The following is a 70,000-nucleotide window of genomic DNA, read 5'->3' as shown; positions in this document are numbered from 1 at the left end:
ACCCGCTTCCTGACACGATTGCCTCTTTATCTTTATATAGATAGATTCTATGGGGTTATTACTTAGTAAGTCTATTTTGTACAAGAGCCCCTCCTATCTGATAGAAAAGGGTCCCATGATCCCGAGCCGATCTTACCTTGGCTCGCAAACCCCAAGTTTGTCTATGAAGAGCTAATCTAATTGTATTTTTTTCTAGAATGGATTTCTTATGTGGAATACTAATGGATAGGGCTTCGTTGCTAAGTGCTACAAGATCTAGTGCACTGGAACTCGTGGTTATGGACCCGAATCCTTTAGTATGGAACATTGTCTTTTCCAAGTAAAAACCCCTAGTATATGAAAGAATGAAAAGGTGCTTTCGTTCTTGTGGAATAAGAAGCCCTCGTACCTTAATGAAAGGAAAATCGTAATTTTTCGTTAGGTATTTGACCAAATAGGATCGTCCAGTTCCTACAGAACCTATCACTAAAATACCCGATAGGGCTAAGCGGAACGAAAAGGGTTTTCCATGAGATGGTAAATGAAAACGATTAGTCCCACACGAGGTTTGGGAATAAGTGATTGTCTGATAATGAGCAAGGAATATACGTCTTTCTGCTAAAGAGGATCTATTAAACTCATAATTCATTAGATCCTTGTTATCAATGCCAACTAGGTATCATAAGTAAATGGATCCCGGTTGTTCAATCCTTTGATAACCAAGGTCATTCTTTGCTAAAGAGAAATGATCACTATGAGTCAGACTCAATAGAATTGGATCCATTCCAAATAGCGAGAATTAGGATTCTTGATCCCTCTCAATCTCTCTTTCAATTCGAGGATCCAGAGAGGTGTTTTCATAGTCATCTCCGAATATTTGCCATCTCGGAATATTTTCGATTTCATTTTTCTATGATATGTCTTTCTATATGAAAATTGGTTATTTACGATGTACGATGATCCCTGTTAAGCATCCATGGCTGAATGGTTAAAGCGCCCAACTCATAATTGGTAAATTTGCGGGTTCAATTCCTGCTGGATGCACACGAACGGGAACATTCCATAAGTCTATTGGAACTGGCTCTCTATCCATGGAATCTCATCCATCATCCATACATAACGAATTGGTATGGTATATTCATACCAAAACATAAGAACAATAAGAACTCGAATTCTTATCGATACTGGAACTCAGAGCATAGGAGGGAAAGTCGATTTATGGATGGAATCAAATACGCAGTATTTACAGAAAAAAGTCTTCGTTTATTGGGAAAGAATCAATATACTTTTAATGTCGAATCGGGATTCACTAAGACAGAAATAAAGCATTGGGTCGAACTCTTCTTTGGTGTTAAGGTGGTAGCTGTGAATAGCCATCGACTACCTGGAAAAGGTAGAAGAATAGGACCTATTCTGGGCCATACAATGCATTACAGACGTATGATCATTACCCTTCAACCGGGTTATTCTATTCCACTTCTAGATAGAGAAAAAAACTAAAGGAGAATACTTAATAATACGGCGAAACATTTATACAAAACACCTATCCCGAGCACACGCAAGGGAACCGTAGACAGGCAAGTGAAATCCAATCCACGAAATAATTTGATCCATGGACGGCACCGTTGTGGTAAAGGTCGTAATTCCAGAGGAATCATTACCGCAAGGCATAGAGGGGGAGGTCATAAGCGCCTATACCGTAAAATAGATTTTCGACGGAATCAAAAAGACATATCTGGTAGAATCGTAACCATAGAATACGACCCTAATCGAAATGCATACATTTGTCTCATACACTATGGGGATGGTGAGAAGAGATATATTTTACATCCCAGAGGGGCTATAATTGGAGATACTATTGTTTCTGGTACAAAAGTTCCTATATCAATGGGAAATGCCCTACCTTTGAGTGCGGTTTGAACTATTGATTTACGTAATTGGAAGTAACCAATTAGGTTTACGACGAAACCTAGAAATCGATCACTGATCCAATTTGACTACCTCTACGGGATAGACCTCAACAGAAAACTGTTGAGTAACGGCAGCAAGTGATTGAGTTCAGTAGTTCCTCATAGAAAATTATTGGCTCTAGAGATATGGTAATATGGAGAAGACAAAATTGTTTGAAGCACGCACAGAACCGGAAGCGCCCCTTGTTTCAAAGAGAGGAGGACGGGTTATTCACATTTAATTTGATGGTCAGAGGCAAATTGAAAGCTAAGCAGTGGTAATTAAGACCCCCGGGGGAAAATAGGGATGTCTCCTACGTTACCCATAATATGTGGAAGTATCGACGTAATTTCATAGAGTCATTCGATCTGAATGCTACATGAAGAACATAAGCCAGATGACGGAACGCAGAGACCTAGGATGTAGAAGATCATAACATGAGCGATTCGGCAGATTTGGATTCCTTTCCTATATATCCACTCATGTGGTACTTCATCATATGATTCATATAAGATCCATCTGTCTAGAGATCGTCATATACATCTAGAAAGCCGTATGCTTTGGAAGAAGCTTGTACAGTTTGGGAAGGGGTTTTTTGAGAGAAAAGAAGAATCTACTTCAACCGATATGCCCTTAGGCACGGCCATGCATAACATAGAAATCACACGTGGAAGGGGTGGGCAATTAGCTAGAGCAGCAGGTGCTGTAGCGAAACTCATTGCAAAAGAGGGTAAATCGGCCACTTTAAGATTACCATCTGGGGAGGTCCGTTTAGTATCCCAAAACTGCTTAGCAACAGTCGGACAAGTGGGTAATGTTGGGGTGAACCAAAAAAGTTTGGGTAGAGCCGGATCTAAGTGTTGGCTAGGTAAACGCCCCGTAGTAAGAGGGGTAGTTATGAACCCTGTGGACCACCCCCATGGGGGCGGTGAAGGGAAAGCTCCCATTGGTAGAAAAAAACCCACAACCCCTTGGGGTTATCCTGCGCTTGGAAGAAGAACTAGGAAAAGGAAAAAATATAGCGATAGTTTTATTCTTCGTCGCCGTAAGTAAATACGTAACTAGGAATATGGAAAATTGCATTTTTGGAATTTGCAATAATGCGATGGGCGAACGACGGGAATTGAACCCGCGCATGGTGGATTCACAATCCACTGCCTTGATCCACTTGGCTACATCCGCCCCTTATCCAGCTAAAGGATTTTTTTCTTTTTTCCATTGATCATTATTCTATTTATTCTGACCTCCGTACTTCGATCGAGATATTGGACATAGAATGCCACTCTTTAAAAAGGAAAAAAGGAGTAATCAGCTGTGACACGAAAAAAAAACGAATCCTTTTGTAGCTCATCATTTATTGGCAAAGATAGAAAAGGTCAATATGAAGGAGGAGAAAGAAACAATAGTAACGTGGTCCCGGGCATCTAGCATTCTACCCACAATGGTTGGCCATAACAATCGCGATTCATAATGGAAAGGAACATATACCTATTTACATAACAAATCCTATGGTAGGTCGCAAATTGGGGGAATTCGTGCCTACTCGGCATTTCACGAGTTATGAAAATGCAAGAAAGGATACTAAATCTCGTCGTTAACTGAATTCTGAATAGAAAGATTAAGAAGAAAAAAAGATTCAAAATAAAGACAGAAATACCCAATATCTTGCTAGAACAAGATATTGGGTATTTCTGTCTTCAAAAATTCTTATATGTTAGCAGAAAAACCTTATCCATTAATAGATGGAACTTCAACAGCAGCTAAGTCTAGAGGGAAGTTGTGAGCATTACGTTCGTGCATTACTTCCATACCAAGGTTAGCACGGTTGATGATATCAGCCCAAGTATTAATAACGCGACCTTGACTATCAACTACAGATTGGTTGAAATTGAAACCATTTAGGTTGAAAGCCATAGTACTAATACCTAAAGCAGTGAACCAGATTCCTACTACAGGCCAAGCAGCCAAGAAGAAGTGTAAAGAACGAGAGTTGTTGAAACTAGCATATTGGAAGATTAATCGGCCAAAATAACCATGAGCAGCCACAATATTATAAGTTTCTTCCTCTTGACCAAATTTGTAACCCTCATTAGCGGATTCATTTTCAGTAGTTTCCCTGATCAAACTAGAGGTTACCAAGGAACCATGCATAGCACTGAATAGGGAACCGCCGAATACACCAGCTACACCTAACATGTGGAATGGATGCATAAGGATGTTGTGCTCTGCCTGGAATACAATCATAAAGTTGAAAGTACCAGAGATTCCTAAAGGCATACCATCAGAAAAGCTTCCTTGACCAATAGGGTAAATCAAGAAAACAGCAGTAGCAGCTGCAACAGGAGCTGAATATGCAACAGCAATCCAAGGACGCATACCCAGACGGAAACTAAGTTCCCACTCACGACCCATATAACAAGCTACACCAAGTAAGAAGTGTAGAACAATTAGCTCATAAGGACCACCATTGTATAACCACTCATCAACAGATGCAGCTTCCCAAATTGGGTAAAAGTGCAATCCGATCGCCGCAGAAGTAGGGATAATAGCACCAGAGATAATATTGTTTCCATAAAGTAAAGAACCAGAAACAGGCTCACGAATACCATCAATATCTACTGGAGGGGCAGCGATGAAGGCGATAATAAATACAGAAGTTGCGGTCAATAAGGTAGGGATCATCAAAACACCGAACCATCCGATGTAAAGACGATTTTCAGTGCTAGTTATCCAGTTGCAGAAGCGACCCCACAGGCTTGTACTTTCGCGTCTCTCTAAAATTGCAGTCATGGTAAGATCTTGGTTTATTCAAATTGCAAGGACTCCCAAGCACACGTATTAACTAGAATATAGATAATAGAAGGCTTGTTATTTAACAGTATAACATAGACTATATACCAATGTCAACCAAGTCAGCCCAAAGATTAGCTATCCATATAACTAAATTAACCAAACCAATAATTTTGTATTTGTAAATGAAGTGAGTCAAAGTGAAAAACTTTGATGGGTCTTTTCTATATGGGTTGCCCGGGACTCGAACCCGGAACTAGTCGGATGGAGTAGATAATTCTTCCTTGTTACAATAGAGAAAAATCCCTCCCCAAATCGTGCTTGCATTTTTCATTGCACACGACTTTCCCTATGTAGAAATAGCCAATTTCTATTCCAAAGAGGAAGTTCTACTAATTTTTTTAATTAGTAAGTTGATTCACCTACTCTTTATTATAATAAAAAGAACATTTCAGAATGAAAAATAGAAAAGTTTTTTCTTGATCATTTATCAACCCTTTCCTGTTTCTTAATTTCGTCTAATGATTAATTAAGAGGGTTGACCAGGTCATTGATACGTATAATATCCAAATACCAAATACGCTCAGTGTGTGATCCACAGAAAGAAAAAAGAGTTGTTTTGGTGAACATCAAAGAAAAAACTTGCTCTTCTTCCATAAAAAATTCTTCTAAAAATGCCGAACCCAATCGTTGCATAAAAGTTCGTACCGTGCTTTTATGTTTACGAGCTAAAGTTCTAGCACATGAAAGTCGAAGTATATACTTTAGTCGATACAAAGTCCGTTTTTTCGAAGATCCACTATGATAATGAAAAAGATTTCTACATATCCGACCAAATCGATCAAGAATATCCCAATCTGATAAATCTGTCCAAATGGGTTTACTAATAGGATGCCCCGATCCAGTACAAAATTGAGCTTTTGATAAGTATCCTATGAGGAGAGTAGCGGGGACTATGGTATCGAATTTTTTCATTCGAGTATCTATTAGAAATGAATTCTCCAGCATTTGATTCCTTACTAACAAAGAACTTTTTTGTACACTTGAAAGGTACCCCATAAAATCGAAGCAAGAGTTTGCTAATTGGTTTATATGGATTCTTCGCGGCTGAGTCCAAAAACAGAAATAATATTGCCAGAAATTGATAAGGTAGCATTTCCATTTCTTCTTCAAAAAAAAAGTGCCTTTTGATGCAAGAATTGCCTTTCCTTGATATCGAACATAATGCATAAGAGGATCCATAAAGAACCATAGGGTTTTCCGAGAAAAACCAGGGTACATTATCCCAAAATGTTCCATCTTCCTAGAAAAGTGGATTCGTTCCAGAAAAGTTCCAGAAGATGCTAATGGTAAGCAAGAAGATTGTTTACGAAGAAACAACAAAAAAAATTCATATTCTGATACATAAGAGTTATATAGGAATTGAAATAGTCTTTTATTTTCTTTTTGAAAAAAAAAAATGGATTTCATTGAAGTAATAAAACTATTCCAATTCGAATAATAGTTGAGAAAGAATCGCAATAAATGCAAAGATGGAACATCTTGGATACGGTATTGAAGGAGTTGAACCAGGATTTCCAAATGGATAGGATAGGGTATTTCTATATGTGATAGATAATCCAAATGCAAAAATTTGTCTTCTAAAAAGGGAAATATTGAATGAATAGAGCGTAAATTCTGAAACTTTGGTATTTCTTTTTCTTTCAGACAAAAAAATTCCCGTAGCGAGAATGGGATTTCCACAACGATCGCAAACCCTTCAGATAGAATCTGAGAATAAAACTCAGAATAAAAATAATTTTTGTAATCCAATAATCGATCTTGGTTAGGATGATTAACCGAGTTATCCAAAAAATTCTGCTGATACATTCGAATAATTAAACGTTTCACAAGTAGTGAACTAAATTTCTTGTTATTACAACTAACAACTATTTCCACAGGTTCAGAACCATTTAATCCATAATGGTGGGCAAATGCATAAATATATTCCTGAAAGAGAAGTGGGTAGACAAAGTATTGTTGACGAGATTTATGTTTTTCTGAATACCCTTCGAATTTTTCCATTTGTATTTCTACTTGAATCAGAGAGAAGAAGCATTTCTCGGTTTATCGAATGATGATACATAGTGCAATATGGTCAGAACAGGGTGTTGCATTTTTAATACAAACCCTGGAAAGAAAGGGAGTCTAATCCACAGATCTTTTTCTGCTCCTTTTCTACCCAATTAGTTTATGTTTGTTCTAATTAAAAAAAAAGAACAGAACAAGTTTTTTATTTTTGCAGGCCAATCGCTCTTTTGACTTTGGAATACAGCCTCTTTATCAATATACTGCTTCTTTTACACATTCAATCCATAACATCCCTTATTCAATCCATAATCAAGAATAATTAGGATTTCTAAAAAAAAAAAGAAAAAATAAAGGGTCCACTCATAGGAAAACCCAACCTTTCCCCGCATCCGGCACTAATCTATTTTTAACGTCTAATTAGAGCGGGGAATCATTCCAATTAGGAAGTTCAGCTCGTTGCTTTTTATTTTACCAGAATTGGAGCCAGGCTCTATCCATTTATTCATTAGACCCAGAAAATCGTAATTTTGGATTCCATTCAAAAAAGATTGATTTTATTACGACATGCTATTTTTTCCATTCATTACCTTTGAGGATCAGTCGTGGTCTTCTAGACTCTACCAAGAGTCTGGACGAATTTGTTGTTTCATCCAAATGTGTAAAAGATCATAGTCGCACTTAAAAGCCGAGTACTCTACCATTGAGTTAGCAACCCAGATAAAAAAAAGGATCTTAGATACGATCGAAATCCAAAAATCAATGGAATTACACCGCGCGCTTCTGTCAAAACATTGAACTAGCAAGACATCAAAAGATTTTTTTTATCGACCATGAAAAACACTCAAATGCCAAAACGAACAGGTCCGGTGAAATTCCACTAAAGTAAAGTTAAAAAAAGAGCGACCCTAATCACGATGGCCAAATTCTCCTTATTTTTAGCGATTTTTATTAACAAAAAATATATATTATAAAAAATATATATTATATTGTATGAGAATACATGCAAGAGGAACACCCTTATCATTTGAGCGAAGTGTAGGCGGAAAAATTGAATATGGAGTGAGGATAAAGAGACCCATCTATCTACAAATTCTATTTGTTCAATAGACCTTTGTCAATGGAAATACAATGGTAAGAAAACAAATTAGATAGAAAAAGTAAATAAAATAGGGGCTTATGTTGGATTGGCACGATATAATATAAATCCAAATAGGATTAAAAAAGAGGTAAATTGTGTCTAAATAATTAGACAACTAGGAATACTAATAATCTTCTCCTATCCTATTTTTTGATTCATTTAGTTCTTCAATTAACTCAAAGTTCTTTCTTTTTCTTTAAAGAATTCTGCCTTCCTTAAAATATCATAAACAGTTCTTGTTGGTTGAGCACCCTTTTCAAGGAAATAGAGAATAGCTGGAACATTTAAACAAGTTTGATTCTTTATCGGATCATAAAAACCTACTTTTTGAAGATCTCTTCCTTCTCTTCGAGATCGAACATCAATTGCAACGATTCGATAGACAGCTTATTGGGATAGATGTAGATAAACAACGCCCCCCCCTAGAAACGTATATGAGGTTTTCTCCTCATACGGCTCGAGAAAATGATTCGAATTTCTGTCGATAATAATAGAAATTAGACTATGACGTGCATTAATTTCCTTACAGAAAAAACAAATTTCATTTATACTCATGACTCAAGTGGGCTAATTTTGCCTGACAAACTTCGAAGGCAAAATCCTTCCAAAATTTTTGAGTCGTCTTTAAACTCTTTTCTTTGTCTCATTTCGAACGAATTGACTTTTATTCCTTATTCTAATCCAACTCTGTTGTTGAGACAATTGAAAATTGTGTTTACTTGTTCTGGAATCCTTTATCTTTGATTTGTGAAATCCTTGGGTTTAGACATTACTTCGGGAATTCCTATTTTTTTCTTTCAAAAGAGTAGCAACATACCCTTTTTTCTTATTTCCTTCGATAAAGCATTTATCTCTTCTATAGAAATCTAATAAGAGGGATTGATTCTGATATACTTTTATTGGACTTTCTTCTTATTTTAACCTTTCGATTTATTTCTATATTAAGGATAGACTGACAAAGTTGGCCTAATTTATTAGTTTTCACTAACCCTAGATTCTTTCCCTTGATAAAAAAAATTCTGTCCTCTCGAGCTCCATCGTGTACTATGTTACTTAAACCCAGCGCAAATTTGGTTCGGAACGAATAGAACAGGCTATGTCGAGCCAAGAGCATTTTCATTACTATGGAAAATGATGGATAGCAAAATCCACAATCGATCATGTCCTTCAAGTCGCACGTTGCTTTCTACCACATCGTTTTAAACGAAGTTTTACCATAACAAACATTCCTCTTTTCATTGCAAAGTGGTATAGAGAATTGATCCAATATGGATGGAATCATGAATAGTCATTGTTTATACTAATTAAAACTTGCTATCTATGGAGCAATATGGATAAAAGAAAGTAAGTATTTATCCGGGAAGCCTCCGCCAAGATCCAATTTATTTAAACCCATATTATAATTCTATCATATGAATGAAACATAGTTTGAAAAGACGACTAAACAAGTTTGCTTAAAACTTATTTATTCTTAAATTTCCACCCTCAACGGATGGCTCGAGATGATCAATCTGAAGTGAGAAAAGAAGGATTGACTCTTCCTCAATAAATAAACTATCAACCTCCAAAAAAGTTTAATTAATTTAATTACTAGAATTAGAATTCTAGTAGTAATATATTTTTTTCAGTACCAAAAACAATTAACTATAATAACTAAATAAACTATTCCAATGAAAAGATTGAAAGTTTTTGGTAGTTATAGAATTCTCGTACTTCTTCAACTCGAATACCAAAAGGAAGAAAAAAATATGACTAAGTGATTTTATAGTAGAGGCATATCCTGAATGTGCTTGATAGATCCCATTTTTTCATGAAAATAAAGATAGTCAATTTGACTGGACTTAAGACTTTATTATGTTTTCTGAGAAAGAATAAGATATCATTATTCTCTTTAATAAACTTTTGTCTCGTACGGAATACTATATGATTCACCGTTTGTTTCATCAGAAACAATCTGGGACGGAGGATTCGAACCTCCGAGTAACGGGACCAAAACCCGCTGCCTTACCACTTGGCCACGCCCATTTCGGGTTTTATGCGACACTAATAAACACTAGTATGTTTATTTGTTATTCGTCAATACCATTTCAATTACATAAAAAAGGAGGGATATTCTCTTGCTAGTATTCTACACATGCGGATAATATAGAATCAAAAAAATGCATTGATCATTACATGGAATTCTATTAAGATATTATATGAAAGTCGAATTTATTCCACTCTCATTTGAGAGTGCGAATACAAGGAGGTATTTTGTGTTTGGAAAAGTCCGAAGAAAAAAGATTTTGAATCTGCCTTTTCCTTCTTTCCCTTAAAAAAATAACTCAAGAAAAATCCAATTATTTACTCTACAAGAATGAAATGCTTGTTATGCCTAATATACTTAGTTTAACCTGTATCTGTTTTAATTCTGTTCTTTATCCTACTAGTTTTTTCTTTGCCAAATTACCCGAAGCTTATGCTATTTTCAATCCAATCGTGGATATTATGCCTGTTATACCTCTATTCTTTTTTCTATTAGCCCTTTGTTTGGCAAGCTGCTGTAAGTTTTCGATGAAATCTTTAGTACTCTGTATGCCAAATTGAATGATGTGTTCATCCAAAAAAATTTTAAAATGGGTAAAAGCCGAGAAGTTTTATATTTTTATATTATGAACCTTCGATTCTAAAATTTAAATTCTTCTACATTGAATGGGTAGCTACAGCAATAAATTTGGATCAGCCTTTCTACTCCCCTGCAACCTAGGTTGAGCAGGTACCTAAAGGTACCTACACAATACCTAACCACCTAACCCTATTTTTGCTATTGATAAGAGTGCTTATTATAAAAGAATTCTTGCAATTTTTTCAAGAATTCTTTTTTTGCATTTTTAGGTATAAAAAAAAACCATCCTAGTGGATCCGTGTGGTAAGGAAAAACTGGTAATCTATTCCTTAAAAAAAAATCTTGGAGATTATGTAATGCTTACTCTCAAACTTTTTGTTTATACAGTAGTGATATTCTTTGTTTCACTCTTTATCTTTGGATTCTTATCTAATGACCCAGGACGGAATCCTGGACGCGAGGAGTAAAAAATTCAGTTTTTTTTTTTCTTATTGGATTTGTTTCGTACATTTATCTATGAGAAAATCCGGGGGGTCAGAATTCTTTCCAATTCGAAAGTCCCAAATGATCCAAGGGAGCGGAAAGAGAGGGAATCGAACCCTCGGTACAAAAAAATTGTACAACGGATTAGCAATCCGCCGCTTAGTCCACTCAGCATCTCTCCACGTTCCAAAGCGAAAGGTTTCCGTGATATGATATAGGCAAGAATAAGAAATAACGGTTGCAAAAAACCCTTTTTTTTCTTTCAAAAGTCTATAAAAATTATATTGCCAATTCCATTTTAATTATATTCTTTTTTCTTAATGTTAATAAAAAAAGAAGAAAATTCTTGTTTTTTCTTTCTAAAATCGATATTGGCCGAGAGACAATCAAATAGATTTTCTCTTTAGCGGCATTTCCATATAGGACTTGTTATAATTATAATAAACAAGCAGGTTATATAAAAAAAACGCTTTTTTTGTCGATTATTTATCAAGAAAGCAAAAAGGGTTCTTATCAAATCCACCATAAAATTGGAAAGAAGCATAAAGTAAGTAGACCTGACTCCTTTAATGATGCCTCTATCCGCTATTCTGATATATAAATTCGATGTAGATGAAATTGTATAAGCGAATTTTTTTTATTTCCTTAGACTTAGACCGCGCAAGACAAGAATTTTTCGCTATTTACGATTTCATATTCTTGTTACTAGATGTTCTATAGGAATAAGAAGAATCGCAACTCCTTTGCGCTACACATAAAATTGATTTCGAAGGTCCATTTTTTTTTTTCAGAATCCTCTATTATTTTAGTTCTTCCACCCATGCAATAGAGAGGGAATGGGAAAAGAAGGGTTACTTTTATTTGCATTTTTCCCTTAAAAGATAGACTTTGAAATAGGAGTCTTGGAATAATGCTGAATTCAAAGGTTTATTTCTTTCTATAGTATAAGAAAAACAATTTATTTCTATTTCTATAGTATAAGAAAAACAAATAAATAGTATAAGAAAAACAAATCGAATCAAATTCATGGATTTACCACGACCTCGGTTGTGACTGTGACTCCATAGATAAAAATGGGAAATTTCTCTCTTCGAGACCATTGAAAAAGGGCATTGAACGAGAAAGAAATCGTCCACAGATAATAAACTATCATATGCCTTGGAAAGTGATATGAGGTGCTCGGAAATGGTTGAAGTAATTGAATAGGAGGATCACTATGACTATAGCCCTTGGTAGAATTCCTAAAGAAGAAAATGATCTATTTGATACTATGGATGACTGGTTACGAAGGGACCGTTTCGTTTTTGTAGGATGGTCTGGCCTATTGCTCTTTCCTTGTGCTTATTTCGCTTTAGGGGGTTGGTTTACAGGGACAACTTTTGTAACTTCTTGGTATACCCATGGATTGGCTAGTTCCTATTTGGAAGGTTGTAATTTCTTAACCGCAGCAGTTTCTACCCCTGCCAATAGTTTAGCACACTCTTTGTTGCTACTATGGGGGCCCGAAGCACAAGGAGATTTTACTCGTTGGTGTCAATTAGGCGGTCTATGGACTTTTGTAGCTCTCCACGGGGCTTTTGCACTAATAGGTTTCATGTTACGCCAATTTGAACTTGCTCGGTCTGTTCAATTGCGGCCTTATAATGCAATCTCATTCTCTGGTCCAATTGCTGTTTTTGTTTCTGTATTCCTTATTTATCCACTGGGGCAATCTGGTTGGTTCTTTGCGCCGAGTTTTGGCGTAGCAGCGATATTTCGATTCATCCTTTTCTTCCAAGGATTTCATAATTGGACGTTGAACCCATTTCATATGATGGGAGTTGCCGGAGTATTAGGTGCGGCTCTGCTATGCGCTATTCATGGAGCGACCGTAGAAAACACTCTATTTGAGGACGGTGATGGTGCCAAATACCTTCGTGCTTTTAACCCAACTCAAGCTGAAGAAACTTATTCAATGGTCACTGCTAACCGCTTTTGTCCCAAATCTTTGGTGTTGCTTTTTCCAATAAACGTTGGTTACATTTCTTTTGCTATTTGTACCCGTCACCGGTTTATGGATGAGTGCTATTGGCGTAGTTGGCTTGGCTCCTGAACTTACGTGCCTATGACTTTGTTTCCCAGGAAATCCGTGCAGCGGAAGATCCTGAATTGAGACTTTCTACACCAAAAATATTCTTTTTAAACGAGGGTATTCGTGCGTGGATGGCAGCTCAGGATCAGCCTCATGAAAATCTTATATTCCCTGAGGAGGTTCTACCACGTGGAAACGCTCTTTAATGGAACTTTCGTTTTAGCTGGTCGTGACCAAGAAACCACCGGCTTTGCTTGGTGGGCTGGGAATGCCAGACTTATCAATTTGTCCGGTAAACTGCTTGGAGCTCATGTAGCTCATGCCGGATTAATCGTATCTGGGCCGAGCAATGACCTATTTGAAGTGGCCCATTTCGTACCAGAAAAGCCCATGTATGAACAAGGGTTGATTTTACTTCCACACTTAGCTACTCTAGGTTGGGGAGTAGGGCCAGGGGGGGAAGTTCTAGATACTTTTCCGTACTTTGTATCTGGCGTACTTCACCTAATTTCCTCCGCAGTCTTAGGCTTCGGTGGCATTTATCACGCGCTTCTGGGACCCGAGACTCTTGAGGAATCTTTTCCATTCTTTGGTTATGTCTGGAAAGATAGAAATAAAATGACTACAATTTTGGGTATTCACTTAATTTTGTTAGGTCTAGGTGCTTTTCTTCTAGTACTCAAGGCTCTTTATTTTGGCGGTGTATATGATACCTGGGCCCCTGGGGGGGAGATGTAAGAAAAATTACCAATTTGACCCTTAGTCCCAGTGTTATATTTGGTTATTTACTAAAATCTCCTTTTGGTGGAGAAGGGTGGATTGTTAGTGTAGATGATTTAGAAGATATAATTGGTGGGCATGTATGGTTGGTTTTATTTGTGTATTTGGCGGAATTTGGCATATTTTAACCAAACCCTTCGCATGGGCTCGCCGTGCATTTGTATGGTCTGGAGAAGCTTACTTGTCTTATAGTTTAGCTGCTTTATCTGTCTTTGGTTTTATCGCTTGTTGTTTTGTATGGTTCAATAATACAGCTTATCCGAGTGAGTTTTATGGACCCACCGGGCCAGAAGCTTCTCAAGCTCAAGCATTTACTTTTCTAGTTAGAGACCAGCGTCTTGGAGCTAATGTGGGATCCGCTCAAGGACCCACAGGTTTAGGTAAATATCTAATGCGTTCCCAACTGGGGAGGTTATCTTTGGAGGGGAAACTAATGCGTTTTTGGGACCTTCGTGCTCCATGGTTAGAACCTCTAAGGGGCCCCAACGGTTTGGACTTGAGTAGGTTGAAAAAAGACATACAACTTGGCAAGAACGACGCTCAGCAGATTATATGACCCACGCTCCTTTAGGCTCTTTAAATTCCGTGGGTGGCGTAGCTACCGAGATCAATGCAGTTAATTATGTCTCTCCTAGAAGTTGGTTATCAACTTCTCATTTTGTTCTAGGATTCTTCTTTTTTGTGGGCCATTTATGGCATGCAGGAAGAGCCCGAGCTGCTGCAGCAGGTTTTGAAAAGGAATCGATCGTGATTTGGAACCTGTTCTTTACATGAACCCTCTTAACTAAGATTTTCTTATTTATACCTGTTCTACTTTTTTTCTGTTCTGGCTCGGTTATTCCATCTAGCCGAGCCATTCATTCCTTTTTATGAAAGAAAGATAAGGGACAGAAAAAAAAAAATAAATAAAAATGAAAGAAACAAACGTATTCAATAAGCAAAAGGAGAGAGAGGGATTCGAACCCTCGATAGTTCCTAGAACTATACCGGTTTTCAAGACCGGAGCTATCAACCACTCAGCCATCTCTCCACAGCCTAATCCTTATTTTACTCCTACAAATAGAACATAGCCATATAAAAAATAAAAGATTTATTAGCCTCTAGAAAGATATCAGATACAAGTTCCTTTTCGATATATCTCTGTATACTGTATACACGGATACAGGATCCGCTATACCCGCTTGTGAAATAAAGAGTAAATAATCTCTTCTCACCCCCATATCCAAATAAAAAAGCGGTTTAAGTAATAAATTTGAATTAAAGAGAAGAATCAATGGATCATGATTAAACCCCTCCTACTTCTTGTATTTTTTTACAATTTTGGTTTAAGTGAGGGATCAAATATGTAGTCAACTTTATTTGATGGTAGCTTGGAGGATTAGAAATATGACTATTGCTTTCCAATTAGCTGTTTTTGCATTAATTGCGACTTCCTCAGTCTTAGTAAATAGTGTACCCCTTGTATTTGCTTCTCCTGATGGTTGGTCAAATAATAAAAATGTGTATTTTCCGGTACATCATTATGGATTGGACTAGTCTTTCTCGTAGCTATTCTGAATTCTCTCATTTCTTAAATGAAATTTGGTTAATATTTATTAACCCCATAAAAAAGAAATAATAAGGCCATTTCTTCTAAAAAATTAGAATAGTGAGACGTATTAAAACGCAATTTGCGTTCCGAATTGCTAGCTCTTCTCTTTCAGTATTATGAAATTCCATTCCCATAGAATATTCATTGACAGATAATAAAAAAAGGAAAACTCTAATATAATAGAAAATGAAATGAAACGGTCGACCCAGGACATAGAAGGTCGACCCAGGCGGATAACGCTATAAAATATATACCGTAGCGAGCGTAGTTCAATGGTAAAATATCTCCTTGCCAAGGAGAAGATACGGGTTCGATTCCGCCGCTCGCCCGCTTAATTTATCAAAGTACTATGATAAAAAGTTTAGTCTAGTTAACTGTTTAACTACTTATATTAAATTAAGTATTAATTAGGTGTTAGTCTAGTGCCGTATCCCTTACTATCTTACCCTTCTTTGCATCCCACTCAAAAAAAGAGGGGCCGTCCAGAGGCAGAAATAGAACTCGCCAACAGAGCTCCAAAAATTGGGTATTAACTGAGACAAACAACGGGCAAAACTTTTTTTAAAGGGAAGGGAGAGGTAGACTGTCCCTTTCGTTTCATTTTTATTTTCTGCAGGGTAGGGAGAGGCCTTGCGCTTCTTTTTTTTGAAGGCAAGTGACTTCGCAAACTGCTCAATTTTGCCTCTAGGGCCGGGAACTAATGAATAAAAAAGGGTTGGATACGCCCCTCTACCATACATATCTTAGAGAAAATAGAATAGTCCTTTTATACAGACTGCTAAGTGCGGAGACGGGAATCGAACCGTGACCTCAAGGTTATGAGCCTCGTGAGCTACCTAAACTGCTCTACTCCGCTCTGGAGTACCAGAAACTGGTGGACAAAAAAGGCTTGAATACAAGCCTCTAACATGTCTAGACAAATAGAATACTCCTTTTATACAGAATGGAGCGGGTAGCGGGAATCGAACCCGCATCGTTAGCTTGGAAGGCTAGGGGTTATAGTCGACGTTGGTTGATTATTTTTAACGTCTCTAATTCAAAACCGAACATGAAATTTTGATTTCATTCGGCTCCTTTATGGATATTCTCACCACTTAACATCTATGTCAGCTTTTCTATTTGAATGGAACCAAAGCTCTCCGCTTTCTAGATGATCCTTATAGAGTAGAGATAGAAATTCTATCTAAATTCATCTAATCTACTTACTTCGTTCCTAATTTCATTCAAGAGATCCTGAGGAAAAGAATTGGGTTTCCACCGAGCTGAAACAATATGCGGATGGTTCTAGTAAACCAAAACTATCGTTTTTTAGCTATTTGGCTTCCTTATTCCTTATTTTAAGAAGATTTAGTTACGATTGGAAATCAACTTTTTTGTATCTTCATCCATAGATCCTTTACTCATATTTTCAAAATTGGAATACTTAATCCAATGCAAAATTATGCTTCGCGACTCTGTACTCATAATCCTATTTTTAATTTTGATGCAATTTAAATTAGTCTTTGGATACAAATCGCCAGAATGTATATTCTTCCTCAATATGCCTATTGAGAGGAAAGGATTTAAATCCTTTATAAGAACTAAAGTTTTCATCGGAATATAAAAATAAAAACTTAAGGATGCCTTAAGTATATCATTTCAAATTCAGTTATTATAGAACGAATCACACTTTTACCACTAAAACTATACCCGCTACATTGTAGATTATGGTATAAATGGTACCCTTTGTCAAGGATAGCCATTTGACAAGAAGGCTAATTCCCCCTTATTGAATCAGATGGAGAAGGTTCATGACACTGAGCCGTTGGTACTTCTACTTCGATCGCTCGCCTTTACTTTAGGATTAGATAGCCCCTCTGGTCTGTAAAAAAAATCTTTTCTTACATGCTAATAGCGCCTGAACCAAATGTATTTATTTTGATTAGGATCCTATTCTACGGTTACGACTACAATAATAATTATTTACTTGCAAGGACGTAAGTGTGTCAGACTGCTAAATTGTTTTATTAATCCTACAATATAAACTAGGGATATAGGGGGTAACACTGTCCCTATAAATTTCTTTTTTCCTTTTCTTTTTGTCCAGAATTGAACAAAAAAGAAATTATGGAAGATGTTTTCTTCCCCCATTAAGTCCGAGCCATAGAGTAAGAGTGAGATGAGTTTTCCAAATTCTTCATAGACTTTCCCTATGGCTTGATAGAAGTAAGCAGCAAAGAGTCGTAACTTAAAGAAAAAAACGGACAGGGCCGACAGATTTACCTGATGTAAAGAAGATCCTAAAAGTCTCTGATTAGTCGACTCTCTCCATTTAACACTTTCCTCTCTCTCCTTTTTTCCACTGACTCAATTCTAGTTTATTAGATTCTTGTTTAAAAGAATGCAAAAAGTTCAATAGAACTAAGAACACATAAAAAATAGCATAGAGGATCAAGGCCATTACCAAAGTTCCTCCCAAGGATCCTATATCCTATTGGTATCTGTTCCCCGCCTTTTCCCGCTAGGATCGGAAATCTTATATTTTCCATATCCATATACCGTTGAATCCTTGGGGTTCCAGAATCCGCCTATTTTACTAGTCTTCGGAAACGAAAACCCTGAACCAAGAAGAGTTGGATATGTTATGTAGGGTATGTTTTTTTTTATTAATTTTATTTTGAGCTCTCAAGATATCGATATATACATATACAATCTCTACATAATGTCCTCTCTCTCTATCTCTATATATTATATATATAATATGTACATTATGCAGTAGACCCATAATGGGAAATCCAAGTGGCTAATTTTTGAATTAAATAAAAAGCCCTTTTAACTCAGTGGTAGAGTAATGCCATGGTAAGGCATAAGTCATCGGTTCAAATCCGATAAAGGGCTTTTTAAATTAGTGGTAGAGTAATCTCGTGCTAAGACGTAAGTCGTTGGTTCGAATCTGATAGAGTACTTTTCTACTAAATTGATTCACTTTTTTTCTTTGTTTTTGAAACTTTCTCTATATTTTTAGAGAATTTTATGACTTAGTGCGGGATGATGCATTTTTGGTATGAACACTAAATGAAGCACGGAGAATTAATCTATAACGATCAACTAAAAAAAATCCTAGATGAAAACATAACAGAAAAGTTGGAAAAACTCTTTGCTTTGGATCTATTTATACTTTTCGAGTATATTGACAATTCCAAAAAACTGCTCATACTATGATTATAGTATAATCACGAGCGGTTGTATATGGCCCTATCGTCTAGTGATGCCCCTATCGTCTAGTGGTTCAGGACATCTCTCTTTCAAGGAGGCAGCGGGGATTCGACTTCCCCTGGGGGTAGGGAGTATTATGAAGGAGGTTAATCATAGATTAGCAAAAAACCCTAGAATAAATTCTTCCTGGGTCGATGCCCGAGTGGTTAATGGGGACGGACTGTAAATTCGTTGACAATGTCTACGCTGGTTCAAATCCAGCTCGGCCCAAACCAAAAATCTAGGGCTTCGTGTGTATGAACTAAATCCTTTTGTTTTTTTCTTCCATAAAATAAAATGTCTGATCTATAGAAATAAAAGATAAAGAAAAAAGGGGAAATTTTTTTTTCTAATCCATATCTCTCTCATTCCTTTCTTACAAACAAAAGAGTTTTTCTTATTGAAGGCTGGATTATTATCCATTTTTAGTGATAAAAAATCACGACATACTAGTTATGTCACTCTCACTATACCCACGTATAATATAATATGTGGGTATGTAGTATATGATTCGTCTATTTCTTAGAGTACGAAAGACGAATCGAATCTTCTTATGGTTCTATTTAAGAATGGGTATGCCATACACCCCGCGGGGATTGTAGTTCAATTGGTCAGAGCACCGCCCTGCAAGGCGGAAGCTGCGGGTTCGAGCCCCGTCAGTCCCGAACTAGGGTTCAATGAATGGAGAAATTGATATTTCCTTTTTCCATGAAAAAAAGGGGCAGGGAGCAAGATCAAATACCCACAGGGCACCCTTACTTCACTTTTTTATTTTGCATCTCTCATTAAAGAGGGAGGGAGGGCATATAGGAATTTTTTTTTCACTACTCCCAATCGATAAAGAAAGACACACATACGATATGTGGATTAGTAGAATTTAGGATATTATATTACTCTATCTTTCTTTATGATGATACCATCCTCATCTTAATTTCCTATTCCACTCTTATGGAATAGAGTACCGGTATTTACCGGAATCCATACATAAATCGTATTCCCTTTTTATTTCAGACCTCTTTTCCCCATCTCACTTCTACTGCTTATTTGGATGTCTATGTGACCCATAGAAAGTGAAAGTTGGTCATATAATACATACATAATTGTATGTATAACTATAAGAAAAAGGAAGGGAAATTGTATAAGATTAAGAAAGTATAAGATTAAGAAAGCTCGTGGGTTAGAGATATAGAAAAGAAAAAGTAGAAAAGGATTAAAAAAGAGGAATTCCTAATCCAATCAAAAAACCCATTTTGGTCTTAGTGTGGATAGAGGATCTTCCTATGTTATACTATATAACTCTCATCCGTGAAATATAACTCTCATCCATGAATTGATTTGATAGATCCGATATTCATAATATTGAATTGATTCAGTATTATCAGAATGCAAGCCCTACCCTTGAATTTACAAGATAACCCTTTTTTCCTCTCCATGGATTACATCCCGAGTTATTGTGAAAATAAAAAATAAAGAGGTTATGGAAGTCAAATATTCTCGCATTTATTGCTACTGCACTGTTCATTCTAGTTCCTACTTCTTTTTTACTTATTATTTATGTAAAAAACAGTCAGCCAAAATAATTAATTGAATTCCAATTAATCATTGAAGAAATTAAAAAGGGATTAAATAAAAAAAATCCAAGTCTTAAATGAAAGGATCTGGTTGGAATCTTAAAGTGTGGTAGAAAGAACTACATATAGTTTTTTTCTACGACACTTTAGATTCTTTCTATTATATTATCTTTGAATCTACATAGAATAGATTAGTAGATTGAAATAGTTAAGTAGTCTAATTCAATTTCTTTTTTCATTGCATCCACTTAATTTCAATCAGGTCAAAATAAAAAAATCTAAGACAATTCTTGACCAAAGAATCCATGGAAGGAAAGAAAAATAATATGAAGAATAGACTATAGTAAAAAGTAAAAGGAAATGGAAAATGTGTGATATGCCGTGAATAGTTCCGTGAAGAAAGTCTAATTTTCTATGTATAGAACTTTTTTTAACCATTCGTCATTTCTAGTAGAAATTCTGAATTGGTATAATGGCTCTTTCTTACATTACAACTTACAATACAAGAGTTTCTTACAGGAGTGAAACAAAACTAAAGAAAAAGATTAAAGAATAACGTTTGACAAAATGATTAATGCAAAATGATCCATTAAAGACAAGAATTGATACAACAATTTGATTACTTAATCAATTAGTAGTATCCCTAGAGTCCACTCCTTCCCCATACTACTAGTGAAAGAGAAAATGTAAAGACTACCATTAAAGCAGCCCAAGCGAGACTTACTATATCCATCTAAATTATGTCTCCTATTTCTATGAAGGGATTATTCTACTATTGATCAATAATCATAGTGGAATCAAGGGTACAGAGTCAAAAAGGGATTCCGCCCTAAGGCCATGGATCAATCAGTTCAAGGAATTTACTCCTAACAAATTCTTATAGGAATTCTGGTAGAATTAGAGAGCATTAAAAATACGAGATACTATAGCCCTTTTTTCCTTAAAAAAAGAAAGAGTACGGGAATGATGTCCTGAATAGAAGAAGCGGGAATAGGAAGATTTTTTATTCCTTTTGTTACTCTTTTTTTTTTTTTTTAAGCAAGGACGCCCGAATATACCATAAAATTATCGATAGATAAATATTTATTGGATACCTACCTTACCTAATGTTTATTTTTGACCTAAACCCTGCAGCCTTGCTTTGTATCATTCTATGAAAGAATGAAGAGATTTTATCCATAATACAACTCCTAAATTGATTTTTGATCGACCTATTTAATCTGATTCTCGTTAGAATTAAGTAGTCCTTACTTTAGTGTATGTAGGTAACATAAGATGTACGATAAAAAAATGTATAATAATTAGTAAGTCTTGATATTCTTTCGTGGAGTCCCTTCTTGAATCTTAGATGAAAAAAAAAAAGAATGCCCCTTAGGGACCTTTCTTTGGATACAAGATTTCTGACATCTTATCCTCGTATTTTAAAATAATCAATCGAATCTCAATTAAGAACCAATTCAAATTCATATAATAAAAGAATAAGGAAACACTAACCTCACCCCTATTGATAACCATTTTGGCCACTACCGTCAAAACAAACCCTAACCCTAGTTTGAGGATAGAACTATGGTATGGTTTCTCTAAACCCAGTATCGGCAGGCCCAGTTACTCTCTTGCCCGAACTTATGCGAAGTAAAAATTTATCGAATTCGATCAGCACTATAAAAAAAACCTAAGTATTTTATTGATCAGGCGGCACCCAGATTTGAACTGGGGATAAAGGATTTGCAGTCCCTGCCTTACCGCTTGGCCATGCCGCCAAAAAATCGATCCAAAAATCTAGAAAACAGCAAGTATTCATCCACGGTTTTCTTACGAAAAGCCCCTTTTATTTTGAATATAATTCTACTTACTTTTTTCCAATCTTTTTCAAAAAATCTATTCCTGCTTTTTTTGATCCAGTTTCTATTATTCTCCTCGATAGATTCTATCTTAAAACATACATTGTTAACACAATAAAACTTCCCATTTCTTTCTATTGAGATGAAAAAGAAGAAAAAGTGGATTTCTATTCACAGGCTGCAAAATTCAGAATAAATTGGAACCGTTAACTAGAATTCTCTTTTTTTTATTGCAGTAGTGAACTACTCTTAAATCGGTATTATCTCCCCCCCCTTCAATGGCATAATAAAATATTATGGCTTTATGCTTAATCCGTGTATAGGTAAACTTTAGGTCCGAACAGCATTATTATCCAAAGATCCCCTTTATGTACATATCTCTATGGGGAATCATGCTTTAATTTTTCAAAGTATTAAATTAAATATCTTGAATAAAAAAAGGAAATTTGCTCTGATATAGAGTTAACCTGACTATCTTGGCGTACCCAAGTGAAATTACGATAAAAGAAAAGCATGGATATGGGGAGAGGTGGATAACTAGATTGGCATGTACTTAAAAAGGGACTTACTTTATTTTAGAATTCCACAATGAAATACTGAATTTTCTAGCAATTATACTACTCCGATCCGAAATAAAAAAGAACCCTCAAATTATTTTGAGAAATTAAAGTAAGCACGCTATTCTAAATCGAAGTAAAGTCAAACTTTCTAGTATATTATATACGGCTTTTATTACATTCATAGAAAGGAGATAAAATGAGAAATCTTTGCCATCCAATCTGATTAGAATATCATAACATAAAGTATAAGTGGCAGAATTTTTTTGTAGAATGTTTTATCAATTCATTTTCATTTCATTTGTACCCCTGGCAAACTCGAACTTTCGTCCAAATGGTCTCTATTCATATGTATGAAATACATATATGAAATACGTATGTGGAGTTCCCTAGAATTTCATGTGATTCAGTAAACAGAATATAGATTCCATGATTGCTAGATCGATCCATAGGATCGATCCATAGGGATTGATGAAGAGTGAGCTGATAATGGAATTTTTCTTTGATAAACAGGAAACTTAAGATTAAGATGCTCCGGAATGGAAACGAGGGAATGTCCACAATACCCGGATTTAGTCAGATCCAATTCGAGGGATTTTGTAGGTTCATTAATCAAGCCTTGGCAGAAGAACTTGACAAGTTTCCAACAATTAAAGATCCAGATCACGAAATTGCATTTCAATTATTTGCGAAAGGATATCAACTGCTAGAACCCTCGATAAAAGAAAGAGATGCTGTGTATGAATCACTCACCTATTCTTCCGAATTATATGTATCTGCGAGATTAATTTTTGGTTTCGATGTGCAAAAGCAAACCATTTCTATCGGAAACATTCCTATAATGAATTCCTTAGGAACCTTTATTATAAATGGAATATACCGAATTGTGATCAATCAAATATTGCTAAGTCCTGGTATTTACTACCGCTCGGAATTAGATCATAAGGGAATTTCTATCTACACTGGCACTATAATATCAGATTGGGGGGGGAGATCGGAATTAGCAATTGATAAAAAAGAAAGGATATGGGCTCGCGTGAGTAGAAAACAAAAGATTGGGTTCGAATCTAAGAGAAAATTCTGGATAATGTTTCCTACCCTGAAATTTTCTTGTCTTTCCCGAATGCTAAAGAGAAGAAGAGGATTGAGTCAAAAGAAAAAGCTATTTTGGAGTTTTATCAACAATTTGCTTGTGTAGGTGGGGACCTGGTATTTTCGGAGTCCTTATGCGAGGAATTACAAAAGAAATTTTTTCAACAAAAATGTGAATTAGGAAGGATTGGTCGACGAAATATGATCGGAGACTTAATCTTGATATTCCTCAGAACAATACATTCTTGTTACCACGAGATGTATTGGCCGCTACGGATCATTTGATTGGAATGAAATTTGGAACGGGTATACTTGACGATGACGATATGAATCACTTGACAAATAAACGTATTCGTTCGGTTGCGGATCTGTTACAAGATCAATTCGGATTGGCTCTTGGTCGTTTACAACATGCAGTTCAAAAAACTATTCGTAGAGTATTCATACGTCAATCGAAACCGACTCCCCAAACTTTGGTAACTCCAACTTCAACTTCAATTTTATTAATAACTACTTATGAGACCTTTTTTGCACATACCCGTTATCTCAAGTTTTTGATCAAACGAATCCATTGACACAAACTGTTCATGGGCGAAAAGTGAGTTGTTTAGGTCCTGGAGGGTTGACGGGGAGAACCGCAAGTTTTCGGAGCCGAGATATTCATCCGAGTCACTATGGGCGTATTTGTCAATTGACACGTCTGAAGGAATCAATGTTGGACTTACTGGATCCTTAACAATTCATGCGAGAATTGATCACTTGTGGGGATCCATAGAGAGTCCGTTTTATGAAATATCTGCTGAGAAAGCAAAGAAAAAAAGAGAGGACAGGTGGTTTATCTATCACCAAATAGAGATGATATTATATGATAGCAGCAGGAAATTCTTTGTCCTTGAATCAAGGTATTCAGGAAGAACAGGTTGTTCCGGCTAGATACCGTCAAGATTCTTGACTATTGCATGGGAACAGATTCATGTTAGAAGTATTTTTCCTTTCCAATATTTTCTATTGGGGGTTCTCTCATTCCTTTTATTGAGCACAATGATGCGAATCGGGCTTTAATGAGTTCTAATATGCAGCGCCAAGCAGTTCGCTTTCTCGGTCCCGAGAAATGCATTGTTGGAACTGGATTGGAACGCCAAACAGCTCTAGATTCGAGGGTTTCCATTATAGCGAACGCGAGGGAAAGATCATTTCTACTGATAGTCATAAGATACTTTTATCAAGTAGTGGGAAGACTATAAGTATTCCTTTAGTTAACCACCGTCGCTCTAACAAAAAACTTGTATGCACCAAAAACCCCGGGTTCCACGGGGTAAATCCATTAAAAAAGGACAAATTTTAGCAGAAGGAGCTGCTACAATTGGGGGCGAACTTGCTTTAGGAAAAAACGTATTAGTAGCTTATATGCCATGGGAAGGTTACAATTTGAAGACGCAGTACTAATTAGCGAACGTTTGGTATATGAAGATATTTATACCTCTTTTCACATCCGGAAATATGAATTCAGACGGATACGACAAGCCAGGGCTCCGCTGAAAAAATCACTAAAGAAATACCACATCTAGAAGAACATTACTCCGCAATTTGGACAGAAATGGAGTTGTTAGGTGGGATCCTGGGTAGAAACTGGTGATATTTTAGTAGGTAAATTAACGCCTCAGATAGCGAGCGAATCATCTTATATCGCGGAAGCTGGATTATTACGGGCCATATTTGGCCTTGAGGTTTCCACTTCAAAAGAACTTCTCTGAAATTACCTATAGGTGGAAGAGGGCGCGTTATCGATGTGAAATGGATCCAAAGGGACCCGCTCGACATAATGGTTCGTGTATATATTTTACAGAAACGTGAAATCAAAGTTGGGGATAAAGTAGCCGGAAGACATGGGAATAAAGGGATCATTTCCAAAATTTTGCCTAGGCAAGATATGCCCTATTTGCAAGATGGAAACACCCGTTGATATGGTCTTCAATCCCTTAGGAGTACCCTCCCGAATGAATGTGGGACAAATATTTGAAAGCTCGCTCGGATTAGCGGGGATCTGCTAAAGAAACATTATAGAATAGCACCCTTTGATGAGAGATATGAGCAAGAGGCTTCAAGAAAACTTGTGTTTTCAGATTATATGAAGCCAGTAAAGAAACAAAAAATCCATGGGTATTGTGACCCGAGTACCGGGAAAAAGCAGAATATTTGATGGAAGAACAGGCGACCCCTTTGAGCAACCTGTTCTAATAGGGAAGTCCTATATCTTAAAATTAATTCATCAAGTTGATGAGAAAATTCATGGGCGTTCTACTGGGCCCTACTCACTTGTACACAACAACCGGTTAGAGGAAGAGCCAAGCAAGGGGGACAACGAGTAGGAGAAATGGAAGTTTGGGCTTTAGAAGGATTTGGTGTTGCTCATATTTTACAAGAGATACTTACTTATAAATCTGACCATCTTATAGCTCGCCAAGAATACTTAATGCTACGATCTGGGGAAAAAGAATACCTAATCATGAGGATCCTCCAGACTCTTTTCGAGTGCTCGTTCGAGAACTACGATCTTTGGCTCTAGAACTGAATCATTTCCTTGTATCTGAAAAGAACTTCCAGGTTAATAGGGAGGAAGTTTGATCGGAATAAATATAAATTCTTTTCTTATTTCTATTTTATGATTGACCAATATAAACATCAACAACTTCAAATTGGACTCGTTTCCCCTCAACAAATAAAGGCTTGGGCTAACAAAAACCTACCTAATGGAGAAGTCGTTGGCGAAGTCACAAGGCCCTCTACTTTTCATTATAAAACCGATAAACCAGAAAAAGATGGATTGTTTTGCGAAAGAATCTTTGGACCCATAAAAAGCGGGATTTGCGCTTGTGGCAATTCTCGAGCGAGCGGAGCTGAAAACGAAGACGAAAGATTTTGCCAAAAATGCGGGGTCGAATTTGTGGATTCTCGGATACGAAGATATCAAATGGGATACATCAAACTCGCATGTCCCGTGACTCATGTGTGGTATTTGAAAGGTCTTCCTAGTTATATCGCGAATCTTTTAGATAAACCTCTTAAGAAGTTGGAGGGCCTAGTATACGGCGATTTCTCTTTTGCTAGGCCCAGCACTAAAAAACCACTTTTTTACGATTACGAGGTTTATTCGAAGAGGAAATTGCATCCTGTAACCACAGCATTTCTCCCTTTTTTCTACCCCAGGCTTTGCAACATTTCGAAATCGGGAAATTGCGACAGGAGCAGGTGCTATAGAGAACAATTAGCAGATTTGGATTTGCGAATTATTATAGAGAATTCTTTGGTCGAATGGAAGGAATTAGAAGACGAGGGGTATAGTGGAGATGAGTGGGAAGATAGAAAAAGACGAATAAGAAAAGTTTTTTTGATTAGACGCATGCAATTGGCGAAACATTTTATTCAAACAAATGTAGAACCAGAATGGATGGTTTGTGCTTATTACCGGTTCTTCCTCCCGAATTGAGACCTATTGTTTATAGGTCTGGAGATAAAGTAGTGACTTCAGACATTAATGAACTTTATAAGAGAGTTATCCGTCGGAACAACAATCTTGCCTATCTATTAAAAAGAAGTGAATTAGCGCCAGCAGATTTAGTAATGTGCCAGGAAAAAATGGTACAAGAAGCCGTGGATACACTTCTTGATAGTGGGTCCCGCGGGCAACCCGACGAGGGATGGTCACAATAAAGTATACAAATCACTTTCAGATGTAATTGAAGGTAAAGAGGGAAGGTTTCGCGAGACTCTGCTTGGGAAACGGGTCGATTACTCGGGGCGTTCTGTCATTGTTGTGGGTCCTTCGCTTTCATTACATCAATGTGGATTACCTCTAGAGATAGCAATAAAGCTTTTTCAGCTATTTGTAATTCGCGATTTAATCACGAAACGCGCCACTTCTAATGTAAGGATTGCTAAAAGGAAAATTTGGAAAAAGAACCCATTGTATGGGAAATACTTCAAGAAGTTATGCGGGGACATCCTGTACTGTTAAATAGAGCACCTACCCTGCATAGATTAGGCATACAGGCCTTTCAACCCACTTTAGTAGAGGGGCGTACTATTTCTTTACACCCATTAGTGTGTAAGGGTTCAATGCGGACTTTGATGGAGATCAAATGGCTGTTCATCTACCCTTTATCCTTGGAGCTCAGGCAGAAGCCCGTTTACTTATGTTTTCTCATATGAATCTCTTATCTCCCGCTATGGGGATCCTATTTGCGTACCAACCCAAGACATGCTTATCGGGCTTTATGTATTAACGATTGGAAAGCGTCGAGGTATTTGTGCAAATAGATATAATAGTTGCAGAAACTACCCAAATCTAAAAGTAAATTACAATAATAATAATAATTTTAAATATAGAAAGATAAAGAACCCCATTTTTCTAGTTCTTATGATGCACTGGGACTTATAGACAAAAACTAATCAGTTTAGATAGTCCCTTGTGGCTACGATGGAAACCTGGATCAACGCGTCATTGGGTCAAGAGAAGTTCCGATTGAAGTTCAATATGAATCTTTGGGGACTTATCATGAGATTTATGCCCACTATCTAATAATGGGAAATAGAAAAAAAGAAATTCGTTCGATATACATTCGAACCACTCTTGGTCATATTCTTTTTATAGAGAAATAGAGGAAGCCATACAAGGATTTAGTCAGGCCTATTCATACACTACCTAAACAAGAAAGTTAGATTCGGCGATGCCCTCCCCTTTCGGGGGCATTCCGATTTCCCTAGTATCATCATTATTTGCCACGCGAATCAGATTGAGATTGAGGCAATTAAGTTAATTAAATTTTCGAATCACTGACTCAGGCCCATTGTCGAATCCTACTCAGCAATTGTCGAATCCTACTCAGCCGAAAAGGGGGTACTTATGTATGGCGGAACGGGCCAATCTGGTCTTTCATAATAAAGAGATAGACGGAACTGGTATGAAACGACTTATTAGCAGATTAATAGATCATTTTGGAATGGGATATACATCCCATATACTGGATCAACTAAAGACTCTGGGCTTCCATCAAGCCACTACTACATCGATTTCGTTAGGAATCGAGGATCTTTTAACAATACCCTCTAAGGGATGGTTAGTCCAAGACGCGGAACAACAGAGTTTTCTTTTGGAGAAACACTATTATTATGGGGCTGTACACGCGGTAGAAAAATTACGCCAATCTGTTGAGATATGGTATGCGACAAGTGAATATTTGAAACAAAGAAATGAATTCAAATTTTCGGATAACGGATCCTTCTAATCCAGTCTATCTAATGTCTTTTTCAGAGCCAGTGGAAATGCATCTCAAGTACCACCAATTAGTAGGTATGAGAGGATTAATGTCGGACCCTCAAGGACAAATGATTGATTTACCTATTCAAAGCAATTTACGCGAGGGACTTTCTTTGACAGAATATATAATTTCCTGCTATGGAGCCCGCAAAGGGGTTGTAGATACTGCTGTGCGAACAGCAGATGCTGGATATCTTACACGTAGACTTGTTGAAGTAGTTCAACATATTATTTGTGCGTAGAAGAGATTGTGGTACTATCCGAGGTATTTCTGTAAGTCCTCAAATGGGATGACGGAAAAACTTTTTGTCCAAACACTAATTGGTCGTGTATTAGCAGACGATATATATATCGGTTCACGATGCATTGCCGCGCGAAATCAAGATATTGGAATTGGATAGTCAATCGATTCATAACTGCCTTCGAGCACAACCATTTCGAGCACAACCAATATATATTAGAACCCCCTTTACTTGCCGAAGCACTTCTTGGATCTGTCAATTATGCTATGGCCGGAGTCCTACTCATAGTGATCTGGTCGAATTGGGAGAAGCCGTAGGTATTATTGCAGGTCAATCAATTGGGGAGCCAGGGACTCAACTAACATTAAGAACTTTTCATACTGGCGGAGTATTCACAGGGGTACTGCCGACCTTGTACGATCCCCTTCGAATGGAAAAATAAAATTCAATGAGAATTTGGTTCACCCCACACGTACCCGTCATGGGCAGCCTGCTTTTCTATGTTATATAGACTTGCATGAACTAATCAGAGTCAAGATATTCTATATAGTGTGAATATTCCCCTCAAAAAGCTTGATTCTAGTGCAAAATGATCAATATGTAAAATCCGAACAAGTAATTGCGGAGATTCGTGCCGGAACGTCCACTTTACATTTTAAAGAAAGGGTACAAAAGCATATTTATTCTGAATCAGACGGCGAAATGCACTGGAGTACTGATGTTTACCATGCGCCCGAATATCAATATGGTAATCTCGCCGATTACCAAAAACAAGCCATTTATGGATATTGTCAGTAAGTATGTGCAGATCAGTATAGCGTCTTTTTCACTCCACAAGGATCAAGATCAAATGAATACTTATGGTAAAAAAGATAGGGAAATTCTTGATTTATTCAACGTCGGATCGAATCATGTCCAATGGCCATTGGAATTTTATCTATCCTTCTATTTTTTCAAGATAATTCAGATTGTTGGCGAAAAAGCGAAGAAATAGGTTCGTCATTCCATTACAATATCATCAAGAACAAGAGAAAGAACCTAATATCCTGTTTTGGGATTTCACTAATATCCTGTTTTGGGATTTCGATTGAAATCCCCCTTATGGGTGTTTTACGTAGAAATACTATTTTTGCTTATTTTGACGATCCCCGATACAGAAAAGATAAAAAGGGTTCAGGAATTGTTAAATTTAGATATAGGACCCTAGAAGAAGAATATAGGACTCGAGCGGAAGACTCAGAAGAGGAATATGAGACCCTAGAAGACGAATACAGGACCCGAGAGGACGAATATGAATATGAAACCCTAGAAGAATCTAAATATGGAATCCTAGAAGACGAATACGAATATGAAACCCTAGAAGACGAATATGGGAGCCCAGAAAACGAATATGGGAACCCAGAGAACGAATATAGGACTTTAGAGAAAGACTCAGAAGAGGAATATGGGAGCCCAGAGAGCAAATATAGGACCCAAGAGGACGAATATGGAACTCTAGAGGAAGACTCAGAAGACGAATATGGCAGCCCCGGGGAAAGCGCAGAGGAAAAATATGGTACTTTAGAGGAAGACTCAGAAGAAGATTCAGAGGACGAATACGAGAGCCCAGAGGAAGATTCCATCTTAAAAAAAGAGGGTTTGATTGAGCATCGAGGAACAAAAGAATTTAGTCTAAAATACCAAAAAGAAGTAGATCGGTTTTTTTTCATTCTTCAAGAACTTCATATCTTGCCGAGATCTTCATCCCTAAAGATACTTGACAATAGTATTATTGGAGTGAATACACAACTCACAAAAAATACAAGAAGTCGACTAGGCGGACTGGTCCGAGTGAAGAGAAAAAAAAGCCATACGGAACTCAAAATATTTTCCGGAGATATTCATTTTCCTGAAGAGGCGGATAAGATATTAGGTGGCTGTTTGATACCGCCAGAAAGACAAAAAAAAGATTCTAAGGAATCAAAAAAAAGGAAAAATTGGGTCTATGTTCAACGGAAAAAAATTCTCAAGAGCAAGGAAAAGTATTTTGTTTCCGTTCGCCCTACAGTGGCATATGAAATGGACGAAGGAAGAAATTTAGCAACACTTTTCCCGCAGGATCTCTTGCAAGAAGAAAATAATCTCCAAATTCGACTTGTCAATTTTATTTCTCATGAAAATAGCAAGTTAACTCAAAGAATTTATCACACAAATAGTCAATTTGTTAGAACTTGCTTAGTAGTGAATTGGGAACAAGAAGAAAAAGAAAAGGCTGGTGCTTCCCTTGTTGAGGTAAGAGCAAATGATCTTATTCGCGATTTCCTAAGAATTGAGTTAGTCAAGTCCACTATTTCGTATACACGAAAAAGGTATGGTAGGACAAGTGCAGGACCGATTCCCCATAATAGGTTAGATCGCGCCAATATCAATTCTTTTTATTCCAAGGCGAAGATTGAATCACTTAGCCAACATCCAGAAGCTATTGGCACTTTGTTGAATCGAAATAAAGAATACCACTCTTTGATGATTTTGTCGGCATCCAACTGTTCTCGAATTGGTTTATTCAAGAATTCAAAACATCCCAATGCGATAAAAGAATGGAATCCTAGAATTCCTATTCGAGAAATTTTTGGGCCCTTAGGCGCTATTGTAGCTAGTATATCGCATTTTTCTTCATCTTACTATTTACTAACGCATAATAAAATCCTGTTAAAAAAATATTTGTTCGTTGACAATTTAAAACAAACCTTCCAAGTACTTCAAGAACTTAAATACTCTTTAATAGATGAAAATAAAAGGATTTCTAATTTCGATAGTAACATAATGTTGGATCCATTCCTTTTGAATTGTCACTTTGTCCATCATGATTCTTGGGAAGAGACATTGGCAATAATTCACCTTGGACAATTTATTTGTGAAAATGTATGTCTATTTAAATCGCACATAAAAAAATCCGGTCAAATTTTCATTGTAAATATGAATTCCTTTGTTATAAGAGCAGCTAAACCTTATTTGGCCACTACAGGAGCAACTGTTAATGGTCATTATGGAGAAATCCTTTACAAGGGAGATAGGTTAGTTACGTTTATATATGAAAAATCGAGATCTAGTGACATAACGCAAGGTCTTCCAAAAGTGGAACAAATCTTTGAAGCGCGTTCAATTGATTCATTATCCCCGAATCTCGAAAGGAGAATTGAGGATTGGAATGAGCGTATACCAAGAATTCTTGGGGTCCCTTGGGGATTCTTGATTGGAGCTGAGCTAACCATAGCCCAAAGTCGTATCTCTTTGGTTAATAAAATCCAAAAGGTTTATCGATCCCAAGGGGTACAGATCCATAATAGACATATAGAGATTATTATACGCCAAGTAACATCAAAAGTGCGGGTTTCCGAAGATGGAATGTCTAATGTTTTTTCGCCTGGGGAATTAATCGGACTATTGCGAGCGGAACGAGCAGGACGAGCTTTGGATGAATCGATCTATTATCGGGCAATCTTATTGGGAATAACAAGGGCTTCCCTGAATACCCAAAGTTTCATATCTGAAGCAAGTTTTCAAGAAACTGCTCGAGTTTTAGCAAAAGCTGCCCTACGAGGTCGCATTGATTGGTTGAAAGGCTTGAAAGAAAACGTAGTTCTGGGGGGGATTATACCTGTTGGTACCGGATTCCAAAAATTTGTGCATCGTTCCCCACAAGACAAGAACCTTTATTTCGAAATAAAAAAAAAAAATCTATTCGCGTCGGAAATGAGAGATTTTTTGTTTCTCCATACAGAATTAGTTTCTTCAGATTCTGACGTAACAAACAATTTTTATGAGACATAAGAACCCCCATAAAAATATTTTTTACTTTACTAGACTTTTGAACTTAGAACACTAACAGGTCAAATTTTAGATTTTTAAGATTTTTATTTTAATAAGTAAAACAAGTCAGTTAATTCATTAAGGTGGTTATGTTTATACCATGTATCAATGGCCAACTCTTATCTTAGTACAAGGTTCTCTCGGAACAATTATTATTTATTTCAAGCTATTTCGGATCTTTCTTAATCTTCAAAAAGAACTAAATTCCGTAATGGAATGGTAGGATTAAAAAAAAGGAAGTGTGGAAAAAATGACAAGAAGATATTGGAACATTAATTTGAAAGAGATGATAGAAGCAGGAGTTCATTTTGGTCATGGTATTAAGAAATGGAATCCTAAAATGGCCCCTTACATTTCGGCAAAGCGTAAAGGTACTCATATTATAAATCTCGCTAGAACGGCTCGTTTTTTATCAGAAGCTTGTGATTTAGTTTTTGATGCAGCAAGTCAGGGAAAAAGTTTCTTAATTGTTGGTACCAAAAAAAGAGCAACAGATTTAGTAGCATCAGCTGCAATAAGGGCTCGTTGTCATTATGTTAATAAAAAGTGGTTCAGTGGTATGTTAACGAATTGGTCGATTACGAAAACTAGACTTTCTCAATTTAGAGACTTAAGAGCAGAAGAAAAAATGGGAAAATTCCACCATCTCCCAAAAAGAGATGTGGCAATCTTGAAGAGAAAATTATCTACTTTGCAAAGGTATCTCGGCGGGATCAAATATATGACGAGATTGCCAGACATTGTGATCGTCCTTGATCAGCAAAAAGAGTATATAGCTCTTCGGGAATGTGCCATTTTGGGGATTCCTACTATTTCTTTAGTCGATACAAATTGTGACCCGGATCTCGCGAATATATCGATTCCAGCCAACGATGACACTATGACTTCAATTCGATTGATTCTTAACAAATTAGTATTTTCAATTTGTGAGGGCCGTTCTCTCTATATAAGAAATCGTTGATTAAGAATATATAGTGAATTCTTGGGCAACTGCGTAAATTTATGGAATCACTTACTTTACTATATCTTTTTTTTTGCATAGAATTTTTTTTGCATAGAAAAAAGAAGGGGAATATTGATATATATTAGAGGGTATTGATATATATTATGATCTGATGTGCTTTCTTGGTATCCTAAATATAAGATTAATACTTCAAGTTGCTGAGTTGAGAAAGAGATGGTTGAATCAAAAGAATTCCTTTTTTGAAGTTCAATTTTTATCAGAGGACAATATGAATATTATACCTTGTTCCATTAAAACACTCAAGGGGTTATACGATATATCGGGTGTAGAAGTAGGCCAACACTTCTATTGGCAAATAGGAGGTTTCCAAATTCATGCCCAAGTACTCATCACTTCTTGGGTCGTAATTACTATCTTGCTAGGTTCAGTTGTCATAGCTGTTCGGAATCCACAAACCATCCCGACCGACGGTCAGAATTTTTTTGAATATGTCCTTGAGTTTATTCGAGACTTGAGCAAAACTCAGATTGGAGAAGAATATGGTCCCTGGGTTCCCTTTATTGGAACTATGTTCCTTTTTATTTTTGTTTCGAATTGGTCGGGTGCTCTTTTACCTTGGAAAATTATAGAGTTACCCCATGGGGAATTAGCAGCGCCCACGAATGATATAAATACTACTGTTGCTTTAGCTTTACTCACGTCAGCGGCATATTTTTATGCTGGTCTTAGCAAAAAAGGATTGAGCTATTTCGAGAAATATATTAAACCAACTCCAATCCTTTTACCAATTAACATCCTAGAAGATTTCACAAAACCATTATCGCTTAGCTTTCGACTTTTCGGGAATATATTGGCGGATGAATTAGTCGTTGTTGTTCTTGTTTCTTTAGTCCCCTTAGTAATCCCTATACCGGTCATGTTTCTTGGATTATTTACAAGCGGTATTCAAGCTCTTATTTTTGCAACATTAGCCGCAGCCTATATAGGTGAATCCATGGAGGGTCATCATTGAATTGACTCTTTTTGGAAATAGTATTTTTTTTTTTTGCAGCTTAGCTCAATTCATGCATGGTTCCAGATAATCTGCTTGGTTGCAAAAAAATAGTTAGAAATGCGTATGAATATATAGCCTAGAGTTGTAGGAGAGAGAATAGAATAGACTATATTATGGAATTTTCAAAGTATATATGCATTAAGGAGGGTGGAGTCAGGCTAGATCTATACTATAATATCCTTAATGTCTATAAGTGGAGTCCTCTTTTATGCAGGTTTCCACTTTAAGCAATGATTTTAGAATCCGATTCAATAGAAAATGAGAAAATATGCAAACAAAATAGAAGAAACAAATGTATATATATAGGATATTATATTATATATTCCTAGGTTAGATTCATTATCTAATCCGATATATGGATATGGAATTCCCTTCTATGTAGTTCGGACAATTCACATTATCATTTCAATTTGATTTCAATTTGTACTTTTTAGTTACTTTACTTCTCCCCAATAGAGCTTAGAAGTAAGAATTTATTGGTTGATTGTATCCTTAACCATTTCTTTTTTTTGACACGAGGAACTACTCACCATGAATCCACTAATTGCTGCTGCTTCTGTTATTGCTGCTGGATTGGCCGTAGGGCTTGCTTCTATTGGACCTGGAGTTGGTCAAGGTACTGCTGCAGGACAAGCTGTAGAAGGTATTGCGAGACAGCCAGAAGCAATACGAGGTACTTTATTGCTTAGTCTAGCTTTTATGGAAGCTTTAACAATTTATGGACTAGTTGTGGCACTAGCGCTTTTATTTGCGAACCCTTTTGTTTAATCTTAAAAAAAAAATTCTTTCGATTTCGATTAGATACTTTTTTCTTTTTTTAGTAAATTGGTATTTGCTTCCACAATTCCAATTATATCAATACTTTATTTAATTTACTCCTATTTATTACTCCTGGAATTATCTATTTATCGGGACAGATAATACCCCATTCTAGGAAGGGCTGAGTTGAGTATTATTAATTTAGAAGATATGCTCACCTTCTTATTTCCCGTCCTTAGTTTAGGAAAGTGGAAAGTTTTTTCCTTTTATTTTAGGAATTTTGGGAACAGAACATTTCAACAAAGGAAGTCTTTCACCGGTCAAACAAGACGTAAGACTTAATCTAAAAGAAATTACTAGATTGAATCTATTTGCATTAAAAAAACCGATCAAAAAAGGGCGAGCGAAGTAAGTGATCGAAAAACTTTGTTCTTTGTTCGTCCTATCTATAAGAGGAGAGCATATGAAAAATGTAACCCATTCTTTCGTTTTTTTAGCTCACTGGCCATCCGCTGGCAGTTTCGGGCTTAATACCGATATTTTAGCAACAAATCTAATAAATCTAACTGTAGTGGTTGGTGTTTTGATTTTTTTTGGAAAGGGAGTGTGTGCGAGTTGTCTATTTCAAGAATAGATTGGATCTATCCGGCTGCACTTTATAATATTTTTTAGTATTTTTCGGATAAATAAGAAAAGGGTGCACGATCTCGACGAATTACTTCTGAATAAATTCAGAAATCATATGGAAGAACCATAGCATTTCGCGACTCATTGGTAAATCAACTTTGATTCTCTATAAACCAAGAATGTGAGACCATTAACACGGTTAAAGCTAAACTGCTTGAAGTCCAGGCAAAAAGAGGTACTCTTTCTACAACTATATTAGTATTAGTACCAATTTAAACGGGAAATAGCTAATGTAAAATTTATCTGATATAGAACACTCATATCGATAAAATGGTTTGAACTATTTACTAGAAAAAAAAGGGGGCACCCTGCCCTTTTTTAACCAATGCCGAATCGACGACCTATGTATAAAAAAGAGAAATTTTTTGGATTTGAAGAAAAAAAAAATAAAAAAGAATTCTATTAATTTTCATTTTCCATTTATTTAGTTAGTTTTTCTTAATGAAATTGAAATTATTAACTAGAGGGCAAATAAAAATAAAGAAACAACTTTGCTGACCATGATATATTTTTATCTAGGCGGAAGAGTCCTCTTAATATTTATCTAGTCTTATATAGGTTTCGGTATATTGAAATATAAACATAAAAAAGAAGATAGAGGATAGGCTCATTACTTAAAAAAAAGATATGGAAATAGCTATAGAAAAAAAAAAAGGAGCGTGAGAGCCAAATGAATCGAAAGATTCATGTTTGGTTCGGGAAGAGATCATAAAAGTTGTAAACTTACAAAATAATCTACTTTCATTAAAAGATTTATTAGATAATCGAAAACAGAGGATCTTGAGTACTATTCGAAATTCAGAAGAATTGCGTAGAGGGACCATTGAGCAACTCGAAAAAGCTCGGATTCGATTACAGAAAGTCGAACTAGAAGCGGATGAGTATCGAATGAATGGATACTCTGAGATAGAACGAGAAAAAGCAAATTTGATTAATGCTACTTCTATTAGTTTGGAACAATTGGAAAAGTCTAAAAACGAAACCCTTTATTTTGAAAAACAAAGGGCAATGAATCAGGTCCGACAGCGGGTTTTCCAACAGGCCGTACAAGGAGCTCTAGGAACTCTGAATAGTTGTTTGAATACCGAGTTACATTTCCGTACGATTCGTGCTAATATTGGCATTCTCGGGTCCCTGGAATGGAAGAAATAATTAAATTAATTAGGCCTTGAACTTCTACTTTCGTTTAGAATTTAGGCATTATTTTTCCCCTTGCTTCCGAAAAAAGAGTCAAGAAACACTAATGGCAACCCTTCGAGTCGACGAAATTCATAAAATTCTCCGCGAACGTATTGAACAATATAATAGGAAAGTAGGGATTGAGAATATAGGTCGCGTAGTTCAAGTGGGGGATGGGATTGCTCGTATTATAGGTCTTGGTGAAATAATGTCAGGTGAATTAGTCGAATTTGCAGAAGGTACTAGGGGTATTGCTCTGAATTTGGAATCCAAAAATGTTGGGATTGTATTAATGGGCGATGGGTTGATGATACAAGAGGGAAGTTTTGTAAAAGCAACAGGAAGAATTGCTCAGATACCCGTGAGTGAGGCTTACTTGGGTCGTGTTGTAAATGCTCTGGCTAAACCTATTGATGGGAAAGGCGAAATTATAGCTTCCGAATCTCGCTTAATTGAATCTCCTGCTCCAAGTATAATTTCCAGGCGTTCCGTATACGAACCTCTTCAAACAGGGCTTATTGCTATCGATTCGATGATCCCTATAGGGCGCGGTCAGCGAGAGTTAATTATTGGGGACAGACAGACTGGCAAAACAGCAGTAGCCACAGATACAATTCTCAATCAAAAAGGGCAAGGTGTAATATGTGTTTATGTAGCTATCGGTCAAAGAGCATCCTCCGTAGCTCAAGTAGTAACTACTTTCCATGAGGAGGGGGCCATGGAATACACTATTGTAGTAGCTGAAATGGCGGATTCACCTGCTACATTACAATACCTCGCTCCTTATACGGGAGCAGCCCTGGCTGAGTATTTTATGTACCGCGAACGGCATACTTTAATAATTTATGATGATCTCTCCAAACAGGCACAAGCTTATCGCCAAATGTCCCTTCTATTAAGAAGACCTCCCGGACGTGAGGCTTATCCAGGGGATGTTTTTTATTTGCATTCACGCCTTTTAGAAAGAGCCGCTAAATTAAATTCTCTTTTAGGCGAAGGAAGTATGACCGCTTTACCAATAGTTGAGACTCAATCTGGAGACGTTTCCGCCTATATTCCTACTAATGTAATCTCCATTACAGATGGACAAATATTCTTATCTGCGGATCTATTCAATGCCGGAATTCGACCCGCTATTAATGTGGGTATTTCTGTTTCCAGAGTAGGATCCGCGGCTCAAATTAAAGCCATGAAACAAGTAGCTGGCAAATCAAAATTGGAACTAGCGCAATTCGCAGAGTTACAAGCCTTTGCACAATTCGCCTCTGCTCTCGATAAAACAAGTCAGAATCAATTGGCAAGGGGTCGACGATTAAGGGAATTGCTTAAACAATCCCAGGCAAATCCTCTCCCAGTGGAAGAGCAGATAGCTACTATTTATACCGGAACAAGAGGATATCTTGATTCGTTAGAAATTGAACAGGTAAATAAATTTCTGGATGAGTTACGTAAACATCTAAAAGATACTAAACCTCAATTCCAAGAAATTATATCTTCTAGCAAGACATTCACCGAGCAAGCGGAAATCCTTTTGAAGGAAGCTATTCAGGAACAGCTGGAACGGTTTTCTCTTCAGTAACAAATAAATTTTGCATGTCTACTCTTGTTAGTAGAATAGGAATCGTTGAGAAAGCTTTTTCATTTGAATCATGCAAAAAAGTTTTCTTTGTTTTTAGTTTAGTATAGTTATTTAAAGAATAGATAGAAATAAGATTGCGTCCAATAGGATTTGAACCTATACCAAAGGTTTAGAAGACCTCTGTCCTATCCATTAGACAATGGACGCTTTTCTTTCATATTTTATTCTTTCTTTTATTTTTTTGCTTCTTCCGAGAAAAAACTGTTAGACCAAAACTCTTTTAGGAAATCAAAAAATCCAGATACAAATGCATGATGTATATATTATATCATGCATATATCATAAAGAAGGAGTATGGAGGCGGTAGTGGGAATCGAACCCGCAACCCCAAGGTTATGAGCCTTATGAGCTACCAAACTGCTCTATACTCTTAAACTAAAGAGGGGTAACTAGTGGATAAAAGAGGGTTGGATACGCCCCTCTACCAATATCTATACAAATAGAATAGTCCATTTATACAGAATGGTAAAGAGGGCTCCTCTATGATTATCAATTCCAGAAATCCATACAAATACGAAAGGGTATTTTATCCTTACCAACTGGATCTTGTTGCACCCGGTAACAAACATTCATAAACCATTTCTCGAAGTACGTGTCCGGATAGCCCAAAATGTCGATAGTTAGCTCTAGGTCTTCCGGTCAAAAAACAACGTCGATGAAGGCGTGTAGGTGCACTATTACGCGGTAGGGATTGCAATTTTTCTCGCATTTTCGTTTTTTCACTCAAACTCAAGGGAGAAACTTTGCTTCTTATCTTTTTTTTTAAAGATTGACGAATCAAATGATATTTCTGTTCTAATTTCTGCCGCTTCTTCTCCCTCTGAATCAAACTTTTTTTTGCCATAATGTGTCGTTGCTATTATTACCAAGTATACGGTTCTAATCCTAGATGGAAAAATAAATAGAAAAAGAAATCTAAAAAGGCAGATCCTCCCTCTCTATCAAGAGTAATGAACTAGGTGCTGATACAGTACAAAAAAACAAACTAAATTAACCAAACTTGCCTGATGTTGAGGCAATCAAGAAAGCTGCATAAGTGAATATATAACCCACGGAAAAGTGAGCTAATCCAACCAATCTTGCTTGCACAATGGAAAGAGCCACGGGCTTATCTCTCCAGCGAATTAAATTAGCTAAAGGTGTGCGTTCATGAGCCCATGCTAAAGTCTCAATTAATTCCTGCCAATACCCCCGCCAGGAAATTAAGAACATAAATCCAGTAGCCCAAACAAGATGTCCAAATAAGAACATCCACGCCCATACCGATAAACTATTCATCCCAAAAGGATTATATCCATTGATAAGTTGTGAAGAGTTTAACCATAGGTAATCTCTTAACCATCCCATCAAATAAGTGGAGGATTCATTAAATTGTGAAACGTTGCCCTGCCATAATGTGATATGTTTCCAATGCCAATAAAAAGTAACCCACCCAATGGTATTTAACATCCAGAAAACTGCCAAATAAAATGCGTCCCAAGCAGAAATATCACAAGTACCGCCGCGCCCTGGGCCGTCACAAGGAAAACTATATCCAAAATCCTTTTTATCTGGCATTAATTTGGAACCGCGTGCATCTAAAGCGCCCTTTACTAAAATCAATGTAGTTGTATGCAAACCTAGAGCAATAGCATGATGAACCAAGAAATCCCCAGGTCCTATTGTTAAGAAAAGCGAATTACTATTCTCATTAACAGCATTCAACCATCCGGGCAACCATAGGCTTCGACCCGCATTGAAAGCGGGGCCATTCGTTGAAGATAAGAGTATATCGAACCCATATGTCGTCTTGCCATGAGCAGATTGTATCCATTGGGCAAATATAGGTTCGATCAAGATTTGCTTTTCTGGAGTACCAAAAGCAAGCATGACGTCGTTATGAACATAAAGGCCCAAGGTATGGAATCCTAGAAAGAGGCTAGCCCAACTTAAATGAGATATGATAGCTTCTTTATGGTCTAACATTCTTGCCAATACATTATCCTCATTCTGTTCCGGATTGTAATCCCTAATGAAAAAAATAGCTCCATGAGCAAAAGCCCCTGTCATGATGAACCCTGCAATATATTGGTGATGAGTATATAAAGCAGCTTGAGTAGTAAAGTCTTGTGCTATGAATGCATAAGGAGGTAAAGAGTACATATGTTGAGCTACTAAGGAAGTAATAACCCCTAAAGAAGCTAGAGCAAGACCTAACTGAAAATGAATCGAATTGTTGATTGTGTCATAAAGGCCCTTATGCCCACGCCCTAATCGACCCCCCGGAGGAGTATGCGCTTCTAAAAGATCTTTAATACTGTGCCCAATTCCGAAGTTAGTTCGATACATGTGACCGGCAATGAGAAAAATAAATGCAATAGCTAAATGATGGTGAGCCATATCGGTCAGCCACAAACTTTGTGTTTGTGGATGGAATCCCCCAAGAAGAGTTAGAATGGCAGTTCCCGCTCCTTGAGCGGTACCAAATAAATGATTACTCGAATCAGGGTTTTGGGCATAAAGATTCCATTGACCCGTCAAAAGGGGTCCCAACCCCTGGGGATAGGGTAATACATCTAAGAAATTATTCCATCGAACGTACTCCCCCCTGGATGCGGGAATAGCAACATGAACTAAATGTCCTGTCCAAGCCAAAGAACTTACCCCGAAAAGTCCTGACAAATGATGATTGAGACGAGATTCCGCGTTTTTGAACCACGAAAGGCTTGGTTTCCATTTGGGTTGTAGATGTAACCAACCCGCTATTAAGGACAGCGTAGAAAGAAATAATAGAAAAAGAGCTCCAGTATAAAGATCCTCATTGGTGCGTAATCCTATTGTATACCACCACTGATAAACTCCAGAATAAGCAATATTCACTGGACCAGCAGCACCTCCTCGAGTAAAGGCTTCCACAGCGGGTTGACCAAAATGAGGATCCCAAATCGCATGAGCAATAGGTCTTACGTGTAAAGGATCCTGTATCCATGATTCAAAATTTCCTTGCCAAGCTACATGAAACAGATTTCCGGACGTCCATAGAAAGATTATTGCTAATTGCCCAAAGTGAGAAGCAAAAATGTTCTGATAAAGACGTTCTTCAGTAATATCATCATGACTTTCGAAATCATGTGCGGTAGCAATACCAAACCAAATACGACGAGTAGTGGGGTCCTGAGCTAAGCCTTGGCTAAACCTGGGAAATCTTAATTCCATAATGCCTTTCAAATCCTCCTAGCCACTATCCTACTGCAATAATTCTCGCTAAGAAGAATGCCCATGTCGTGGCAATTCCACCCAGAAGGTAATGGGTTACTCCTACAGCGCGTCCTTGTATAATGCTCAAGGCTCTAGGCTGAGTAGCAGGAGCAACTTTTAATTTGTTATGAGCCCAAACGATAGATTCAATGAGTTCTTGCCAATAACCACGGCCGCTGAATAAAAACATTAAACTGAAGGCCCAGACAAAATGAGCACCTAAGAAAAAAAGACCATATGCAGATAATGAAGAACCATAAGACTGAATGACTTGCGATGCCTGTGCCCACAAGAAATCTCGAAGCCACCCATTAATCGTAATGGAACTCTGTGCAAAGTTTCCCCCTGTAATATGAGTTACCACCCCTTGATCACTTATAGTACCCCAAACATCCGACTGCATTTTCCAACTGAAATGGAAAATGACTACCGAAATTGCATTGTACATCCAGAATAAACCTAAGAAAACATGATCCCAGGCGGATACTTGACATGTTCCCCCTCGGCCAGGCCCATCGCAAGGAAAGCGAAAACCTAGATTTGCTTTATCGGGTATCAAACGGGAACTCCGAGCAAATAAAACACCTTTCAAAAGTATTAAAAGTATTAATACAGTCACATGTATGGTAAATGCATGAATGTGATGGACTAAAAAATCTGCGGTTCCTAATGGAATAGGTAACAAAGCCACTTTGCCACCTACTGCTACTAACTCGCCGCCTCCCCACGTTAAGCTAGTACTTGTTGTTGCACCAGGAGCTGTTACGCCAGGCGCAGTAGCATGGATATTTTGTACCCATTGAGCAAAGATAGGTTGTAATTGTATGGCAGTATCCGAAAACATATCTTGTGGACGGCCTAAAGCACTCATGGTATCATTATGAATGTACAAGCCAAAACTGTGAAAACCTAGAAATATACATACCCAGTTAAGGTGGGATATGATTGCATCGCGGTGTCTAAGGACGCGATCTAATAGATCGTTGTATCGAGTAGTTGGATCATAGTCTCTTACCATAAAAATTGCTGCATGTGCAGCAGCACCGACTATTAGAAATCCGCCAATCCACATGTGGTGTGTGAACAAGGAAAGTTGTGTACCATAGTCAGTAGCTAGGTATGGATAGGGAGGCATAGAATACATATGATGAGCTACAACAATGGTTGTAGAGCCTAGCATAGCTAGGTTAAGAGATAATTGAGCATGCCATGACGTTGTTAAGATTTCATAAAGACCCTTATGGCCTTGTCCTGTAAATGGGCCCTTGTGAGCCTCCAAAATATCTTTAAGTCCATGGCCAATACCCCAATTGGTCCTATACATATGACCTGCGATTAGGAAAAGAATAGCAATAGCTAAATGATGGTGCGCAATATCGGTCAGCCAGAGACCACCGGTTACTGGATCTAGTCCTCCGCGAAAAGTCAGAAATTCTGCGTATTTGGACCAATTTAAAGTGAAAAAAGGGGTTGCTCCTTCGGCAAAACTAGGATAAAGTTGAGCCAAAAGGTCCCGATTCAAGATAAATTCATGAGGAAGTGGTATCTCTTTAGGATCCACCCCAGCGTCAAGAAATTGGTTAATTGGTAAAGATACATGAATTTGGTGCTCAAGAAATTGGTTAATTGGTAAAGATACATGAATTTGGTGCCCCGCCCAAGAAAGAGACCCAAGTCCTAATAATCCCGCTAAGTGGTGATTCAACATGGATTCTACATCTTGGAACCAGGCCAATTTGGGAGCGGCTTTGTGATAATGGAACCAACCAGCAAAAAGCATTAACGCTGCAAAAATCAATGCACCCAATTGCAGTACAATAGAGTTGTAATTCACTAGTTATTCCAGATGCTCGCCAAAGCTGAAAAAAAACCAGAGGTTATTTGGATTCCTCGGAAACCCCCGCCTACATCACCATTCAATATTTCTTGCCCTACTATAGGCCAAACTACCTGAGCACTGGGTCCAATGTGAGTAGGATCACTTAGCCATGCTTCATAATTGGAAAAACGGGCGCCATGAAAGTACATGCCACTCAACCAAAGAAAGATAATGGAAAGTTGCCCGAAATGAGCACTAAAGACTTTTCGAGAAATCTCCTCCAAATCACCAGTATGACTATCGAAATCGTGAGCATCAGCATGTAGGTTCCAGATCCAAGTGGTAGTATCAGGGCCCTTAGCTAGTGTTCTTGAGAAATGGCCGGGTCTGGCCCATTCCTCAAAAGATGTTTTTACAGGATCCCTATCCACAACAATTTTTACTTCTGGTTCCGGCGAACGAATAATCATTAAGTCCTCCTCTTTCCGGACAAGACATACAAAGAGACCCGCCAACTGTCTTTTTAGTGAATCTTTGAAAGATATATATTTTGAAAGATAGATTTTGAAAGATAGATTTTGAAAGATAGATATTGTGATTAGTTCTTTTCTTTACTATCTACCATCCTTCTATTTTTTGAAGTCAATCCGAGGCAAGTGTTCGGGTCTATTATGACATAAAGATTAGGTGCCTAACGGACATTGTTTATCTTGAAAAACAAATATTTCTCGACGTAAGAAAAAAATCTTTTTTATTTTTAATTTAAGAAACTAGTGTATTTTTTTTGAGGGCATAAGCTCCTATCTATATCTACTTTCCTTGAGCATAATATAGGGTTTTTTATTTGATTCTAAATTCCAAGATAACTCATTAGAATTATTAATAAGATGGTCCTAATATATTAGCAATATTTAGATTGCCCCCTCTTTTTATTCACTTTATTACTTCTATTCTAGACCCTATCCCTATGGTTTATTCTTATGAAATATCATATAAAATAGAAGGTATAAGAAATGGATATAATGAAATTCTTGATTCGATCTTACGACCTAATTTATTTGATTAATGGATCAACAACCAAACCACCCATTTTATGAAAAAGAAGGAGCATGGTCTTATTCAAATTCAAAGCGCTTCGTAATCTTCAACCAGTTCTGTGCTTCAATATAATTTCCCGGAGTAAGCGCTATAGCTTGTTTCCAATATTCAGCAGCTTGATCAAACCAAGCTTCCGCAATTTCCGAATCACCCTGTAGAATGGCCTGTTCTCCTCGGTCGGAATAGGAAGTTCCTTCCCTTAGAACCGTACTTGAGAGTTTCCTACCTCATACGGCTCAGAAATTGCTATCTGAATTTCCCCTATCTTAACTGAATTCGATTTATCAAAAATCGATCCAATTTGTTCTTGGGTTAAGCAGAAGAAATTAATTACCTAAGTTTCAAACCCTAATTTTTATCAATAATCAGTTTGATCTTTTTTCCCACCTTCAGAAGAATGAAGCATAGATAGATATAGAGCCTTCGTTCAAATTTTCTGAGAGGTAACTATCCCGGTTTCATATATGAAATCTCTATAGAATCCTTGAAAAAGACTTTTTTCCATAAGAAAGAAAAAAGAACTTACTATCTTTGGGATCTGATACTACACCGCTGCTTAATCCCTTAGTGGATCGGCTCTATTACATAAGCGGATTCCTAAATTTTGCCCCATATCATGGGATAAGTAAGCAGTTTTTTTTAGTTGTATCGACCCAGTCGCTCACTAATTGATCTTTACGGTGCTTTCTCTATCAATTTGAGAAACTTTATCCATAGAGTAGTAGTATAGGCCATACTTTCTTCGTTTTTTGATTCTCGTGAAGTGTCCTTCCTTCCTACAGCTGATAGGGAAAAATCGTTGTTTTTACGATCCCTATGTAGAAAGCCCTTTTTTTCTAGTATTTACTAGAAAATTTGATCCTCTCTTTTTTTTTTTTCTTTCTATAGTGGAGATAGTCGCACGTAATGACAGATCACGGCCATATTATTAAAAGCTTGCGGTAAGAAGGGGTTTCGTTCTAGTGCCCGGAAATAATATTCCAAAGCCTTTGTATGCTCTCCATTGCTTGTGTGTATAAGGCCTATGTTATAGAGTATATAACTTCGATCATAGGGATCGATTTCTAGTCGCGTAGCTTCATAATAATTTTGCAAAGCTTCCGCATAATTTCCTTCGGATTGAGCCAACATCCGTTACGGTCGTTCATTCTATTCAAAAAATCTCCGTTCCAAAACCGTACATGAGGTTTTCATCTCATACGGCTCCTCCCTTCTGTACATAATAGTACTAAGCGAAATAATCTATAGAATCAAAATAGAATTAGTCCCGTCTCATTATGAACCGAAAGGGGCTGGTATTTTTCCAAGAAATCTCTAGCCAACCTTCCCACAAGAGGTTTTTCTTAACACCAATGAATTCTATTAATGCTAGAGGAAAACGATAGCTCCAATAATTTCTTTGTTCTCAACGCCTCCTATTTAGAGGAATTAGCTACTTCAACGATCTTTGATGGTTATAGGGGTATCCAAAGTACAAACCTGATGGTTGTTTGTTATCCCAACCATTCTTCCCAGCCCTGATACCGATCAGGAAAGGGGTAATTTCTAACAAAGTTTTTCTCTTGTTGATTCCTATTTCTAGGTGTAGTGCTTTTCTCCCCTATGCTGCCTACGGATACTAATAGAGTAGGATTGGCCTGTAATCCATACCATACCATATCCTGTAGGTGTAACCTTTCGCTCAATACTCAAATCTACAATTGAAGTATCTGAAGCCGCATCAATCGAGGATACACGACGGAAGGAATTGTTAGTTCGCCTCACCTTCCCGAAGCGTGGGTTTGTTTGCTTTACAAATTTGGTTCTCTCTATGCCAACCCCCCTCTCTTTTTCGTAAGACTGAGGTATAGGTAGGGCTAAAAAAAAGCAAAAAAAAGAGTCAAATCGCACCATCTCTATAATAAGTAAATGCCTTTTTTTCTCCTGAGGTTGTCGGAATTATTCGCAATAAAATATTGGCTACAATTGAGGAGGTCTTATCAATGAAATTTCCATTTCCACGGGATCTAGGCATAATTCCCAACCCATTCTATATAGAATTGTTTTCATTCCTTCACAAAATAACATAAAAACAAACACATTCGATTCTTATAATTATAAATAGATTGATCCATATGCTCTACTCTAAATCCATATGCTTTAAATGGATAAGAGAGATATGGATTTTCCGCTCAGCTCAAATTGTATCCTTTTCCTTCTGCTTGGACACGAAGAGATATGAAATATTTGACTAAGACTGGATTTCATTCCACTTTCCTATTTCTGAACAACAACTTATGTTATCAACTATTTCGTGTTTTCAAAGTTATTAATTGTCTCATACCCTATTTTTGATTTCGATAGTATGGTGTAGCGTATCTTATGCAAACGGAATTCTAAGGTTTCTTTATTTTATTATGCAATAAGAAGAATTCTTCCATTTTCTTTTTCTTTAGTTGCGGGAAAACCCAAATTAAAACTTTTATTTTATAGCGAGCGCAATTTCTAGTAAAAAATCCTGTATCCTTCCACTTAGATCAAAAGGAATTTTTCCAATAGAACTATGGAACCCCCGAGTGGTTGCGGTTGTACCTGTACTGCAGGAATAAGAAAACTCGCTATTCACTCAGTTTATTTTCCATAATAAGTTATGTAGGAGAGATGGCCGAGCGGTTCAAGGCGTAGCATTGGAACTGCTATGTAGACTTTTGTTTACCGAGGGTTCGAATCCCTCTCTTTCCGTTTTTCTTAATTCATCAACGTTAAGGATCACAATGTATCAAATCAAATAACAATTTTTTCCAGCAATAATATAATATCTTATATTATCTTATTTTGATTTAATAGAAATTAGAAATTCTCTATAGCAAATTACTGTGGTATGTAAAATACACATAGAGGAAAAAAGAAAAAAGGATCCTAATCCTAGGGTTAATCAATTTTAGCTAGTTGATGGGAAAATACAAATTAATGGTAATGGTCTTAGGGCGATTTAGTTCGGGGAAAGGGGAAGGGGAAGAAAATTCTATGAACCTTTCCTTTTTTCGTTAAGTTCAAGTCTGACGAGAGTAATATTCTACAACTAACAACTCATTTATTTTGAGACCGACCCACTTCCTATCTAGGATTTTATTTACTAGTCCTTTATATTCCAACGTGTCAATCGCCAAATGCTTTGGCAATTTCCCCGGGTCCGATGAAGCAATATAATTTTGAACCAGACCTTTTGATCTTTGGTTATCTTTCGTAGTAATAATATCTCGGGGTTTGCAACGAAAACTTGGTATATTGACTATACGACCATTAACTAAAATATGTCTATGGTTGACTAATTGGCGGGCCCCAGGAATGGTTGAAGCCATACCCAATCGAAAAAGGATATTATCCAAACGCATTTCAAGTAATTGTAGTAAAACCTGGCCTGTTGACCTTTTTGCTTTTCCAGCGATATGTACATATCTAAGTAATTGTCGTTCTGTCAGACCATAATGAAAACGCAATTTCTGTTTTTCTTGAAGACGAATACGATATTGCTCCTTTTTCCCAGAATTGAATTTTTTTTTAAGATTACTTCCGGATTTAGGTGTTTTTCTAGTGAGTCCTGGTAAAGCTCCCAGACGGCGTATTTTTTTTAAACGAGGTCCTCGATAACGGGACATGAAGACTCCTTTTTTTATTTTATTGAAATTTCATTTTACACAATTAATTTCATTGTATTTACATTACAGAATACATCGAAATTAAAACTGAATTAAACTACAGGATAAACAGAGTAAAATCAACTAAAGTACCCCAAAAAATGGAATTTCATCAAAATCTTTTTTTTTTGTATATATATTATTTATTTTATTGTTTTGTATCTAGCAAAATTGTAAGGTAAAAAACATAAAAGATCCTGGATTCTCCATTTAATTCGGAAAAAAAGAGATTCTTGTTCGTAGAACATCGATAGAGAAAAAAAAGCCGACTATCGGATTTGAACCGATGACCCTCGCATTACAAATGCGATGCTCTAACCTCTGAGCTAAGTGGGCTTACATAACGGAAATAGTGTAACAAATAGAAATAGGTATAGTATAGGAAATCCGTAAAATCTCAGATATTAGTTATTAATCTTAGCTATTAACTAGTTCTAAATTTGAAGTTATACTTATAAAAATAAAAAAATACTAAAACTTCTTAAAGATAAAGTTAGCTTGATATGCTTAACTATAGGATATTAAAAAATAAAATTATAGAATTTATTGGTATTTTCATTCGATCATTATAGACTTTATTATTTGTTAATAATTTGAGGATTAATATTTCACTAAGGGGAACATAGAGTCAGAGTAAATAAAATTGCTAATTCTGATTAGAAAAAAAGAATAAATATCAAGCGTTATAGTATAATTTTGAATACTATAAAAAAGTAAGACGGGAGGTGGGGGAGATAAAAACTTTTGGATATATTGATTCGGATTGAATTGCAAATACATCAAGGATAGAATCAATTCAATTCTGAATTGCAATAAGCAAGCGAGGTCTCTCAAATAGAGTCGAACTGAACTGCTAGACTACGTTGAGTGATGAACTCAATGATTCAAAAAAAAAACTAAGAGATGGATGAAATTACACAAGGAATCCTGGTCTCAAAGAAGAGGGAAATGGGGATATGGCGAAATCGGTAGACGCTACGGACTTGATTGTATTGAGCCTTGGTATGGAAACCTGCTAAGTGGTAACTTCCAAATTCAGAGAAACCCTGGAATTAAAAAAGGGCAATCCTGAGCCAAATCCGTGTTTTGAGAAAACAAGGGGTTCTCGAACTAGAATACAAAGGAAAAGGATAGGTGCAGAGACTCAATGGAAGCTGTTCTAACGAATCGAGTTAATTACGTTGTGTTGTTAGTGGAATTCCTTCTAGTTCTAAATTAGAGAAAGAGGGGTTTTATACCTTATACATTTAATAAACACGTATAGATACTGACATAGCAAACGATTAATCACAGAACTCATATTATATTCTAATTATAATATAGGTTCTTTATCTTTTTTAAAAATGAAATTAGAAATGATAATGATTATGAAATAAAAAACTCATATCATAATTTTTTTTTTTCATTATTGTGAATCCACTCCAATCGAATATTGAATTCAAATTCTTCAATTAAAATTCAAAGTTTTCGAGATCTTTAAAAAAGTGGATTAATCGGACGAGGACAAAGAGAGAGTCCCATTCTACATGTCAATACTGACAACAATGAAATTTCTAGTAAAAGGAAAATCCGTCGACTTTATAAGTTGTGAGGGTTCAAGTCCCTCTATCCCCAAATCCTCTTTTATTCCCTAACTATACTATATTATTATTATTTATCCTCTTTTTTTTTTTCTTTTTATCAATGCACTTTTTTTTCTTTTTATCAATGCAATGGGTTTAAGATTCATTAGCTTTCTCATTCTACTCTTTCACAAAGGAATGCGAAGAGAACTCAATGGATCTTATCCTATTCATTGAATAGATTTCTTTTTTATTAGAGTATCGGCAAGAAATCTTGGTTATTCACTCTATTTTTAAGTTTTATTTAAGTAAACCATGCACAATGCATAGGACTACCCCCCCCATTTTCAAATTTAAAATTTGAAATACTTTAATTAATTTTTAGTCCTTTTAATTGACATAGATACAAATACTCTACTAGGATGATGCACAAGAAAAGGTCAGGATAGCTCAGTTGGTAGAGCAGAGGACTGAAAATCCTCGTGTCACCAGTTCAAATCTGGTTCCTGGCAGAGAAAAAAAAAAAAAAGATCCACCGAATAGGTATTGATCCAAATACCTCGAGATGGATTGTGATACATATTCATTAATAATATTTATTCATCTAAGTGGATAAATCTATAATATAAATATAGAGGCACTTCTTTTTCTTTTTAAAGAAGTTTTAAAATATATCTTTTCTTTATGATAAAGAAGGGGGTGAGATTCCCCTTTATTTTTTTGCGTTTCTTAATTTTGTATTCCGCTATTCCGACGAATATTTTTTTAGTCTTGCTTATCTTTATCTTATCTTATTTTCCTAGTTGTGCTAAGTAATGTGCGCGGTACAAAGTTCCTGGTAGAGAACTTCTTTGAGTCATCCTATTTTTCTGTTCATATGAAGGAAATTAATATGCGATTTTCAAAATAGGGGAATCCAAATGAAACCCTTTTTTTGCTCAGTCTATCTGGAATGCTTTTGTATAATTAGGAATTAATTATAAATAGGTATTCCGTTTCATCTAGGAAAAGAACCTAAAAATATTCCTTGACTTGAATAAAATCTGGAGTTGTGTTGTATAAGTGAGCATGAATTTCTTATCATTCAATGAGCATCTTGTATTTCATAAAAATTGGGGGTTATATAATCCTTACGTAAGGGCCAGCCTATCCAACTTTCAGGCATTAGGATACGTTTAAGGCGCGGATGATTATCATAAGAGATTCCCACCATATCATAAGATTCGCGTTCTTGAAAATCGGCACTTCTCCAAATCCAGAAGACAGACGGAATTCTAGGATTATCCTTTTGGGCAAAGACTTTTATGCAGACTTCTTCTGGATTATCTATACCATATTGTATTCTCGTAAGATGATACACGCTAGCTAAAGATCCACCGGGTGCTACATCATAAGCACATTGGGAGCGTAAATAATTGTAACCATATACATATAAAATGACAGCAATGGAATCCCAATCCCCTGCTTTTATTTGTAAAGTCTCTATTCCTCGGTGATCAAAGCCCAAAGATCTATGAACCACCTCATGTTTGACTAGCCAATTAGATAACCAACCCTGCTGCATTGTCTTCATCTCTCCCTCTTTGTATAAATATTTCACATTTCGGATGCAAGTTTGAAAGATTGCCCTGCTTTTTATTTTTCTACACAAAAGAGCCCCTCTCCTAATTCACTAATTTGTAGGAAGGTACTGAACTTTTGGATTTGAAAAAAGTTTCAGAAGATATATCTAATGTAGATGGTGATTGATAGAGCAATTCTTGCTCATAAGTTCCTGTATGAGTACTGCGCCTAACATAAAGCTTGTGACTGGTAGTAAAACATCTATTTTTATTTTGAGATAGAGTTTGATCCTCAACTATTTCTCGCGATATCTTCTTACGAAGTTTTGTTAGGGCATCTATAACTGCCTCCGGTTTAGGTGGGCAGCCCGGCAAGTAGACATCCACAGGAATTAACTTATCAACTCCCCGAACAGTACTATAGGAATCCGTACTGAACATTCCCCCTGTAATAGTACAGGCTCCCATAGCAATGACGTATTTTGGTTCAGGCATTTGCTCGTATAATCTCACTAAAGAGGGAGCCATTTTCATTGTTACCGTACCGGCTGTTAAAATTAGGTCTGCTTGCCTAGGACTTGATCTTGGTACCAATCCATAACGATCAAAGTCGAATCGTGAGCCTATTAATGAAGCAAATTCAATGAAACAACAACTGGTACCGTATAGAAGGGGCCATAAACTGGAGAGTCTTGACCAATTCGAAAGATCATTTGGTGTAGTTGAAATAACAGAATTGGAACTTGTTTGGTCAAGTAAGGGAAACTCAATCAAATTCATAACTGTCTCAATAGAATCTTTTCCTTCTTTTTTTTTGTCTAAATATTCAGTTAAGACCATTCCAAGGCTCCTTTTCGCCATGCATAAACTAAACCAACAACTAAGATAAGCACGAAAATCAAAGCTTCGATAAAAACGGATACACCCAATACGTCGAAACTCATTGCCCAAGGGTATAGAAAGACGGTTTCCACATCAAAAACAACAAAAACGAGCGCAAACATATAATAGCGTATTCGGAATTGTACCCAAGCCCCTCCCATGGGTTCTATACCCGATTCATAACTAGAAAGCTTCTCTGGTCCTTCACTAACCGGGGCTAAAAGTCCTGAAATCGAAAATGCCAAAATAGGAATAAGGCTTGCTATTATTAGAAATGTCCAAAAAATATCATATTCGTGAAGCAGAAACATAATGTACTCCCATTAATGTGGAATAGGCGGAACTTAAATTAGTCAATTCAATTCAGCATTGTCAATTTATCCAGAACTTCTCTCTTTTCCTCGGTGAAACAAGAATCTTTTTTGTTCAAACAAAAGCGCTTAGTTTAAGTTTAGCCTTTGTTTCCTCTGTGCTGCATCTTCTTTAAAGATTCATCCAATGGAATCCCAACTCCCTTTCTTTTGGATTTCCATTCTATTTAGATATGGTGTATGTAGATCTAATTCTTATATAAAGAAAACTTTCTCGTTTCACTTTGTCTCGCTTTCTCTAGAATCTCTAGAAAAAAGAATAGCTCTATCCTTTATTTAATATTTAATAATAAAATAATAAGAGACTATTAAATAAAAATGAGAATATACTAAATTAGAACCTAATTAAGATAGTAGGACTAATCTATGCAGTATAATTAATGAGAAGTAATACTATAAAATAAAAATAAAGAACTCTATTTCAGAACTATGAGACAGAATATTCTGTTTTCTTATTTACTCTTTACTTTATTTTTTCTATTTAAAGTTGATCAATTTACATAATGTATCTATAAACAAAGTAATAAATATACTTAAAACAAAGTAGGAATTCGCAAAATGGATAAAATCATTGCAGTTATTATAGGGAAGTCTAGAGATATCCTATTTGAAGGAGGACGGGATTCAAATCAGGGAAAGGATCCTTTCTTCTATTGATTTGATAGAAATTCGTTTTTCTTTTCCTGTCTGTATGATTTTGATTTTCGATGAATGAGCCTTTGGTAATGCTTTTATCTCTATTCTATGTCGCAGGCGCCTATCCAGTCTATAAACAAATACTAATGAGAAAATGAAAACTATACTAAACTAAAGAAAACATAGGATAGAGATCCTAAAATCTAAAAAAGGGCATATTAGGGCTATACGGATTCGAACCGTAGACCTTCTCGGTAAAACAGATCAAACGGATTATTATCGAAATGATTTGAACTGTTTCAAAGACCCAACATGCATTTTTTTGCATTGGGCTCTTTCATAAACTGATTTAAAGATCAGTTAGTCCACCATAGTTTTTCTTTACGGAAAGATAATGAGATGGCTCCCTGTGCTCTGATTGATTTTTTGTATTATGATCTATCTAGGAGCAATACCAAAGTGTTTCAAAGGAGGATTACCTTGACTTAGGTCTGCCTCCGGTCTAAATTAAATCAACCTAAGTGAAATGGAGTCTCTATCGTTCCACTGCAAGAGTTAACTATGAGACTTCATACACCTTAAAGTTCATAGAACGAAAAGAAGTTTTTTGGAGGCCCTTATCCTCATTACGCCTAGCATTTAGTGGGCTGGATATTTACCTTATCAACTAGCAAATCCATAAGGGTTCTATTTGATTAGGCACCTGAATTGGCACCTGAATCGGACTGAACCGACTGTTTGTCAGGCTACTGTTCTCCTATTCTCTCGAATCTATGAAGTAAGACATTGATTTTGCAATAAGATCGATTATGTTCATTGCATAATAAGCTCCTTTGAAAAGCATTGGCGCACGTGTAAACGAGTTGCTCTACCGAACTGAGCTATAGCCCTTATCAGAGATATCTTAACATATAGATAATTTCTTGTCAAGATGAATATTTTCTAATGCCAGAGGATACCCCTTTGATCTGTATCTGTTTAGTATTTAGTTTAGTATTTAGTATATAACAGACCAATAACAGAGCGGTATTGCTTAGAAAAGGGATTCAATATATAATCGATCGAAGTAATGGGTCTTCCTTTGTGGTGATAAATTGCCTACTTAACTCAGTGGTTAGAGTATTGCTTTCATACGGCGGGAGTCATTGGTTCAAATCCAATAGTAGGTAAGTAGGTAGAAAAATTACTAGATAGCATTGGACTTACTTCGCTTCGCTATCTAATAACTTTTTCTACCCCTCTTCCCTTTTTCTTTGTATCAACTATAAACCACTGGATTGTCTTCAATTGGATGGGGGAATCCAATTGACAGCCTCGATTCGTATCCTAGCTCGTCTGAGAGCGAGCTTCGCTTCAACCAAATCTTTCGTACCCTCAGCTTTACTCAAGTTAGCTTCGGCTATTTCAAGTGCCTTTTGAGCTTCTTCCGGATCAATATCACTACCCAGTTCCGCATCATTTCCTAAAATGATGATCTCATTATTAACTATTCTCGCAAAACCGCTCCACAGAATCGCTGTTAACCATTGGTCGTTGAGGAGGCGTATTCTCAAAGGACCCATATCTACTGCTGTGTTAATGGGGGCGTGGTTTGGTAATACGCCAATTTGGCCACTATTAGTGGATAAAATGATTTCTTTCACTTCACAATCCCAAATAATTCGCTTAGGAGTCAGTACATAAAGATTTAATTTCATTTCTTCGATTTGTTCTCCTCTTCTAAGGTTATAGCTTTCGTGCTAGCTTCATCGATGTTACCCACCAAATAAAAAGCCTGTTCAGGTAGGCCGTCTAATTCTCCGGAAAGGATTAGTTGAAATCCCCTAATAGTTTCCGCAAGAGCAACATACTTTCCTGGAGAACCAGTAAAAACTTCTGCCACAAAGAACGGTTGTGATAAGAAACGCTCAATTTTTCTTGCTCTTGCTACAGTTAAACGATCCTCTTCCGATAATTCATCCAAGCCAAGAATTGCGATAATGTCCTGAAGTTCTTTGTAACGTTGTAAAGTTTCCTTAACTCTTTGCGCAGTTTCATAATGTTCGTTGCCAACGATCCGAGGCTGTAACATAGTCGAGGTTGAATCTAAAGGATCTACTGCTGGATAAATACCCTTGGAAGCTAATCCTCTGGAAAGTACGGTAGTAGCATCCAAATGTGCAAATGTTGTGGCAGGGGCAGGGTCGGTCAAATCGTCTGCAGGTACATAAACTGCTTGAATCGAAGTTATAGATCCCTTTTTAGTAGAAGCAATTCTTTCTTGCAAAGAACCCATTTCTGTACTAAGAGTAGGTTGATAACCCACTGCGGAGGGCATTCTCCCTAATAAAGCGGATACCTCTGATCCTGCTTGAACAAAACGAAAGATATTATCGATAAATAAAAGCACGTCTTGCTTATTAACATCTCGGAAATATTCCGCCATAGTTAGGGCAGTTAAACCAACTCTCATACGAGCTCCCGGTGGTTCATTCATTTGGCCATAGACTAGAGCTACCTTTGATTCCTCAATATTTTTTTCATTAATTACTCCGGATTCCTTCATTTCCATATAAAGATCATTTCCTTCACGAGTCCGTTCCCCTACTCCACCGAATACGGATACGCCCCCATGAGCTTTAGCAATGTTATTGATTAATTCCATGATCAGTACTGTTTTACCTACTCCAGCCCCCCCAAATAGTCCTATTTTTCCTCCACGTCGATAAGGAGCTAAAAGATCGACGACCTTAATACCTGTTTCAAAGATGGATAATTTCGTATCTAACTCGATAAAGGCAGGCGCAGATCTATGAATAGGGAACGTTGCACTACTATCTACAGGACCCAAATTGTCAACAGGCTCCCCAAGAACGTTGAAAATTCGTCCGAGAGTAGCTCCACCGACCGGAACACTGAGAGGAGCTCCCGTGTCAATCACTTCCATTCCTCTCATCAACCCGTCCGTAGCACTCATAGCTACAGCTCTAACTCGATTATTTCCTAATAATTGTTGTACCTCACAAGTCACATTAATTTGCTTATCGGCAGTGTCTCTACTCTGGACTACCAAAGCGTTATAAATATAAGGTAACTTGCCTGGGGGAAAAGTGACATCCAGCACGGGTCCAATAATTTGATCGATACGACCTGTACTTTTTTCTTCAATTGTGGAAACCCCGGGAGGAGAAGTAGTAGGATTGGTTCTCATAATTATCACATAATTAAAAAAAAGGAATTTGTCGAAATTTTTCTTTTTTTATTGTTGAATAATGCCAAATCAAATCAAAAAAAATCCAAAAGTAAAAAGGAAATGAATTAGTTAATTCAATAAGAGAGAAAAGGGGACCAGGACTTGATTTCGTTGCCCAAGCGAATCCCATTCAATCGTTTACTCATGGAATGAGTCCATTGGAAAGTTCAATCAATCTTTTTTTTCATATACATTTTGCCTTTTGTGGAGGATCTGTGCCTACTCTACTTTCCTATCTAGGACTTCGATATACAAAATATATACTACTGTGAAGCATAGATTGCTGTCAACAAAGAATTTTATTAGTATTTAGTTAGGTATTTGCATTCAAAATAAGAAAAGAGAACTATTAAGAACTTGTAAAATAAGGATTAGGAATTAATTTGGGTTGCGCTATATCTATCAAAGAGTATACAATAATTATGGATTTGGTAAATCAAATCCATGGTTTAATAACGAACCGTGTTAACTTACCATAACAACAACTCAATTCCTATCGAATTCCTATATTGGAATTCCTATAGGATAGAACATACACAGGGTGTACGCATTATATATGAATGAAACATATTCATTAACCTAAGCATGCCCTCAATTTTCTTTAATGAGTTGATATTATATTAATTGAATATCCTTTTTGTTTTACGAGATTTTTGCTAAAGTTTCATTTACGCCTAATTAACATCGAGTAGACCCTGTTATTGTGAGAATTCTTAATTCAAGAGTTATAGGGAGGGACTTATGTCACCACAAACAGAAACTAAAGCAGGTGTTGGATTTCAAGCTGGTGTTAAAGATTATAAATTGACTTACTACACCCCAGAGTATGAAACTAAGGATACTGATATCTTGGCAGCATTCCGAGTAAGTCCTCAGCCTGGGGTTCCGCCCGAAGAAGCAGGGGCTGCAGTAGCTGCCGAATCTTCTACTGGTACATGGACAACTGTTTGGACTGATGGACTTACCAGTCTTGATCGTTACAAAGGACGATGCTATCACATCGAGCCTGTTGCTGGGGAAGACAACCAATGGATCTGTTATGTAGCTTATCCATTAGACCTATTTGAAGAGGGTTCCGTTACTAACATGTTTACTTCCATTGTAGGTAACGTATTTGGTTTCAAAGCCCTACGTGCTCTACGTTTGGAGGATCTACGAATTCCCCCTACTTATTCAAAAACTTTCCAAGGCCCGCCTCATGGTATCCAAGTTGAAAGAGATAAGTTGAACAAGTACGGTCGTCCTTTATTGGGATGTACTATTAAACCAAAATTGGGATTATCCGCAAAAAATTATGGTAGAGCGTGTTATGAGTGTCTACGTGGTGGACTTGATTTTACCAAAGATGATGAAAACGTAAACTCACAACCATTTATGCGCTGGAGAGACCGTTTTGTCTTTTGTGCCGAAGCTATTTATAAATCACAGGCCGAAACCGGTGAAATCAAGGGGCATTACTTGAATGCGACTGCGGGTACATGTGAAGAAATGATTAAGAGAGCTGTATTTGCAAGAGAATTAGGGGTTCCTATTGTAATGCATGACTACTTAACTGGGGGATTCACCGCAAATACTACTTTGGCTCATTATTGCCGCGACAATGGCCTACTTCTTCACATTCACCGTGCAATGCATGCAGTTATTGATAGACAGAAAAATCATGGTATGCATTTCCGTGTATTAGCTAAAGCATTGCGTATGTCTGGGGGAGATCATATCCACTCCGGTACAGTAGTAGGTAAGTTAGAAGGGGAACGCGAAATGACTTTAGGTTTTGTTGATTTATTGCGCGATGATTTTATTGAAAAAGATCGTGCTCGCGGTATCTTTTTCACTCAGGACTGGGTATCCATGCCAGGTGTTATACCGGTAGCTTCAGGTGGTATTCATGTTTGGCATATGCCAGCTCTGACCGAAATCTTTGGGGACGATTCTGTATTACAATTTGGTGGAGGAACTTTAGGACATCCTTGGGGAAATGCACCTGGTGCAGCAGCTAATCGAGTGGCTTTAGAAGCCTGTGTACAAGCTCGTAACGAAGGGCGCGATCTTGCTCGCGAAGGTAATGAAATTATCCGAGCAGCTTGCAAATGGAGTCCTGAACTAGCCGCAGCTTGTGAAGTATGGAAGGCGATCAAATTCGAGTTCGAGCCGGTAGATACTATTGATTAACTAGATAAAACTAAAGATAAAGAAGGTATAAATAAAAAAGAAACGAAATAAAAAGAGAAAAAAATCAGTTATGAAATGCAGTAATTCTTCTTTATTCTTCTAATTGATTGCAATTAAACTCGGCTCAATCTTTTTTAGAAAAAAAAGATTGAGCCGAATAAAAATAGATCATGATATGATCATGAGACTTGACAAATTGAGATTCGTCTATTCTATATATCTAGAATATATATATTAAGGTATAATACAATAAAGAAATACAAATAAAATAATAAAATAATAAAATATAGTATTATCATATGATAATGATAATGGAATCAAATACGCAGTATTTACAGAAAAAAGTCTTCGTTTATTGGGAAAGAATCAATATACTTTTAATGTCGAATCGGGATTCACTAAGACAGAAATAAAGCATTGGGTCGAACTCTTCTTTGGTGTTAAGGTGGTAGCTGTGAATAGCCATCGACTACCTGGAAAAGGTAGAAGAATAGGACCTATTCTGGGCCATACAATGCATTACAGACGTATGATCATTACCCTTCAACCGGGTTATTCTATTCCACTTCTAGATAGAGAAAAAAACTAAAGGAGAATGAATGAAAAAAGACATAGTTTGGAAGTTAGACCTTTTTATAGGACTCTCTTTCAATTTCAAAAAAGAGGACGTTTGAAACTTTTAACAGGCGTAATCGTGAGTCAACAAGTGACTCGAACTGTGTGTAAAAAAAGAAGCATTTTTTTTTTTTCAAAATGCTAGAACTAGATAAGGAAGTTTTCTATAACCTTGAGAAAAAGGATAAAAAGGTAGTTTTTTTTTAGTTTATGACTCCGATCAAGAGCGAGAAATCCTTGATTTGGGATTGGACATAGAACCTGGACCCATCGTAGAGACGTTTAGTTCAAAAGAAAGGATCGTATCCTGATGGTAAGAATTATACTTTCGTGGAAATACAGCGCTATAGACTTCAATGCGGTAGAGTAGACGTTTTGTTTCTAATTTTTCTGGACCAAACCTCCGCTCCGACCCAACGATACAATGAATTTTTTCTGTTCATATTCATAAATAAAAAAGATTCGGAATCGCAATGCTACTATATGCGTCCAGAGGAGTATTTGGAATAATATTCTTCTATAATCCATTATTGCGGGGGGTCTTACTAACAGGGCTTCGCTGCACGGGACAGGTCTTCGTCGAAAAGCTAACTCCACCCGGCATTTTCATACCCTTTCTTTGGGTGGTATATCGCCTTTTAAAGTCTAAGAGGGTAGTAGGGGATCTATAGTAGGTAAGATAATTTGCCCTTTGATTTTGATTGAATATACTATTTTTCCGCCTTTACCACGCATTATTGTATGCGCTTCTAGAGAAGTATGTATGCAGGAAGTAAATTCTAACCGCTTTCTTTTGAATCCAATTTCAAATTAGATTAGAAAGATAGAAAGGCCATGAGGATGGGAAAATCAAAATAAAATCTTTTTAATTAGTTCTCCTTTTTTGGAATTTTCTTATTATCCTTTCATTTTTTTTACAGAATATTTTTCAAACTAAAAATAAAAAATACAATACAATAGTCAATATTCCTTATAATAGATATACTTAATTATATCATAAGAATCTTAAGATATTTTTCGACTAGATAGAAATAGTAAATTTGAATTGAGACACCTATTCCATGACGGATTTAAACTTACCTTCTATTTTCGTGCCTTTAGTAGGCTTAGTATTTCCGGCAATTGCAATGACTTCTTTATTTCTTTATGTGCAAAAAAATAAGATTGTCTAGTATTTTTTAGTGTAAGTAATATAATATGGTAGGGTATGTGGCTTTTTCTACACACACTTTCTACACACAAATGAAAAACGGTTATGGATGCGGATATAGGCTACGAGCATAAATGCATGAATATGCAGAGCCAGGTATAGCGAGTTTTATTTTATTTATTTTAATTGAATCAACGAATATTTTTTGAATAGAAAGTCAATGTATCTAACCTATTATTTCACAGGAGTACTAGTTGCTGAAGGCGATTTCAGAATCAAAAAAAGTAAAGTCAAAATTATTTAGCTTATTCTCTCAATTTCAATCGACCGCTGCTGGATTTAGTATATCTAATATGAATTGGCGATCAGAACACATATGGGTAGAACTTCTAAAAGGTTCTCGAAAAAGGGGTAATTTTTTCTGGGCCTGTATTCTTTTTCTAGGTTCACTAGGATTCTTATCGGTTGGGATTTCCAGTTATCTTGGTAAGAATATTATATCTATACTTCCATCTCAAGAAATTCTTTTTTTTCCGCAGGGGGTCGTGATGTCTTTCTACGGAATCGCAGGCCTATTCATTAGCTCCTACTTGTGGTGTACTATTTTGTGGAATGTAGGTAGTGGTTATGACCGATTCGATAGAAAAGAGGGAATAGTGTGCATTTTTCGTTGGGGATTCCCTGGAATAAAACGTCGCGTCTTCCTTCGATTCCTTATGCGGGATATCCAATCAATTAGAATTCAGGTTAAAGAGGGTCTTTATCCTCGTCGTATTCTTTATATGGAAATCCGGGGCCAGGGGATCATTCCCTTGACTCGTACTGATGATAAATTTTTTACTCCACGAGAAATTGAACAAAAAGCTGCCGAATTGGCCTATTTCTTGCGCGTACCAATTGAAGTATTTTGAGGTATCTTTTTTGAACTGAGTTGAATGAAGAAAAGAAGAATTGGAAGAAGAAAAGTTTTCTCAACACAGGGAGGAAGTCCCTTCTAAATTGGATTTGTTATTGTAAGGGGATTTTTAAGTATTTATCTAAAGGAAGGAACAAACGAGGATAAGAGAAATTTGCTTTTAATTTTTTTTTATCCAAGTTAGATATATCGCATACTATTCTTCCTTTTTCATCCGAAAGGGCTTTTTTTTTATTCTATTTCACTATTTCATTCCATCTAGATCTAAGAAAGAACCCAATGCACTGAAATTCCACTAATAACTAATATACAAAAAAGAAGAATAGATACAGGGTATCAAACCTATAGAGTTTTTGCTTCAAAGAAATAGAAATATCATGAAATAGAAATATCATCATATAGAGTCAGGGAATGGAATAGAGTCAGCGAATGAAGCATATTCATTAACAACTCCATTTACAGATCAAAAATGAAAAAAAAGAAAGCATTGCCTTCTTTACTATATCTTGTATTTATCGTACTTTTGCCTTGGGGGGTCTCTTCCTCATTTAACAAATGTCTGGAACTTTGGATTAAGAATTGGTGGAATACCAGGCAATCCGAAACTCTCTTAACTGATATTCAAGAGAAAAGGATTCTAGAAAGATTCATAGAATTAGAAGAACTTTCTCTCTTGGACGAGATGATAAAAGGGAAACTAAAGACACATGTACAAAAACCTCCTACAGGAATACACAAGGAAATAATACAATGGGTCAAAATAAATAATGAGGATCATCTCCATACCATTTTGCATTTCTCGACAAATATAATCTGTTTGGCTATTCTAAGTGGTTCTTTTTTTCTGGGTAAAGAGGAACTTGTCATTTTGAATTCTTGGGTTCAGGAATTCTTCTATAATTTAAATGACTCAATAAAAGCTTTTTTTATTCTTTTAGTTACTGATTTTTTTGTTGGATTTCACTCCACCCGTGGTTGGGAACTAGTAATTCGTTGGGTCTACAACGATTTTGGATGGGCTCCTAACGAGCTTATTTTCACTATTTTTGTTTGTAGTTTTCCAGTAATTCTAGATACATGTTTGAAATTTTGGGTCTTTTTTTGTTTAAATCGTCTATCTCCTTCGCTTGTAGTCATTTATCATTCAATTAGTGAAGCATAAATTCATTTGATCTCCCGATATTAATATTAATCAAATTAGCAAGCATCTTTTTTTAGAAAGAAAGCCCTTTTCCATTTTAGCAAAATTCTTTCTATTTATACCTACTTTAAGGTATTCATCATTGCAGTACAACTGTTGCAGTAGAATGACAACAGATTCGTGTATAGGGAACTAGATTAGCTTAGCTACCTATCTAATTTATTGTAGAAATTCTGGGATCTGCGATTGGACATGGAAAATAGAAATACTTTTTCTTGGGTAAAGGAACAGATAACTCGATCGATTTCTGTATCGATCATGATATACGTAATAACTCGGACATCTATTTCAAATGCATATCCCATTTTTGCGCAGCAGGGTTATGAAAACCCACGAGAAGCAACTGGACGAATTGTATGTGCCAATTGCCATTTAGCTAGCAAGCCCGTCGATATTGAAGTTCCCCAAGCTGTGCTTCCCGATACTGTATTTGAAGCAGTTCTTCGAATTCCTTATGATATGCAATTGAAACAAGTTCTTGCTAATGGAAAAAAGGGAGGGTTGAATGTAGGTGCTGTTCTTATTTTGCCCGAGGGATTCGAATTAGCGCCGCCCGATCGTATTTCCCCTGAGTTAAAAGAAAAGATAGGAAATCTTGCTTTTCAGAGTTATCGTCCCGATAAAAAAAACATTCTTGTGATAGGCCCTGTTCCCGGTAAGAAATATAGTGAAATTGTCTTTCCCATTCTTTCCCCTGATCCTGCTACGAAGAAAGATGCTCATTTCTTAAAATATCCCATATATGTAGGGGGAAACCGAGGAAGAGGACAGATCTATCCTGATGGTAGCAAGAGTAACAATACAGTCTATAATGCTACGTCAACAGGTATAGTAAGAAAAATACTACGTAAAGAAAAGGGGGGGTATGAAATATCCATAGTTGATGCATCAGATGGACGCCAAGTGATTGATATTATACCTCCCGGACCAGAACTTCTTGTTTCAGAGGGGGAATCCATCAAGCTTGATCAACCATTAACAAGCAATCCTAATGTGGGAGGTTTTGGTCAGGGGGACGCAGAAATCGTGCTTCAGGATCCATTACGTGTCCAAGGCCTTTTGTTCTTCTTCGCATCCGTTATTTTGGCACAAGTTTTTTTGGTTCTCAAAAAGAAACAGTTTGAAAAGGTTCAATTGTACGAAATGAATTTCTAGGTCCCGGGATTTCTTACCATCAAGTTGGTAAAAAGCCTCGATTTATTGGCAATTGCTAGAATTATCTATGATCTATTTTGGAAATCCTTTTTTTGTTTAGACTGCTTTTTGTTTATGAGATGTCTGGAATTCCTTATTTATATCCCATGCAAAAGAAGAGAATCCAAGGCAAAGGCGAGAACAATCAAATTAAAATTTCTTCTTTTTCGGAGGGATTGCAGGTCTTCTTAATCGTCTATTCGGCACAAGAAAAAGCCTTTTTCTTGTGCCGATTCTTCTTGTATCAAAATAAGAATCCTTTTTCTTCCTAATTCGTCAAAGATTACTATTTCTTCTTTATTCGGGTCTGTCTCTTGGACCTCTTTTTCTTTTGCTTAGGTTTAGCCGAGGTAGTGGACAAACAGAGGGGAAGAAAATATGGCGGGGGAAAAATTTCTTGTGATTGTGAGCAAATTGCTTGGCTTGTTTAATTAAGTTCAACTTCAAATTTACAGAAATTTTGCAAAAAAAAAGTAAACTCTTCCATTGAAGGTTTTTTTATTTTTAGGCTAGTTGAATAGTTTTGATTAAGGTTTTATTAGTTTATTACTCGAAACTAAATCAAGGATTTTCAGGATACTTCCTTCGTGGAATAAGATATTGGATCCTCGAGTGATCTCTTTTTCTTGTTGCTTCATAAGAGTGAATCGAATAGATTCAATTCGCGTTATAAGAGTAAAATAAAAATTCCGCGGGTCCTTTCCGCTCTAATCAGATAAAGGGGGGTAAGGACCCGCTAAGCTCCTACTTTTTCATGTTTACAATCTGGTCCCTCCGATTACTATAGAGATGAACCCAATCCAGAATATGAACCATAAAAGAAAACACCTACTAAACCAATCACAGCAATACCAGCTACAGTACCTATCAGCCAAAGAGGAATTCTTCCAGTAGTATCGGCCATTTCCCCTACTTTCCTCCACATTTTATCAATTGGTCATGCTAGAGACAAAAACAGTCATGGGTAGTTATAAGGATGGTATCCTTCCAAATGGGATAAGAGAATTCTTATTAGTCTCTTTCTTTCTCTCAATTGAAGAAGTAATTGGAAAATAAAACAGCAAGTACAAAAATGAGTAATAAACCCCAGTATAGACTGGTACGATTCAATTCAACATTTTGTTCATTCGGGTTTGATTGTGTCATAGTTCTATAGTTGGAATTTGTTTTATCGTTGGATGAACTGCATTGCTGATATTGATCCCAAGAAAAAAACAGTAGGTACAGCTAGTCCGTGAATAGCCAGCCATCGCACTGTAAAAATAGGATAGGTTCGATCTATGGTCATTGAGGGCCTCCTAAAAGGATCTACTAAATTCATCGAGTTGTTCTAAAGAATCAAAACGGTCGGTTATTAACGGAATTCCTTGTCGGCTTTCCGTGAAATACTCGTTTGGCCTAGGACTTCCAAACACGTCATAAGCTAAACCCGTACTGACAAATAACCAACCCGCAATGAATAGGGAAGGTATAGTAATGCTATGAATAACCCAGTATCGAATACTGGTAATAATATCAGCAAAAGAACGTTCTCCCGTGCTTCCAGACATGCTGAACTCCCAAAATTTTTGTACATTCAAAAAAGGAATTGATTCCGTAAAAGATGGGATCGACCAGTAAATAGAAAATTACTGATATTTCATCCTTGTGAGATTGTCAATTTTGTACCAAAGGTGTATTTTGAGTATACCGAATTAGTATAGCTATCCTTCCTATGGCACAGCAATCTGGTTTTGCCTGGTTCCGAAACATAATTACTTTTTTATTTTTTTTTTGTCTATAGGTAAGCTATATGTTATTCAAGGCATCAATAGAAAACCCCATTTTTGTAGGTTCTACTTACTTTTCATTGGCTTCGGAATAATAGAGTAATTCGGAATAGCAGCCAAAATCTTGGGAAAATCTAAGTTAATGATCAATAGGTTTGGATAAATAATTTAGGAAGGATATTCTCATACTGACACAATACAAGGACAAGTATATGTGAAATCTATCCTTTCATAATTCGTAATTCATCCTTGTATTGTTTGTTGGATTAGGTCTAACTTTCTTGACCAAACTGCGAGCGCGGAACTTTACGAGATGAAATAGGGAAAGACAGAAGATAGAATAGAACTTAAAAGGATAATTGAAGTGACTCGTCTTCGAATCTACTTTGGTTGGAGTTCGAAAAAGGAATAAAAATAAAGTAAATTCAAGGAAGAGCTTTCTTTTTTTTTTTTTTTTAACAGCCCCTTGGCAGGTCGTGGAATGCTTTTGTTCTCCTCTTATTCCATATGGAATACAATCAGTTAAAATAAGAAGGAATAGGGGAATATTCGATCGTTCACTCCAAAAAGAGGGTCCTATTGAAAAAGAAATTATCCAAAATAGAAAGAAGTTTTTTTTTTTCAAATTCAATTGTTTATTTATCTCTTATTCAAAAATTTCCCTGAAAATTGAATTTCTTTTTTTCATTCAATGGGGTTAGATGATCTAGTTCTTAATATTATTACTTTACTCAATTGACAAATTCCACAACAAATCTCTTGATTCGGAATTAGGGACTCATGTATCATCTGATGAATCCACTTTCTTTTACACTTCTGTATCTTACTCTATCTTGTTTTTTAGTATTATCTAAAATAACTGATGAATTATGAATTTTCCATAACTTAGGTAAATGCTTTACCAACATATGTAGTGTAGTAAAAAAAAATAAATGGAATTTAACTCTTTCATGCTTACTTTAACTAGTTATTTTGGTTTTCTACTGGCTGCTTTAACTATAACCCCAGCTCTATTTATTGGCTTGAACAAGATACGCCTTATTTGAATTGACTGAATAATTATAATTCAGAAAAGAAAAATCTTTCTTTGGGATTCCTGGCATTCTACGACTCTTTTCCAGACTAATTAGGAATTCTTTTCTTGGTCATTGAGATTCGTGGATAATTTAGAGTACTATTTAGGGATAGATCGTACCTCTTTTTTTATCCCCTCGAACAAATCGAAATGATTGAAGTTTTTCTATTTGGAATCGTCTTAGGCCTAATTCCTATTACTTTAGCGGGATTATTCGTGACTGCGTATTTGCAATACAGGCGTGGGGATCAGTTGGATCTTTGATTGAGTCATTTTTTTTTTTTGATTGACCTCCTCCAGACCAGAGAGGAGGTCAAATTGAAATTGGAGTTACAATTCAATTTTGTTAAGTTATTTTACTCTGCTTCGACATAAAATAGATGGAATCACGCTCTGTAGGATTTGAACCTACGACATCGGGTTTTGGAGACCCGCGTTCTACCGAACTGAACTAAGAGCGCTTTCATTCATTCAAAAAGAAAATCTTTTTCTATTCCTAATGTATCTCACGTACGTATAGTCTCCACAAATTCAAGTTATACCCACTTTACTTTAATTGATCTCGTCGCTACTGCCTATAAAGAAGAAAGAAGTAATAGGTAGGGATGACAGGATTTGAACCTGTGACATTTTGTACCCAAAACAAACGCGCTACCAAGCTGCGCTACATCCCTTTTCCAAATTAAATTGTTGTACAATGCCATTGTACACAATTCCTGTCTTCTTTTCCACATCATAATTTTCTTCTTCTTTCTTTCTCTATCTATATATAGAACCCTCGTGTCATTTCTTCTTTTTGGTCTCATATAATTAAGGAATTATATACATATAAAATCCAATATAATTTCGCCTATAAAAGAAGGATTACTTTTCCTTGGTAATATATAGGAAGAAGGGGTCATCTTTTTCTTTTTTAGGGATAGGAAAATTTCGTCGATATGGTTCATTTTATATATAGCATAACAATCTTGGGCAAGAGTTTATGATCATATATGTATTCCAACAAGGAAGGAGGATTTTCAATGCGGGATATAAAAACATATCTCTCTGTAGCACCCGTGCTAAGTACTCTATGGTTTGGTGCTTTAGCAGGTTTATTGATAGAAATTAATCGTTTATTCCCAGATGCTTTGTCATTCCCTTTTTTTTAATTCTAGTTATTGCTATGGGAGGGATAGATTTCTTCGTGATATGACAAAATTTGATCCTTTTCAATCTTTTTTTAGTATCGGAAGGAAAAAGAAAGAAAAGATGGATTGGGTTGAACCTCAGAGTCATTAAAAATTTGGTAAACCCCATTTTTGAAAATAGAAATTCAATTTAAAGGGGTACCCAAGCTAAATAAGGCCTCAGAAATCAGAGCATAGAAAAGGCGGGGCTGGCTAATTAAATGAAAGGATTTCGAACCAAAATCTTTGCTAATTCGACAAGGATTGTATTCTTTAATTATTTCTCTATTTTTTATTACTTAATTAAAGAATAAAAAAAAATTATTCTAATGAATTTTATTCTTCTTCTTCGGATTCAAAATAGAAGAATAAAAGAATAAGTAGAAGAATTAAGTTAAGTCAATCCAAAAAGAAAAGGAGGTTCATGGCCAAGGGAAAAGATGTTAGAATCAGAGTTATTTTGGAATGCATCAGTTGTGTTCGAAAAGGTGCCAATGAGGAATCGACGGGGATTTCTAGATATAGTACTCAAAAGAATCGCCACAATACACCCGGACAATTAGAATTCAAAAAATTTTGTCGTTATTGTCGCAAGCATACGACTCATCACGAAATAAAGAAATAGGAACATCGTGTGTTTGATCTTTCCAAACAACAGAAAGAGTAAGAACTTCATATTTAATATATAAAGAAAACATAGTATAGAATACAAAATACAAATCAACTCATCTGATTTCCGGTAGATATTATTTCATATGTATAGAGGGTATTCATATACTATAATATGAATCAAATAAGATATGGATCAAAGAAAAACTACTTCTTCTGGATCCTAAATTAATAAAATAAAGAAGTGAATTTTCAAATTTTCAAATTTTAAATAAGGAATAAATCATGTATACATCTAAACAACCTTTTCTTAAATCTAAGCAACCCTTTAGTAAATCCAAGCAAACTTTTAATAAATCCAAGCAACCCTTTCGTAAATCCAAGCAAACTTTTCGTAAATTCAAGCAACCTTTTCGTAAATCTAAACAACCTTTTCGTAGGCGTCCCCGGATTGGCCCGGGAGATCGAATTGATTATAGAAACATGAGTTTAATTAATAGATTTATTAGTGAACAAGGAAAAATATTATCGAGACGAATAAATAGATTAACCTTGAAACAACAACGATTAATTACTCTTGCTATAAAACAGGCTCGTATTTTATCTTTCTTA

General features: G+C 36.4%; 9 non-coding genes across 9 annotated transcripts; 4 read left to right on the top strand and 5 right to left on the bottom strand.

Annotated features, from left to right (window-relative positions):
- Positions 1–14,808: 14,808 nt before the first annotated feature.
- On the bottom strand, positions 14,809–14,896 carry TRNAS-UGA (transfer RNA serine (anticodon UGA)). Its single transcript has one exon. It is a non-coding gene; the product is annotated as a tRNA-Ser (tRNA).
- A 3,366-nt stretch (positions 14,897–18,262) lies between these two features.
- Positions 18,263–18,334, top strand: TRNAT-GGU (transfer RNA threonine (anticodon GGU)). Its single transcript has one exon. It is a non-coding gene; the product is annotated as a tRNA-Thr (tRNA).
- Positions 18,335–18,840: 506 nt separating this feature from the next.
- Positions 18,841–18,922, top strand: TRNAY-GUA (transfer RNA tyrosine (anticodon GUA)). The gene has a single exon. It is a non-coding gene; the product is annotated as a tRNA-Tyr (tRNA).
- Positions 18,923–39,517: 20,595 nt separating this feature from the next.
- On the bottom strand, positions 39,518–39,589 carry TRNAR-UCU (transfer RNA arginine (anticodon UCU)). Its single transcript has one exon. It is a non-coding gene; the product is annotated as a tRNA-Arg (tRNA).
- An 8,641-nt stretch (positions 39,590–48,230) lies between these two features.
- TRNAS-GGA (transfer RNA serine (anticodon GGA)) lies at positions 48,231–48,317 on the top strand. Its single transcript has one exon. It is a non-coding gene; the product is annotated as a tRNA-Ser (tRNA).
- A 1,219-nt stretch (positions 48,318–49,536) lies between these two features.
- Positions 49,537–49,609, bottom strand: TRNAT-UGU (transfer RNA threonine (anticodon UGU)). Its single transcript has one exon. It is a non-coding gene; the product is annotated as a tRNA-Thr (tRNA).
- A 1,665-nt stretch (positions 49,610–51,274) lies between these two features.
- On the top strand, positions 51,275–51,347 carry TRNAF-GAA (transfer RNA phenylalanine (anticodon GAA)). The gene has a single exon. It is a non-coding gene; the product is annotated as a tRNA-Phe (tRNA).
- Positions 51,348–67,997: 16,650 nt separating this feature from the next.
- TRNAW-CCA (transfer RNA tryptophan (anticodon CCA)) lies at positions 67,998–68,071 on the bottom strand. The gene has a single exon. It is a non-coding gene; the product is annotated as a tRNA-Trp (tRNA).
- Positions 68,072–68,210: 139 nt separating this feature from the next.
- TRNAP-UGG (transfer RNA proline (anticodon UGG)) lies at positions 68,211–68,284 on the bottom strand. The gene has a single exon. It is a non-coding gene; the product is annotated as a tRNA-Pro (tRNA).
- Positions 68,285–70,000: the final 1,716 nt, after the last annotated feature.

This window comes from Triticum urartu, unplaced genomic scaffold (genome assembly GCF_056163025.1).
Source record: "Triticum urartu cultivar PI428250 unplaced genomic scaffold, HENAU_Tu73 scaffold2, whole genome shotgun sequence".
NCBI classification, from domain to species: Eukaryota; Viridiplantae; Streptophyta; class Magnoliopsida; order Poales; family Poaceae; genus Triticum; species Triticum urartu.
Note: the sequence above shows the minus strand (reverse complement) of the source record. Positions and strands in the feature narration are given on the sequence as shown.